Here is a 72,089-nt window from a genome sequence, read left to right on the forward strand (position 1 = left end):
ACTATTTATGCCATATTACATACAGCGGACCAATGTTCTTCTGACTCTAACATAATATCCACTAGGTTATCAGCCGAAATTGGCTTCCCTACCCTAGTGCTTAATTCCTCCCTTTCGAACACAAATCGCGGACAGACAAAGAAAACATGTTCTGCGTCTTCTACAGCTGGTGCACAATGAGAACAGTACGGGTCGTCTTCGTGTTTAAACCTATATAAGTAGGATTTAAAGCACCCATGTCTCGTCAGTATTTGGGTCAAATAGTAATCTAACTGTCCATGTTCACGGTTAACCCATTTCGAAATTGTGGGAATCAAACAGTATGTCCAGCGTCCGTTGGAGGACAAGCTCCATTTCACCTGCCATGAACGCAGGCTACGCTCTCTTGCTATCTTGCGTATTGTCACCCGTTCTGAAGTAGCTTTTTTTTTGTATATTTCAGCATACTCTGCTGCCATTAGGTTGATTGGGAGTAGTCCTGCTATAACCAAAATGGCGTCTTCCGATACTGTTCGAAACGCGCAGCACACTCTGAGGGCACTTAATCGGTACACTGATTTCATGCACTTCACATATGAGGTGCAATTTGTGGCTTCCGCCCATGCTGGAGCTGCATACAGCATAATGAGACAACAGAGTTCAGTAGTCTCCTACAGTTTTGCCTAGAGCCTATGATGTTCATCATTATTCGCGTTAGCGCAGTTACTGCTTCTGCTGCCCTGCTGCTCGCGTACGCCAAGTGCTCTTTGAAATTAAGCCTACGGTCAATTATCACTCCCAGGTACTTAATGAATCGCTTCGATCCTATGCCATTATCGCCCACCATTATGTTGGCCGACTCCACAATCTTTCTGCTGCTAATTAGTACTACTTCAGTTTTATGGTTCACAAGAGTTAGACCACTGTTGCACAACCATTCCTTTGCCATGCCAACAGCTTGGGTGCATGCTTCTTCGACTTGATGAAGTGATTTAGCCACGACCACAACAGCTATGTCGTCAGCAAATCCTACAATTTGTGACCCTAGAGGTAGATTGAGACGCAGAACTCCATCGTACATAACGTTCCATAACAAAGGGCCGAGGACTGAGCCTTGTGGAACTCCGCCAGTTATTTTGTACTCTTTTACACCAGTATCGGTTTTACAACGCAAGGTTTATAACGAATATGGGTTGGGTGAGCAGTCCGTATTGGTTGGAGTCCGGGGCTTAAACCGCCTCCCGCGGGGGTATTGGTACTTGGACGGTAGGTGGTTTAGTTCAGGCTTAGTCGCTCGGTTTGGTCCAACCCTGACGAGGTACGGACTTCCGTTGCTTCCTTCTCTTCAAAGAAGGTCGGAAGTAAAAAAAAGCATAAGTTTATGTGTGGCATTGCTTCAAGGAATTACAAAAACTTTCAACATGGCATTCAATGCGCTAGAAGAGAAATATTCAAAATGTTAAAATACTTTCACTATTAAGAAAGCTCTCAAATTTCAGTTAAAAGCACAAAATTAGTTTAATAGTACTTAAATATTGTTGGATTGAATGATCTAAGTAAAACGAATGGTACAAACACTTCAATTAAAACTGAAACTTTCCACACTTTCCGCTCTCTCTCTCTCTCCTGACAATCCTTTAAGTGCGAATTGAAGTTTTCAATATTTCCATTCCTGCTCACAGTAGAATTTTCATGGCAATACATACATATGTGCATATACGTCCTTACTCACCTGCATACACATGCACATACAAATGGATGGTATGCCACACACAAATTTTCAATTACTTAGTTTATACGAAAGCTAAACAAAATAATAGAAAACGACCACTTAGGAGAGGAGAAATTTGAGCAACACGTAGCAAGCATATATACATATGTATATATAGTATATATATATGTATATACATATGTATGCGGGCGAGTGCATATTTGGTTGAATAGTGCTCAACTATTTTACTAAATTCAGTCAGTTGCAGCTGTATGGAGCTGTGCATGCGTGTGTGCGTGTGTGTGTGCCATTAGGTATTTGCTTTTTCTGCATGTCTAGTGGTTCGCATTGATTGTTCGCATTTTCGAAATACTGGAATACCTGTTTTTAATACGAAATAAATTGAGCCACCAAATGCGCCATCTATCGGGTGTTTTCTAAGAGCTTGAGCACTTAAAATGATAAGAAAGCAGAAATATTGTTGGAATGAATTTTTCTTTTAATATAATTTAGAAGATAATTTCCCGGCTGGGATGTTCTCGGCCAAACATTTCACGCATCACTGCAAGCCTTACAGGTAATTGGAAAGTAGGGGACCATGCAGCTAGACTCAATCTACCCTTCAATCCTATCTGCAGTAGGGGCGAAGGAAAGTCTTTTCCACCATTTATGTGAATGTCCGGGACTAGCCAGGGCACGACTCCGATCCTTCGGTAAGCCTTTCCTACAGCAAATTAAGGAGATCTCAGAGATCAAGATAGAGGATTTGCTGTTATACTTGGACCACACCAAATGGATCTGACTTGGAAACAAAAAAAACAAAAAACAAAAAAAAAAAATCATCATCACTCGAGATAGTGGTAGTAAAACGGTGCTGGTCACTAATTAGGAGTATTTCAGTGGAAATATTCAACCAGCTCAACAACAACAACAACAGCACGGCATTTATTATCATATTTTTTGAATATGATGTCTGGCATATGTCCGCCGTGGCTACGAGTTACATGACCCATTCGATCAGTCCAATTTTTGACTACTTTTTCTAATAAATTTGGCCGTATGACGTCAATGGTAGCTTGAATATTAAAATTAATGGATTGTTGAGCGTGAGATTTGGTAAGTATCACCGTCTTGTTGGAACTAAATGTTGTCGATGTTCAGATTATTAATTTTTGATAATAAAAATTTAGTCAGAACGGCTCGATAGCGCTCGCATTTCATCATAACGGCTGCTCCTTCCTAAATTTCGAAAAAAATAAGACCCATGATGCAACCAGTGTTCTATGAACTTCGCCAGCAGATTTATTATCTTTTTTTTGAAGTAAATTTCCAAAATTTCTGAGCGTTGTTCTGGCGTTAAACGACTCACTTTGCCAAGCCTTACTGAACAAGAAATGTGAACACAGTTTGTCACTCTCAGCTGACAAACGATAATTATTGAAATCGATAGTTCTCATGCAGCTAAAAAAACACCCGATACATGTGCAGATGCATACTTACATACATGCATGTGCTTGTACGCTGGGAATGGGCAAGTGCACGCGCACTTCTGTGTACAGCTATTTTACGAAAGCATCACCCAGAGGGTGATATTGTGAATTGTCCAATTAGATTCCTTTACTGCAAAAGAATTTAACTTCGAGCAGCACATACCTACATGCACACACGCGCACACACCTGTAGCTACTAATGAATTTTTAGCTGCAGTCGTCCCGTTCATGGGTGAAGAAATGCGATTTGCGTTACTGGCAATGCTCGGATGCAGCTAAATTAAATCTCTGGTCCAAAGTGCGATACGAGAAATTTGTAAAACACACTTCAAGAAAAAAATTTAAAGAACAAATGTGTGCCACGACGTCCATTTCCCGCTATTGGCTCATTTGCTAATTCTCTACATCTTTTTAATTTCTGTGTGCTGCTTTACCTATAAATATTGCTTTACCAACCCAGCTCCACTTCTTTTCATTTAGTATTTATAGCGAAATTTCACAATCGAGTTTCCTGTATCTCTGGCATTTCACATTTATTTGCTGCTTTGTTTTAGGTGTTTATGCTATCTTTTTTTTCTTATTTTTCATTTCAACTCCTGTTGATCACGGATTATTGCAGAACTAATTGAAATACAAGTGCCCTAGAAAAAAGGATAGCAAAACTAAATCCACAACTACAATCACAAGTGCACTTCAACACATGATCGAATGTGTAGCATTTAGCAGCCACTCGAAGGATTCTACCTTTTGGTAAATAAAAATATACAATAGAAGGTCTACATTTGGGAGTTATCGCCTCAATAGGAAAACACAAATACTTCCAATGCTGGCCAGCCATGTCTCATGCAGTCCATTGGCCGGCACTCATCCTTTGTACTCATACAAAGTAAAGTCACATGAAATCAAAAAAGCCCTAAGTTACATTTTAAAAATTTTACAGGAGAAGCAAAAAACCTTTTAAAATTAAAAATAAGGCAACATTTTTCAATATTTTCTCAAGTTAAGATTATTTTTCATAAAAGAATCAGTATTTGAAGAAAAAATATTTATTTTAGTATTACTTACAGATATATGAAACTTACGCATTCTACAATTAGTTTTTTCTGAAATCGAAAAGGGCGTAACTCAAATAGAAAGTTTGTTTTTTGGTAATTTTCTCAAAATATTTTGTTTATTTCTTGCATTAAATTGATTGAAATATAATAATATATAATATTATAATGGATATTATCCAATTTATTATTATATATTTTTTATTTTGATAACAAACCAACAAAACAAAAAATAATTCTCAAAAAGAAAGTTAAACAAAAAGAAATTAAATTCGTAAAAAGATTAAAACTTTACATAAATCTTGCAATTCATTTTCATAGGGCAAATTAGTATAAAAATCATGACAATCTGCTGGTATAAAGGACTTCAGATCGTTAAGATGTTCCCACTTTTTTTTTAGAAATGTTTAATCTGTTGGTATGTAATGGAGCAAGTTGGGAGTCATGAAAATTTTTGGCACATCGGTGTGGAAGAAGAGTATATTCGTCTTTGATGTTTGTTTTAAAATAAATAATTCCAAGCGGATCATATGCCAGTACTCGAATTTTGTTAACGGTAGGATCACCAATTTTTTTGCCTGTAAAACACATTTCATTGTAAAAGTAGATCGTGAAAGTTGATTTTGATGATGTTACCTGGACGAATAGAAGAGTATCACTCAGAAAGAGAGTCATAATCCCGAAAATATGAATGAGTAAGGTATTTTTTTCGTATTTTTTAGCATTTTTCGACGTTCCTTTTGGCGGAGCAATATCCAATTGCGTGTGTTTTAAAATGTTCGAATCTACCCAATTTCTTATCATTTTTTCATTTATTCCAAGAGTTAACATAAACATTTGCCGGCAAACCTGGATACGAGTTGCTTTTGCTTTCAAACCGTTTAGATAGCGATCGTCTCGAAAATGTGTTACGGTTTCGTGCTTTTTCTTCTAATTCTACTTGACTTATTACATAAATCTTTTTTTCTTTCAACGACATGTTCCAAAATCCATCAAATATATCTTGGCGTATATTTTCATCTATTGGGAGCAATGACGCAATGTGATTATTTCACAATATTTAGACTGACATCTTAAGCCCATTTTTCGAGGATTCTTTTCACACACAATTCCTTTATTAAGACCTTTATAAATTTTGCCGGCCATTCGGTTATTGTAATTTAAACATGTTTTATTCATCGTTTTTTTAGCACTTACTTATAAAAATTAGTTTCGTTAATAATTTTTAGAGAATTTTAGTTTTAATTAAATAAACTCCAACTCAGTAAAGCCTCTTAGAAACATACAAAAGAAAAACTAACTCTTAATACAGAGATGCAAAAAACCTTATCTCAATATTTTTCGTCAGTAACTGATAAATAAAAAACTGATAAATAAGAACATACACAATGGTATGTGTTTGTTGTTTATTATTTCCCTAAAGGCGTAAGTTACAGTTTTGGTTGGCAAATTTGTTACGCTTGCACTTAGGGCTTTTCGAATTTTGTTTATACAAACGTCATTATTGGTTGTTGGATTATAAAATTTTAAAGGAACATGTATTATGATACGGTACATGATAATCAACTAAAAAGTCGAGTTTGAATTTTTTGTAACTTAGGGCTTTTTTGAATTCATATGACGGTATGTATAATGCACAGAATATGAGTAGTGTAGGTTCGCATGAAGATGTGCGGCCTGGGACCAACTTGTAAATTCTGCTGACATTTAACAAAGCAACTAAGGTGGACCTAGCACTTTGTTGTTGTGATTCAATAAACTTCGTTTTCCATGAATGATCTTTTAAACCACATTCCTTTGGAGTAAATGAAGCTAATGTGGTTCCAGCAAGAAATTGCTTCAGCTCATATTTTGATTAACGTTCGAGAGCACTTGCACCAAACCTTTCCACGTAGATATGTACGAGAAGGCGGAATTGTTTTAAGCTTGCATTGTAGTCCTATAAATAGCCTGGAAGAGTTGCAGCCATTAATGCTAACAAATTCGAGCTTCAGAAAATGTTCGAGTATCCTGTCATGCCTGCTAGGAAATGGTTATATTGTATATATTAGGGTTATTGTTTTATACATAATAAATAAACGGGTGACGGAAGACGTACAGGTCAATTATACATATACAGGGTTTGCTTGAAAAGTAATGAGCCTCATTTTTTTAAGCAGTTTTATTAAACTTTTGGCTTATACAACTAATATTCTTCTAAATAGGACCCTTGAGCTTCAATACACCGCTTGTAACGGTCCTTTCACTGCAGGAAACATTTTTCAAACTCATCCGCCGGAATCGCGTTCAAATCAATTCAATTCAATTTGGGTCGAAACGCCTCCCCTTCCGCGTTCCTTTCGGGCGCGGGAACAAGAAGTCCGGAGGGGACAGGTCTGGGCTGTAGGGCGGGTGGGGAAGCACCGGAACTCTCATATTGGCCAATGCATAGGTGCAGAGAAAGGCGGTGTGCGCCGGCGCATTGTCGTGATGAAGGGTCCAATTGTTGATGAGGTCGGGCCGCACTTCGAGTTTTCCGGTCATGATTTCCCGCACATTTTAATAATTTAAATTTAACTCTTCACTGATCTCACGTAGACTAGCACGACGGTCAATGCTCAAAAATTCACGAACCCGGTTCACATCTTCGTCTGTTTGCGTCGTCAAAGGCCTTCCAGATCACTGTTCGTCTTCGACGTCCTCCCGGCCTTCCTTGAACGACTTGCACCACCGTTTTATCTGGGCCCTGGACAGAGATTGGTCCCCGTAAGCCTCCTTGAGTAGCGCAATGGTTTCGGTACTCGTTTTGTTTAGCTTTACGCAAAATTTGAGCGAGTAACGTTGCTCCAACGATCGCTGCATTTTCGCCACTGCAAAATTCTAACACACTTTTAAAACAGATTTCACGATTTAAAACATTTTCCCCCACCAGCCGATTAGGTTGATCGCTTGGCAGACGCTCTGCGCGGGAAGGTACATTACTTTTCAATCAAACCCTGTATACTGGGTTCGTTGTTTGAAGACAAATTGCGAGTAAAACTATTTACCTTTTCTTTTGAACCAAATTTAATTAAACTACACGAAGTTTTAAACAAAACCTAGTATATATTAATAAAATCATTCAATAAAGTTGTCATTAGCTGCAATAGTCAGCTAATCTGGGTCCGCAAACGATTGCATGCTAAAATCAAATGCTCTTCATTCATATTGACCATAACGGTATTAATTACAGCCTTCAGAGAAGAAATGGTGTAATGAGGATGTTTATTGATTTCGCAATCAACTATGCCTTTATGTAGTAATCCAGGGGATTAAAGTCTGTGGAGTTAGGCAGCCATAATTTCGGTGTTACGTGGTCATGGAAATTTTCAGCCATTCAATCTTGTGTCACCATCGGTATGTGTGAAGGAGCAGTGTCTTGCTGAAAGATGTATGGCGGTCACCGTGTACGCTATCGGGTTTCACTATGGTCTTTAAAAACCCTATATATGTAACAGAATTCACTCGAAATCCTTGAGTAAAGAAATGTGGTGGGATTACATGCCCTTTGTTGCTTACAATGCAAGACAATAGGAACCTCCATCTGTCAATTCTGCGTTTGATCTTTTGGTCTTGGCCAGTATTTTTTTTGCCAGAAAAAAATCATGACATCTCAGGTGCTTCAGGGTATTTCATATCGTTCAGAATGCGTTTTGATCGGATAATTTCATAAATCCTATGGAATTATACCGGAGATCTCAGGAACTTTAAGCTCCTCGCAAAGGGCTCTCATTGAATTTGAAGGCTCCTGGTCAATGATCGCTTGGACTTGTTGAATAAATTCTGCAGATGGGATATAGTCAGAAAGTTCCTCGTGTTTTTGCGTTTCGAAAAATACTGGTTTCGGGAAGTATAGCCACATATATTGCATGTCCGCAAATACTGTATGCACCCTCTTGTTTTTTTTTCCAGCCCTCCGTATTTCTGGATGGCACTCTTTGTGTGATATTTCCGTGTCACACGGCTCTGAGTCATCTCTTCACTCACGCCTCTGAATCGTATGTTGTTTTCATAGTATTTTTCCAGGTTTTCGGTTTTCACGGTTACAAATGATAAAATTTGAAAAAAAGTATCTATTATTTTCAAAATTTTAATTTAAAAAATGTATAATGTAACAAATCTGAACTAAATAGGATTGAATCAGTACAAAATAAAATATTAAAAATAATATTTAAGAGTAAACAAAACTCAATAACAGATAATTCCTTAAAGATTAACAACATTCTTTCGATAAAAAAGTTGTTCTACTTTACAGCTTTAATACAAAATTACAATAACTTAAAGAATTCTTTTCTATCAAGGATAATAAATACTAGAAATAGACAAATTGAGCACATAAAATGTAAATTACGTACTGGTTCAAAATGTTACATAAACCATAGCATTAAAATATTTAATCAGCTTCCAAAGAGGTTAAAAGCCTATGATGTAATTAACGACAAAAATAAAAAAGATATAAAAATCTGGTTAACAAAAACTAATTTACTCCTATGATATTTGTTAATATCGCGCTATTTCATTGTAAAATACAAAAAAAAAAAAAGAAAATTATTTTATGTTCTTCATAGAACCGCTAGATATAAGTAAGTTTGTTGTTAGTTAGTTAGTAAGTCAAATGTATGTTACGTATGTTACATACAAAACTTATTTTGTTAAATGTTATATTTAGTTTGTAAGATTGTCATTATAAATGCTACTAGCCTACGAACAGACTTTTAATAGTCTCTGTAGGACTTACAGTTTATTGTAAATTATAATGTATTATTATACTAGTAATAAATAAATTCAAATTCAAATTCATAAATCGAATCAATTATGACAAGTAAAGATGAATAATCAATGCTAATACTGTTCAGCAAAGCAAGGCTCTCGCGCAAACTTTATCACAGAGAGTAGCTTCGTTCCCCCTACTGTCGATTCGACGTTACGCAATGACCCGAATTTGTATTTGTTTCTTATTGCCATAACAAAAACAACTACTACCTTATCAATGTGCGACGGAACACAACCGACAGTGGTGAACCAAAGTTTGCGAGGGCTGGAATAGAATATTCCGCTGCTTCAGAATAAGTTCAATGGCATTATTTATCAAGTTTATATAATTAATTTAATTGCATCGCGTACGATCATTTGCAGAAGCCAAAAAGGAGTTGACGCGGCCACTTTTTGCAAGCTAGAAAATAATAAAAAAGAGGTTGTCTGTAAAGTCGGTTTACTGACGATAGTTTAACGTGACAACGTCATAAGAAAATACTGATGTAATGGTTGCAATTTTCAAAACAAAATTTTAATTTTATTTGTTTGATAGATATTTTGTATGGATATAGAGAAGGAGGTAAACCGAATCGCAATGGAATAGGTTAGTTAAGTTACATTTACACGTTACATTTACACAAACGTGAAAAATTACGAAACATTTATCAGATTCATGAAAGATATGTTCAATTTCGATTGTGCATCAAACGCTAATAAGTCAACAACAGGAAGAGGCACCATCATCGATTTGACTTTTTCAAGAAACATTACACTCGAAACACTCCCTTTCATTTCCTATTTTTCCTATCATCGTTTATTCTCAACAGAGAAATGGTTCATTACCATGCACACAGGAAGAAGGCATATGCAAATACAAGTATGTAAATTTATATACAAATGCGCATATACATACATATATATGCTCACTCAAGTAGGAGAGCGCCAGATGTCGAACGTTGCCGAATGCGGGGGCCGATTGTGCTCTTTGTCGTTCGTTCCGCGTTTCCCTTGCGGTTCAAGCAAGGTAACGACGATTGAGCAAGGTAACGACACATTTTTTCGTGCGTGCAGCCGGCTAAATCGAATTATAAGACATTATCACGTCAAAAATATTTAGAGGTCACAACGAGTCATTTCTGGATGAAGATCTGTGACTATTTTCGCTGTTGTCTCTGGGCTAGATGAAATGTTTGGCTTTGGCATCTACTCAGAACAACTTTCACTGAACTTCAGCTATTCATTTGATGCCAACAAGAGAGGTGTCTTTCTATATCGGGGGTACTTCCACCTTCACATATATAGCGCAGTTGATTTTCTCAAAACGCAACTCCCGAAAATAAAACTATTCAATAAATTCAACCGCTTCATCGATGTAATGAATTACCCTCAAGGAGCAACTTTCTGGTGAGTTTATGAATCGTTTAAACTTCTGATCTTTTAAAAACCTTACTGCGTAACCATGACTTTTGACGAACTCCTTCCAATCCTAAAATTTACTAAATATTCGCTCACACTTAAAACATATTCCACAATATCTCAACCTAGTCCTACTAACTACTTCGAATCAATGAATATGTAATTTATATTATTTTCTTAGTAAATTATTTAATTTTGTTTACCTTGATTTTATCTTAAATAAAATATTAATATTTTGTTTATGGAATTATCTCTTTTTGTATATGAAATGCACCTCTTTATTAATAAAATGAGATTTTCCTATTGTAAATAATAGACGTTTTTTAAATCCATCCAATAAATGCAGCTCTTAGCTATTTGTTGTTTTAGAGATTCAACTGCTTCTCACAATATATTGCGATAGGCAGTCTGTGCTGCCTCGAAGGGGAATAGCTACCGAATGTAACAACACCAATGAGATGGCAGCCAAGTATCCCATCCCCGGACTATCCCTGTGTCCTAGCAACAGTGACATAGAAAATAGCTAAAGAAGGGAGCTGAATTAGGGTTAAATAACTCCCGCTTTTCTCTATCTTCCTCCGGTTTCAATAGGCAAATAATAGACAGATCAAGTAACCTCCGAGCTGGGCTATATGATGAAAGAATTTCTAAATATCTAATTTCCCTACATCGTCCTTCAAGTGTGCAGTAGACCCTACATCTATAGGCTGACCCAAACTAACTATACAACCATTAATATTTAATGTAAACACTCGTTTCAATTTGCATTCAATAGTTTTTCGACGCTCGAGCGAATAAACTGGAGGATATGTTTATCTTATGTTAAATTTAATTTTGTGCAAATTACTTTCTCCCTCTGCATGGACATATTTCGATTTAAATTAATTTCGGTAGATATAAAGAACAACAAAAGAACACACGCCGCTGAATAAGGGAAATTATCAAAAACAAAATCCCAAAAAACAATAGCTACAACACCGAAAGCAATAAAATGAATAATAAAGTGAACGAATGAATACGAAAATAGAAAAACAGGCGGATCCTGCTGACGCGGTGTAGGATTAAACTAATCAACAGCTTTCATGCAATCGCTTCTGCGGTGGTGCGGACATGAACGAGTATGTGTGCATTAAAATGCATAAGAGCATCTATCCCCGCATAGCATCGAACCAAATTTTGTCAACAACTTAATAAAAGGAAGAGGGTTGTGTGTGTTTGAGCGCAAACAACAGCTGCATCGAAATTAGAACAAATAAATAATACTAAAATAAAATTTTACAACAAATTTCCTACTAGTGTTTTGAATTTAGTTTAATGGCGTAAACTATAGGTGAATTTATATATATATTGTATATGTACATATGTATATATTTTTTTAAATTTGTATTTTGTATTTTTAAATGCGTTGTTAATCGTTAGTTTTTATTTATATTAGTTTTTCAATCAGAAGAAACTAAATGCAGATACATCCAATACGAGTATTACTTTAAGTCAATCTTTGTTACGCTTTGTTATGAAATAAGAGACATTCAATGATTCATTCACAAACATTTGCCGAGTCTGTTAACGAAATCTAAGCACGATTCCCTTCAATGCAAATGCAATTTCCAAATAAATATTGATCTCTCATATTGCAATTTTATTTATGTATGTACATACATATATTCACGTAGGCAGCCTCATACATTCTTTTATATACAGTGACCCAAATGCTTAGACGTACAGCGTTAAATTTTAAAACTGATTTTCAAAACGATAAATAAAAATTATTTCAAGAAAAAGATATATTTTATACACTTATTTATAATGCATAACCACATACAAAAATTATATTTGCATTCAATAATTATAAATTGGAAGGAAAAAAATTAACCAATTCGGATAACTCATGTCAAGACAAATAAACGTACATGAATAGGATGCAACAGAACTCAGTTATATAATATTTAGGCGCACAAGTTTGAAGTGAAAAACATAGATCTTGCACAAAGCATCCGTTAAGAAAAAATACACAGATCACAAAAGGAGAACGCCGACTGATTGTTAAATTGCGTGAAGAGGGTAACACTTTTTGAGAAATCTGCAATTAGCAAATCTCGTTCTGCAGTGCAATGCGTACATAAATAAATGGAAGATATAAAAGTGGGCACTTCGATTGCTAATAAAAGCCGCCTTGGCCGAAAGAAGAAATTTAATGAGCTAATGATTTAATGGTGAATAAAAAAAATTCCTTTTTGTCAGCCGTAGAACTTGACAAAATGTTGAAGGAAAATAGCATAAAGTGATTCGTGATAAAACAACTCAAAATGTGTTAAAGGAACAATTATATATACGTTTGTATAGGTATATATATATATGACCTCTATATATATATATATATATATATAATTGTTGAGTACATCCTTTCTGGAGCTTTTTCATGGCAGAAATACACTCGGAGGTTTGCCATTGCCTGCCGAAGGGCGACCGCTAACAGGAAACACTTTTTCTTAATTTTGGTATTTCACCGAGATTCGAACCTTCTTTCTCTCTGTGAATTCCGAATGGTAGTCACGCACCAACCCATTTGGCTACGGCGGAAGATAATTACTACCAGGAAATTGGGCGAAGGAAGTTCTTTATTAGTCCGGAAAGCAAGAGAGCCCGCATAAAATTTGTCACTGAATATATAACTAAAGATATACACGTCCAGAAAACGACAAAATATAGGGTTTTCCAATAACAGGTGAATGGATTGCGCTATCGAGAGATGATTAACGATTTGTTATGGCCGGAATTGGATGGTATTTATCTGGACAACGTTTATTTTCAACAAGACGACGCTACGTGCCACACAAGCAACGAAACCATTGATCTTTTACGGGAAAAGTTTCCGGACCGTGTTATCTCTCGAAGAGGTGATTAGAATTCATCATCGAAATCTTCTGATTTAACACCTTCTGACTTTTTTCTTTGAGGCCACGTGAAAGAGAAAGTCTACGCTAACATCCCAGGGTCGATTCAAGACCTCAAAGATGGAATTCGTGAGGCTATCGAGGACATATGGCAGCCACTTTGCAATTCGGTTATGGAAAATTTCATGAAAAGGATATTGTCCTGTAAGGGGTGGTCGTGGTGGTCATTTGCCTGATGTTATTTTCCACTATTAACGGCATACCTTCCTCTTTATAATGAAATAAACATCCAATCATTTATATTAAAATAATAGCATTTTTCCTTGAATATCAAAATAACACCTCTGTTTGGAGAACCCTATATAACCAATTCACAAATTTTTGTGCTGATTCAATTGTTTTAAGGCATTGTCCACTGATGAAAGCAAATGTAATTTAAATGGGTCGGATAGAAAGTCTCATGACTGGATAAAGGCTACTGCGAAGCATGGAGGTGGTTCTGCGATAGTTTGGGCATGTATTTAAAGCGCAGGTGTTGAAAACATTAGCTTGGTGGAAGGTAATATGGATAAATTTCAATATCTGAACATCCTTAAAGGTAAAAGCTTGGCTATATTGTACAATTTTTCTTTCTATCAGGACAACACACGTGCATGACTGCCAACATTGGCTCATCTACAACTGCCCTAATCTACTCCAAGCACCCGCTCAAGCACTTTATCTCAATGTAACCGCAGGAACTGTCCCGAAAACGAAGAAATAAACTTTGTGGCAACACAAACAAGCAAAAGAAAGCTTACAAAACCGATTAGTACAATACAGAACTTAGTAGAATTTACGCGAAGACGTTGAAATGTTTAAATAAAACCCAATACTTAGTCAATAAATACTGACAATCTGGTAGATAAATCATGGCATTTATTTTTGATGGTGTCCGGTGTATGTCCGCCGCGGCTATTGTGCATTCGATCATTCCAATTTTTGACTATTTTTTCCAATAAATCGGGCCGTATGGTGTAAATGGTGGCTTGAATATTCAATAAATCGATTATTAAGCGCGCATTGCGTCATCTTGTTGGAACCAAATGTCGACGATGTGGAACATATAACGACCGATGATGCCGCCAGTGCTCTACGAACTTTCCGAACAGATTTACTTTTTTTTTCTTACTCCACCTTAATGAATAGAAATTCCAACACAGTTTGCCATTCTCATCTGTCAAACCATGGTATATCTACAGCTCTTATGCAGCTAAAACAGTCGGCATTTTAATTTAATTTTAATTTATTTTTTTACGATTATTCGTTAAAACATTAATTATATGGGTTTGTTCCTTTTTATTTCTCTGCATAAAAATTCTGGATATATGTAAATATATATTATTTGTGTGAACAAATAGAGTAGACTATAAATATGCTTTCTTTTGAAAATTAATTGTCTTACAGTTTTAAAATTCTATTTTAAAGTTCAATAGTGAGTATGCACGATTAAGTGTTTGACCTACTGTATGTGTGTATGCAATACTCAACTTATCTCGAATTCCTTTTCACATAATGCAATCGGCCATTTGCATTGCCATCACATATGCAACATGTCACACAATACCCAATGCAACATTTCAACCGACCATTGAAGGGAATTCATCATCCAAATGATACGCGTATCAATACAATAATAATTTAAAATGACATTGAATGCCAATCGTGCTTGATGACTTTAAATAGGAATTTGGTTTAAAAATCTTGAGCTTTTGAGTTATGTGCATTGGGTGTCAGAGAATGCAAGCAAAAACGTGCGGAAAAATAACTTTTTTAAATGCATAATAACAGAAAATTGGCATCCATGTCACTTTGGAGAAACTATTTATAAATGAAATATTATTTAGTACTTCTGGGAATGCAACGAAGACTATAATGTCATACTCAAATTAAGGGTAAAGTAAACAGATATACATATAGGTATGTATACTGAATGCAAATCTTAAAAACTGTCCGTTTGGATGACGTTCTTGCTTATAAAAATGTTTATCTTAATCAGCAAAAAACTTAAAATTACTAGTAACAGGTGGCGCTAAAGTAATCCTCCTATCAGAAAATGCTATAAATTTTGCGATTGGCCCCAATGACACGTTAATAAACAATGTTACGCTACACTGCTCCAGAACGCGGAATATTGCTGACTATTTATTTGACAAATAATCGGTCGGTGACTTTGGCACAACGTGAATTTCGTCGCAGATTTTCTCGCCGTCCAACGCCTACTGGTGAAACACTGCGACGTTTAGCCGCTCGCCTCGAAGAGACTGGCACAACACGAGATGCTGCCAGGCGTGGCAGACCCCGGAGTAGCCGTTCTGCAGAGAATTTTGCTGCTGTAGCCGAAGATGTCATGGAAGCGCCGTCGACATCGACCAGACGACGTGCCACGCAAATGGGTATCAGTCGACGGTCTTTACAGCGAATTTTGGTACAAGATTTGAAGATGTTTCCGTACAAAGCCCAGACGGTGCATCAGCTGTTAGCTGCTGACCGCCAATCGCGTCTAACATACGCTCAAGCCATCCTTAATCACCACCAAGAGGAAGATGATTTTTCATCAAAAATAATCATGAGTGATGGGCCCATTTCCATCTTAGCGGGTACGTAGGTAAATAAGCAAAATTTACTGTTCTGGGGCACTGAAAATCCGCGTGTAACCCACGAAGAGCCATTACACCCGCTCAAAGTCACTGGTCGGTGTGCTGTTTTCGCTGGAGGCGTCATCGGACCTTTTTTCTTCGAAGACGTCGCGGGCCAAACGGTTACTGTGTCAACAAGCCTCAGACTCTTGCAGCTCTTAAAGACAATATCCGTCAAGAATGTGAAGACCTATCGCCGGAAGTTTTGGCCAATGATGGAAGATGCCATAAAGAGGGCTCAAATGGCAATCAACTGTGGCGGCGGCCATTTACATGACATCATATTCTCGACTTTATGTAAAAAAAATTAAAAGACCAAATAAAAATAATACACAAAAAGAATCAAAGTTTTTCATTTTTTTTTTAAATTACAGCCAAACAACATCGCAAGGTTACTTTTGCGCCACCTTGTATTTATGGCCGTATCTCATTCAATGCGGAATTTACACAAGAAATTCAGCAGAAAAAGAAACTAATTTTAAGGCGTGAAATAGAGTGAAGCTCGAGCAACACTTCCTATACAAGCTTCCATAATTTTAAACTTATGTACACTGATGAACAAAAGTCACCGTCATTTAGTATTTAGAAGATTATAACATCTCCCGCGCCCAGAAGATAATGGAAACATAAAAAGTAGTATATTTAACGAAAACTATTATTTATTTAAATTCTGTTTCAGTTTAAACATAAGGCTAATTCTAGAAGTATTTATAAAAAAAATGGCATATAATGGTTGCTGTGTGCATTTCTGGTGGACAAAAGTCACCGCCATTTAATAAAGTAGATACTTAATCAATTTAAGTGCTAATATTATTTTAGTACGATGTGTGTTAGCCGTTATTTTTGATGACAGCTTGCAATCGTTTCTGCATCGAATGAGCCAGTTTTTTAGTAACATCTGGGCTTATTTTCTGCCATTCCTGTAGCAGCGTTTGTTTAAACATATTTTTTGAGGTAACGTGATGCTCCCGAATGCGCCGATCCAAATTGTCCCATAAATGTTCTATTGGATTCAGGTCGGGTGACTGTGGCGGAGTTTTCAGGTATGGGGAACTATTTCTGCGGTGTGCTTGGGGTCATTGTCATGTTGAAAATAATAGTCTGATTCAATGCCAAGCTTTTGAACACTTTTTTGGAGATTTTCTTTAAGGATATTCAAATAAAATCCTTTGTCCATTATTTCATCGATAAAGACGAGCTCTCCCACACCAGCCGCCGACATGCATCCCCATACCATGACTCCAGCACCACCGTGTTTCACAGTTGTTTGTATATGCTTCTTTGCTAATGCATCGCCCTGCTTTCTCCACGTTAAAACACGTCCGTCTGATTTATATATGCAAAATTTACTTTCATCAGAGAAGATAACTTTTTCCCAGAAATCTATTCCCTTGCTTAAATGCTCTTTTGCGAAGGAAAGACGCTTCGTTTGGTTGACCTTGCTTATCTGTGGTTTTTTTCTGCATACTCTGGCGTTATAACCAGCGGAATTCAGCGCCCTGCGCATAGTACGTGGGTGAACAACTGTACCAGTGTTTTCCTTTATCGATGCAGCAATTTCTTTTGACGGAGTTTTTGGCTCTTTTTTAACTATTTTTATTATTTCACGCTTTTCTCGTTCACGTAGTGCCGGCGGTCGTCCACTCCTTGCCAAATATTTGCACTTTGGTTCATCTTTAAATCTTTTTATTATTCCAGTAATAGTGGTGCGCGGACGATTTACTTATGAGCATATCTCCCGAATGGTCTTGCTTTAATTGTACGCATTTAAAATAATTTTTCTCTCTTCAATTGTGGTTTCTCTCCTTTTTTGATTCATTTTTAACAATCACGCGGCGTCAGTAAATTTGTTTAATTAAGTACCGTTATGGAATGTATACAGATCAGTCTTAAAGCTACCATACTAAACGAACTCATTGAAAAAAGGAGCCAGATTGGCTTACATTTTTGTTAAAATTATTTTAAAAGGCAAGCCGAGCTGACGTGACGGTGAATTTTGTCCTCCAAAAAGGTGACAAAACTATTTTATTTTTCATTTTTCCAAAAATGGGCTAGTAAGAGAAAGATATTTAAACTGAAATAGAAATTGAATAAATCATAGTTTTTGTTAAATATGCTACTTTTCATGTTTCCATTATATTCTGGGCTCGGAAGATGTTATAATCTTCTAGATACTAAATGACGGTGACTTTTGTCCATCTGTGTATATGTAAATATGTAGAAAAAACTTTTGTGCAAGAAAGAGCACTGAGAAGTTCTAAATAATTCGTCGATAGTAAATACCCGAAATTTTTAGTTCTGTTATCAAAAATGTCTGTTTCCTTGGTAAGACTATTTTTTGAAAATCTTACCTTGTGGACACCGACACCTCTCTTAACATGTCGATATGACAACTGTTTTCGTTTAACATTAATATAGACAACTCCTTTTCTTAACCACCCAACATCTCATCTCAGGTGAATTTTCCCTCACGAAGATTCAAGTGTATAATTTGATGCGCATGAGCGCCATTTAAGTCGAGAATATACAATCAATGAACAAAAACTGTATTTAGCCATATCAAGGATTACAATCGTAGGCGGCTGTAGTCTGAGATGCCTACACTGTTTCTGACTATCGGAAAGTAAAGGAAAGAAAGGTGATATAATTGGCCAGATTCAATAGAATCAGGGCTTAAATGGCAAAACAGCAATATTTGACTATCATCGAACCTCTGGAAGAACTCGAGTACCAAGAGGTGCATCACACTAATTATATGTAGCATTTTCAGAGCGTGCTACAAAGCACTTTCAGTCAAATGGTCGCCTGTTCTTCTTCTTAATTGGCGCGATAACCGCTTACGCGATTTTGGCCGAGATTAACAAAGCGCGCCAGTCGTTTCTTTCTCGTGCTAACCGGCGCCAATTGGACACACCAAGTGAAGCCAAGTCCTTCTCCACCTGATCTTTCCAACGCAGAGGAGGCCTTCCTCTTCCTCTGCTACAACCAGCTGGTACCGCATCGAATACTTTCAAAGCCGGAGCGTTTGTATCCATTCGGACGACATGACCCAGCCAACGAAGCCGCTGGATCTTTATTCGCTACGCTATGTCTATGTCGTCGTAAAGCTCATACAGCTCATCGTTCCATCGTCTACGATATTCGCCGTTGCCAACGTGCAAAGGTCCAAAAATCTTACGCAGAATCTTTCTCTCGAACACTCCAAGCGTCGCTTCATCGGATGTTGTCATCGTCCAAGCTTCTGCGCCTTACGTTAGGACGGGCATGATGAGAGTCTTGTAGAGTGTTAGTTTTGTTCGTCGAGAGAGGACTTTACTGCTCAGTTGCCTACTTAGTCCAAAGTAGCACTTGTTGGCAAGAGAGATTCTATGTTGGATTTCAAGGCTGACATTGTTGTCGGTGTTAATGCTGGTTCCTAAATACACGAAGTCTTTTACAACCTCAAAATTATAACTGTCTACAGTGACGTGGGTGCCGATACGCGAGTGCGCCGACTGTTTGTTTGAAGACAGGAGGTACTTCGTTTTGTCCTCGTTCACCACCAGACCCATTCGCTTTGCCTCTTTGTCCAGTTTGGAGAAGGCAGAACTAACAGCGCGGTTGTTAAGGCCGATGATGTCAATATCATCGGCATACGCCAACAATTGTACGCTCTTATAAAAAATTGTGCCTGAGCGATTAAGTTCTGCGGCTCGTACGATGCTCTCCAACATCAGGTTAAAGAAGCCACACGCCAGCGAGTCAACCTGTCTGAAACCTCGTTTGGTATCAAACGGCTCGGAGAGGTCCTTCCCAATTCTGACGGCGCTGCTGGTGTTGAGCAACGTCATCTTACATAGCCGTATTAGTTTTGCGGGGATACCAAATTCAGACATCGCGGCATACAGGTAACTCCTTTCCGTACTGTCGAATGCAGCTTTGAAGTCGACGAAAAGATGTTGTGTGTCGATTCTCCTTTCATGGGTCTTTTAAAAGATTTGGCGTATTGTGAATATTTGGTCGATGGTAGACTTTCCAGGTCTGAAGCCACATGGTATAATGGTCGCCTGTTACTTTTCGGAATAATTGGACACTAGACTAGTATATCAACGTATGTTAAGGAATTCAGAGTGGTATAACAGCACTTTTTTGCCAAAACTGTTTCACTGCGCCAAAGCAAGCTCTCTCAGCAAGTAAATTTATGAGCATTCAAATCATCGAATTGATGAATCAGCCCACGATACAATCCTTATTTGGCACACAATGATTTCTTCTTGTCCTCGCTGATAAAAAGAAAGGGCGAGGTGAACGCATTTTGATACCTGAAAAAAGGCTTAGACTAAAATGGTTAGACTTTTTCCGATTGAAGTAAAAAAAATGATTCGGCAATTGCATCAAACACATCCAATAGTGTATTGATCTTCACGAAAAATATTTTTCCGACAGAAAAGAGTAATTTTTAGTTGTAAATGATTTTACTCGTCTATCTCGGATTATAAATAGAAGCCATCTTATCTAGAAGCCATTGTCACTGAAGGATACTTTTACGTAAGCATCATAGAACTTGCAATAGATTCCATTCCACTTCTGTACGTAAACACGCTTGGATTATGATATCACTTGAGGAAAACAGCCCGTAAAAATACAATTTATCAGCCTAGAAGGTAAATACTGTGTAACCTTTCCTAACGGACACCTCCTTTGTCCGGACATTTTTTATAGCAGTCGTTGCGAAATCGTTTTTTTTTCTGTTATATAGGTATAATAAATAAGTTATGGATTCAAAACGCTTCATTGCAAGTGCAACATAATTACGTTACAAATAACAGGCTAAATTTTCATGCCGATAAATAGTCCATTTCCGGTATAGCCATCAGCACCTTCTTCGATTCAGCTTTTATCTTCTCAATCGACTCGAAACGCGTTCTCCGGAGTGGTCTCTTGGGTTTGGGGAATAGCCAGAAGTCACACGGAGCCAAATCAGGCGAATACGGTGATTGCGGAACGATATGCCTGGAATTTTTGGCGAAATGGTCACGAAGAACGAGTGCAGTGTGAGACGGTGCATTATCGTGATGCAAAAACCAAGAGTTGTTGGCCCATAATTCTGGTCTTTTTAGACGAATTGCTTCACGTAAACCACGCATAACGCTCAAATAATATTCCTTATTAACAGTTTGGCCAGGTGGAAGGAATTCATAGTGCACCACACCACGAAAATCGAAAAAAATTGTCATCATGACCTTTATTTTTGAACGACTTTGACGTGCTCTTTTCGGTCTGGCCTCGTCTTTAGCACGATATTCGCTTGATTGGTCGGTTGTTTCAGGGTCGTAAACATAAATCCAAGTCTCATCTCCCGTAATGATGCATTTGACCTTGTCCTGATAGTCTTCACACTCATCAACGCGACGACTTTTTTCCAAGAAATTGAGAGTTTTCGGTATCAAACGAGATTTGACTTTTCGTAGGCCCAAATGGTCTTTCAAAATGGTTTCACAGATCCTTCTGATATTCCGATCATATCAGTAAGGTCTTTAACAGTCAACCGACGATTTTTGAGCACTAACTCCTTCACTTTATTGACGTGTTGGTCATCTGTTGACGTCGATGGTCGTCCGGAGCGCTCCAAGTCATCAACACGTTCTCGACCCTCTCGTTCTCGAACTCTTTGTACCACATATAAACATTTTTCTGCGACATTGTCGAATCACCAAATGCCTTCTGCTACATGCTAAACGTTTCGGCAGCCGAAATTTCATTCCGCAAACAAAATTTGATGGCACTTCTCTGCTCAATCAAATCAGACATTGTAAAAATCGAAAAATGCACTCTTGGTCGTTTGGTAAACACAAGCGTAAATATATTACTGATAATGACATTCACTTGAAAGTTGGCCCAGATGTTGTTAACAGTGCTGCCAACTCACGAAAAAATAACTAGAGCGAAATTTTAATCCCGCGAAGTTTGACGAATAAATTCACCTTACTTTTTGCCCACAGTAGTAAATTTTTATTTTGGCACACCGAGTTGCCGAGCGTCTCATTCAAGCTTCTTGCTATCCGAACTTCTTGTCCTACAAATGGAGGAATCCAGAATTTAATATCAATAATGTTTAATATCTGTGGTGGTTTTCAATCCAAAAATACTGCTACTGGCTGCCGAATCACATGGTGCTCTAAAACAGCGAAGGACAATTCCAAATATTTTTTCAGCTCTTAGCTTTATGTGTCAATATTCGGCCTTAAACATAAAATTTGAATAAGGACGCAGCTTCAGTGTAAGCCAGAAGATAGAAATTTGCAGACGACCAAAAAGCTTTAAGAATAACTTAAACTCGTGTTTCTCTGGTGTTTAAACTTAATAACGTAAACACACAATTGGTTAGGTTGTTATAAATGAAACAACATTTCAGCATAGAGATATTTTGCCTTTAGTAAAAGTGAACAATGAAGCAAAAACGGAGCTATCATCAATTCATTCACCACTCACCACAACAATTTGTCCGCATTTCAATTTCAACGCGCTTGTCATCACTTTCATTCTTGTCGATCAATATGACTTTCAAGCTTTCAAGACACTCTTCAAACAATTTTTCCCAACCATCGCTCCGCTTCGACCAATCGCTCTTCCCGCAGTGAAATTGTCTATATACCAAAATTAATATTCATAGAAGCGAAATCAGAGAGTTTTTGACAACTGAAGCAATGTTTGTCGCGGCTTGTTTTTGCTTGTCTTATCTGTCTTATCTGCCTGGCACTGCCACCAAAAAAATCGAGAGCATAAAAAATCCAACACAGCCAACTGCACTTGATTTATTGCTACATATATGTAATTTTCATGCATTCCTGACAGAATTTTTATGCATTTTGACAGCACCAAAAACTGCAAAATTTCAAAGCGAGGCGAAAAAAAAATAAAAAGTGCCGTTATTGGATGGTTGTTGAATTTAACGAATGTGAAGTAAGTACTGACTCAGTAGTTAATTTTCGAAGGACTCTCGCAACAAAATTAATTATTAATATTGAGACACATGGAATTTTAAGGCGCAGTTTTCGAATTTTTCCTGACCACATCGGCTGATCGGCCTAAATTTGGGTTGATGGTTTCATTTGCACTCCGAAAATAAGATTCGATTATTGAAAACAATATTCTAAGCGGCCTAAACACTGGTTGTTTGGCCAGAAACTGAGTGACCAGCTTTCCTCTTTCGTCCACATGGTAACCTCGCATGCTGGAATCAGGGCTGGATCTGCCGATTTGCCTAATGCAAATAAAATAAACAATTTGCACTTTTTTGTTCAGATCCGTGACTGTATTCTTCACAACGTGTTCAGTCACCGCCGGACACTTGGACCGCTTCATATAAAATCGAAGCTCATAAATGGGATATTTTGAATTGTAAATATGAATAGACATCCATATATATATGGGGCGTTCCACGTCAACCGGACCAAAGCTCTGTCCAAAATTCTATGGGATGAAAATAATCATATAATATGTCAAAATACTCGTAAGCTCATGCCCTTTCAATTGCAAAGTGGCAAATTTGAAAATTCGAAATGGTGTCATTACTGTGTCACCTCAAAGACACTAAATTCCAAAATTTGCAAATATATCTATCAATTACTTTTAAAAATAGGTTCAAAAATGATGACTCATGATATATTTGAATGTTTTTGGGGTCGCTGATTACGAATCTGAAATCAGATTTTCAAAATTCAAAATGGCGGATCCAATATGGCGGACATTTTTCGAAAATTTTTTTGGATTCGCTTGAAACTCATCACTTGGGGGTTTTCGGGGTCGCTGATTACGAATCTGAAATCAGATTTTCAAAATTCAAAATGGCGGATCCAATATAGCGCCTGAAATTTTAAAAGAATAATTGAATTTACATGAACTATGTTACTCGGAGGTATTTGAGGTCGCAGATCACGAGTATGATGTTAGAATTTAAAAAATTTTAAATAGTGGATTCAATGTGAAAGATAATTTTTAAGAAATGTATTGAATTATTTGAAAGTTTGTAAGTTCTTAGGTAGCTGATCGCAATTCTGACTTCAGTATTCTAAAAATTCAATAAGTGTTGACTATTCATTTAACACTAGTCAGTTGTTTACGTAACGATCTCATCATGTTAGAATTTCTTCCCCTTTATTTGTTTTTGTACTAACACTAAAGTGTTGGATTTTATTTTATTATTTATCTTTTAATAGAGTCTAAGATCTTAACTTGTTAGCCAAAGAAGTTAATTTTCTTTCAAAATATTCCATTTGTTGCGTCTAAGACTTCAACATGTTAAGTATGGTTCATCTTCATTTGTTTTTGTACTTAACATTCAACTGTTAGATTCTCTTTCGTCATATTTCATTTGTTTTCGTCTAAAACCTTAGTGGGTGAAGCTTGTTTCGTGTGCATTTGTTTTTGTAGTAACATTGAAGGGGTTGAATTTCTTTCGAAATATTCAATTTGTTGCGTTTGAGACTTTAATGTGTTAAGTATGCTTCGTTTTCATTTGTTTTTGAAATAACATTCAACTGTTAGATTCTCTTTCTTCATATTTAATTTGTTTGCGTTTAAGACCTATGTATATGTGTGAAGCTTGTTTCGTATTCATTTGTTTTTGTAATATAATATAACATTGATGTGATAGATTTTCTTTACACATTTTTCTGTGTTTACGTCTAAGACCTTAATGTCCACTCAGTTTAAGAAACTTTTACCGCATCATTTTATTGCTAAGAGGCAGTCTGAGTACTTTCAGGAAAAAAAAAATAATCTTCAAGACGGCGAAGTAATATTGCAGTGTGATTTTTCTGAAAACTATGCTTATGTTGCGCAGGATGCTGTGCAAGGATTTCATTATAATAATGATCAATGCACAATACATCCTGCAGTTTTCTATTACAAGGAAGGGAATGAAATGAAGCACCGCAGTATTGTATTACTGTCAGACTGTACAACGCATGATACTGCAGCAGTTTACATATTACAGCAGACAGTAATACCGGAAATAAAGAAAGTATGCCCAAATGTCAAAAAAATATACTATTTTACTGACGGGGCTAAACAGCACTACAAAAATCGGTACCAAATAATAAATTTAATAAACCACGAAAAAGATTTTAATGTAAAGGCTGAGTGGCATTTCCATGCAACTGCTCATGGGAAAGGAGCATGCGATGGCGTTGGAGCAGTTTTAAAAAGAGAAGCAACGCGTGCCAGTTTACAACGTAAACCTCAAGACGCCATTTTGAATGCCAAAGCTCTTTTTGATTGGGCAAAAGAGCACATTAAATCGATTCAATTTTTTATTTATTCAAAACAGCAACATGAAAAAATGAAACGTTCGCTAAACAAGAGATTTTCCGCGGCACCTTCTGTAACCAAAATCCAATCAGCACATTGTTTTATAGTTACACCACATAATAAACTCAACGTTTATAGGTACTCGAATGACCATGAACCGCTCGCCATTGTCCAATATTAATCAGCCGTTTTGAAATATAAAACCATTTAAAGAGAGTTACTATCAATCAGCCCTTTTCAGAGCTAATAAATTAATTAAAACACCAAAAAATAAACCTTTAATCAGCCCTTTTCAGGGCTAATAAAGTAGCTAAAACACCAAAAAATAAATCATCAATCAGCCCTTTTTAGGGCTATAAAACAACATTGATTTGACATATTGGATCCGCCATTTTGAATTTGAAAAACTGATACCGGATTCGTCATTAGCGACCTCGAAAACCCCCGAGTAACAAATTTTAAGCAAATTAAAAAAAATTTCGAAAATATCCGCCATATTGGATCCGCCATTTTGAATTTTGAAAAACTGACATCGGATTCGTCATCAGCGACCCTGAAAACCCCCAAGTGATGAGTTTCAAGCGAATCCAAAAAAATTTTTGAAAAATGTCCGCCATATTGGATCCGCCATTTTGAATTTTGAAAATCTGATTTCAGATTCGTAATCAGCGACCCCAAAAACATTCAAATATATCATGAGTCATCATTTTTGAACCTATTTTTAAAAGTAATTGATAGATATATTTGCAAATTTTGGAATTTAGTGTCTTTGAGGTGACACAGTAATGACGCCATTTTGAATTTTCAAATTTGCCACTTTGCAATTGAAAGGGCATGAGTTTACGAGTATTTTGACATATTATATGATTATTTTCATCCCATAGAATTTTGGACAGAGCTTTGGTCCGGTTGACGTGGAACGCCCCATATATATATATATATTGTATACATATATTAGGGCGGGTCGATTTAAAAATCACTCACTGCTCTGTGAAAATCGTATTCTAGGGATCAAAATAAGAAACTTTGCCGAAGGAACCATACCTATAAAACGAATTCTGAATTGGGGGGACCCAATTTGGGTCGAACGAAAAATCCCACTTTGACCCATTTAGAGTGCTCCAATCGAGTCCAAATGTGTGACCGACACCCACTACCTTTGGACGGCGGATCCACCCATGCCAGTGGCACACCCCCTGGAACTCCCCTGGGGGGTTCCCCATACAATCATTTCAAAATATCACCATTTTTGGTCTTTACATGAGAAAAGAAACTAAAAAGTTCGACCCAAATTGGGGGACGTCAGAATTCGTTTTAAAGGTATGGTTCCTTCGGCAAAGTTTCTTATTTCGATCCCTAGAATATGATTTTCACAGAGCAATGGGAGATTTTTTTGCTTCCCCACAAATCGACTCGGCTTAATATATATATAATTGGCGCGTACACCCCTTTTGGGTATGGGAATAAGTTTCCGCCCTCGTAAAAGAGGTGTCGGTGCTGATACTATTTTTGTGTTCGCTCTAGTAATATACTGGTGATTTGAAGGTGTGTATGTGAGGTTTCGAGGCGGCCGGCGTAGCCGAATGGGTTGGTGCGTGACTACCATTCGGAATTCACAGAGAGAACGTCGGTTCGAATCTCAAACATTTTTCTAATAGCGGTCGCCCCTCGGCAGGCAATGGCAAACCTCCGAGTGTATTTCTGCCATGGAAAAGTTTCTCATAAAAATATATGCCGTTCAGAGTCGGCTAGAAACTGTAAGTCCCTCCATTTGTGGAACAACATCAAGACGCACACCACAAATACGAGGAGGAGCTCGGCCAAACACCCAAAAAGGGTGTACGCGCCAATTGTAAAAAAATGTGAGGTTTCGAACGCAGTAATTGACATTCGTTTGTAGCGTAAAGATCCTTTTTTATCTCACGTCAAAAATGTCTACGTTCGTCCACAAAAACAGCACTTGCGGGAAGTCACGCTTCATTATTATCTACCTTTTAAAAGTGTTTTCAATATTTACTGTGATAACGCTCCATCAAAGAAAACTTGTAAAGAGGGGTTTCGATGCTTCCAAAGTGGCGATTGCGACGTGAATGATAAAGAAAGCGAAGGAACACCGAAAAAGTTCAAAGATACTCAACTACAACAATTATTAGATGACGGCGCAAGTCGATCTCTTCATGGTATGTCTAAAGAGTTGGATGTTGACAGATCAACCGTCGATAAACGTTTGCACGCGATGGAAATGGTCCAGAAAGCAGGTGACTGGATGTCATATCAATTTAAGGAGAGAGATATCGAGAGACATTTGGTGACAAGTGAGATGCTTTTTGAACGGCAGAAAAGAAAAGTTTTGCTGCATCGCATCGTCACTGGCAATGAAAAATTGATCTATTATGATAACCCTAAGCGTCGAAATTGTTGGAGCCTGCCACGTGCACCAGATCCATCGACAACCAAAAAAACATTCATGCTTCAAAGGTTATGTTGTGCATCTTGTGGGATCAGAAGGGTGTCATCTATTATGGACTCCTTAAACCGTCTGAAACTATCACTGGCAATCGTTACCAACTACAGCTAATGCGTTTGAATCGAGCTCTCGAAGCAAAGCGGCCGGAATCGGCCTGATTTTGCTGCATGACAATGACAGTCGACACGTTGCTAAATCGGTAAATCGTTCCGAAAATATTTAGAGGGACCGAATTGGGAAATTTTGCCACACCGGCCGTATTCCACAGACATTGCACCTTCGGATTACCAACTATTTCGGACAAGAAAAGACGGAAACTTTTTCCCATACCCAATAATTTGACATATGAGTTATTGTTTGAAAACTAAGTAATCCGCATACTAAACTACTTTTATAATTAAGCCAAATTTTAAAAATATGTGACTCCTTAATATGTAGATTAGCGTAGCGCCGTCAGAATTGGGAAGGACCTCTCCGAGCCGTTTGATACCAAACGAGGTTTCAGACAGGGTGACTCGCTGTCGTGTGACTTCTTTAACCTGATGTTGGAGAGCATCGTACGAGCCGCAGAACTTAATCGCTCAGGCACAATTTTTTATAAGAGCGTACAATTGTTGGCGTATGCCGATGATATTGACATCATCGGCCTTAACAACCGCGCTGTTAGTTCTGCCTTCTCCAAACTGGACAAAGAGGCAAAGCGAATGGGTCTGGTGGTGAACGAGGACAAAACGAAGTACCTCCTGTCTTCAAACAAACAGTCGGCGCACTCGCGTATCGGCACCCACGTCACTGTAGACAGTTATAATTTCGAGGTTGTAAAAGACTTCGTCTATTTAGGAACCAGCATTAACACCGATAACAATGTCAGCCTTGAAATCCAACGTAGAATCTCTCTTGCCAACAAGTGCTACTTTGAACTAAGTAGGCAACTGAGCAGTAAAGTCCTCTCTCGACGAACAAAACTAACACTCTACAAGACTCTCATCATGCCCGTCCTAACGTATGGCGCAGAAGCGTGGACGATGGCAATATCCGATGAAGCGACGCTTGGAGTGTTCGAGAGAAAGATTCTGCGTAAGATTTTTGGACCTTTGCACGTTGGCAATGGCGAATATCGCAGACGATGGAACGATGAGCTGTATGAGCTTTACGACGACATAGACATAGCCCAGCGAATAAAGATCCAGCGGCTACGTTGGCTGGGTCATGTCGTCCGAATGGATACAAACGCTCCGGCTTTGAAAGTATTCGATGCGGTACCAGCTGGTGGTAGCAGAGGAAGAGGGCGGCCTCCTCTGCGTTGGAAAGATCAGGTGGAGAAGGACTTGGCTTCACTTGGTGTGTCCAACTGGCGCCGGTTAGCACGAGAAAGAAACGACTGGCGCGCTTTGTTAAGCTCGGCCAAAATCGCGTAAGCGGTTATAGCGCCAATTAAGAAGAAGAAGAAGCGTAGCTAGGGCAGCATTCCACACGCCGCGTATGTAGAGACAACTGAGCTGATCCGTAAGACTGAGATCTTACTATTTACTAGCGGCAAAAACTTTCAGTGTATATTTCAACGTAGCTCATTACTTTTTCGGTAGCTTTCTGTATGAGTTTTCACACAACTTCTGTCACGCTGATCTCTCAGGGTTGAAGGGTAATAGATTTTATGCCGCTGATCTGGGCCTATATAGATAAACCTTCTGCAATCTTTCCATCTAATCGTGAAGGATGGGATCAATCTCACATTTGTATGCGCACGGCCGAACACTTTGATTGGATAATTTAGGATCGCCGGAACTGCTGTCGCTTCGTTTAGTTATCGCGCTTGCACTGTATTGTCGACATTATTGACGCATTACCAACCGACTACTTGGTCACCTCCTAAGACGCAATTTTTCAGTAAGCAAATGTAAAGAGAAAGGAAACTTAATGGTCAAATGTAACAGAACCAAATAAGCCTAGTTAGAGAATCTCTGTTGAAAGTAGGACACGACTCTTCATTTAACTGTTGTTGTGAAAGGAGAAGTTTGCCTAAGTACTGTGGGTCGCTTCATTTATTCTGATGTGTGTCCCATACGATAAGTTCATATCGCCATTGCTTCAGAATTTAAAGTAAACCATCACCAAACCATAGACTATAGATGATAGCAGATATTGAAATACCATATGATCGAATTCAAATGTCCATATCTGCGCTAATCTGATGGCAAAGAATCAAAAACTTGATTTGGTCAATATTTTCTACATCACCCCATGCCATGCAAGAGAATATATAAACGGAGAGGTCTGGGTTGTAATTTGTAACTAATAAAAGTCCCAAAAATCCAGGAAATGTCATAGACATATAAGAATCGTATTTATAACTTCCATATACAATTATGCATGTTTAATGTGTGTTATATACAATATATAAGTATGTATGTAAATACATTTTGTTTATTCCAATTTTTTACATCTGCAAAATTTCGGCACTTAATAATTTTTATAACAATTATGGAAATATAAGCGTAACATTAAATCATTATTAAAGTACATCCCTTTTTACGGCATAAGAGGGACAATAAATATAAAATTATATGAAATAAAACGAAAAATAGGTTCACATAAGAATTATGTGATATCATTTTTAATATAGTATCTACTAGAACTGTCAGAGTTTTCATTCTTCGGTTTTGCAATTCTGAATGTGGAATTTTCAGCATTTCCTCATTTGTGTGTGTTAGTAGTCTCTTAATATGATTTCAATAAATTTAATTTTAAGGTCCCAGGGTATATCATCATTAGTTATATACCAGCCTGCGTTTGTGATAGTCCTTAAGATTTTTAATTGCAGTCTTTTCATTACCTAAAGGTTTCATTTGTTTGCTGTTCCCCATAGGGCGATGCCATATTTCCAGTTTGGATTTATAAGAGTTGTGAAGATTAACAATTATTACCAAGTAAAAGTCGCGAGTAAAATTGTCTGAATCTGGTTTAACTTCACTTTTCTTTTGAAGTAAATGCTCCTTCCAGGTCAGTTTTGCATCAATTATTATGCCTAAATATTTGGCTTTTGTATGATATATGTATTATATGGCATGATATATGAGGGAGTTCTTTCAACTCGCGCTAATATAATATTTTCAAATTTTTTTAAGCAGCACCTCATGTCTTTTCCACACAATCAGAGCCGCCTCAGAAATCTCTGGTATATGTATATGCCATTCATATCTTCTCAAGGCTTTTTATACCACCTTGATCAAAAAGTGCCCAGACTATACTCAGAAAATTCCAAATATAAGTTAATTCCTCAAAAGTGACCTTATCACCGTCAAAGTACTTCCCATCAACTGCAACACACTATGCCAGCGGTTGATCCAGCTCTTGAGACATGAATGGTGGATGGTATTCGTTTCATTTTTGGTCGGATAGTGATGACACTCTGCGACGTTGAATTATCATGGTACAAAATCCATGTGTTGTTTTCCCACAAGTTTTTTTCCTTTTTGATTAATTGCTTAACGGAAACGTAGCATAACGCCCAAATAATAATTCTTAATAGAAATATTCTGTGAAAGATTTTCGGACCTTTATATCTTGGTAACGGCGAGTATCGCAGGCATTGTAACAATTAGCTGCATGTGCTTTACGACGACATAGACATAGTGCAGCGAATAAAGATCCAGTGGCTAGGTTGGCTGGATCAAGCGGTCCGAATGAATGCGAACGTCCCGACTCTGAAAGTACTCGAAGAGGTACCAGCTGGTGGTAGCAGAAGAAGAGGAAGACCTCCTCTGCGTTGGAAAGATCAGGTGGTAAAGGACTTGGCTTTACATGGTGTTTCCAACAGGTGCCGGTTAGCAGGGGAAAGAAACGACTGACGCGCTTTGTTAAACTCGGCCAAAGTTGCGTAAACGATTATCGCTCCAATCAGGAAGAAGAAGAATAACCTGCTCTTCTGGCGAGAATTCGAGGTGCAGAATACCGTCATACTCTATAAACACCGTGAACATCGCTTTCTGTTTTGACTGAAACGACCTGTTTTTTTATATCCGTTCATTCGGAGCTATCCAGTCACTCACCTGATGTCTGGATTTCGTATTGTACTCACAAACACACGTCCCGTCTCCAGGAATGATGGATTTGATGAATGTTTGGTCGAATTGAACTTGGGAAATCATGTCTTTGATATTATCAACACGTTCCCTCTTTTGCATGTACTTCAGACCCTTTGTACAACAGGGTGCAAACCCAAATCATTAACTACAATGTGCTGAATGGGTCCGTAAGCAATGTTCAAGTGCTCTGCTAGATATCTGTTGGTTAATTTGCGGCTAATGATTAACTTTACTTTGCCTTCACTGATGTTTTCATCAGTTTCTATGTCGACGGCATTCCATAATGTTCTCCCTACGTCATTCTCGATGGACTCACGATAGACTCTTCTGAAGCTCTCATGCCACTCATACCTCCTTTAGAGTATCATTACCGAACAGTTTCTCAACATTTCTATGTTCATCCATTTTCGCACCTTTGAATCTATTTTTAACGAACAATTTAATATGAACTCGTTGCTTTAAATTCAAATCCATTTTGAAACTGTAAAAGATCGAAAAAACGTGAAGATATAGATTTGCATAAGACGGTGTGACTTTTACGATATCGATGATAGAAATATTGATCATAGATGCGGCCCCCTAACAAAAAAAGAAAAAACAGAACTCAAGTCAGTTGATTTAGGGGGTCACTTGGCGGTTGTGCCGGGAAATTTGTTCACAATGTGCTTTATCTATATCTATATCAATTCGTTTGGGTGGTTACAATGAACGGTGATGTCAACAAAGTTAAAATACCAAGGGCATTAGTGAGCCCAAATATCAAAAGAAACACTAAATTTAACTCAACTGGAAGTCCGCCTCCGTGTAGCAAATTCAAGCTATTTGCTGTCTTCAGAAAACTTTTAGCTACGCATGAAAATTTAAGCAGGAAAATATTATATTTGTATATTAGTAAATATGATTTAGACATAACTTTTAGCAGATACGGAGGTAAAAAGCAGCCAGGAAACATTACTCAAATGAAAAAAGAAGCCGCAAATGACACCAGGTGCAATTGTGCCCTAAGCCGCCACGCAAAACGTGAAAAAAAAACACATAAGAAAATGTTCGTAAGCTACTTTTGTCACAAACAAACATACTTTTCAGAAATCAAAAGTTAGATTGTTGATTTTTCTTCAAAAAAAATGCAGGCAAATCACTCACCTTTGAAAAATGATTGTAGCAGCTGAGTAGGGAACGTATAGACACTGTTTATTTACAAGATGTTTGCCATACCTACGCAGCAGAATCGTGCAAAGGTTATCACCTGCACACAAAACATTATAAAATCAGGGTTGAATGTTTGAGTTTCAATGTCATCACTCATACGCCACGTGCAACCAAACCAAATACAATAGAAGGCAAATAGAAGGCAATTAAAATTGTTAATGTATTTACTTTTACTTTAATGAACTAAGTCGAAGGGTGAGTACTGGAAAAGTAATATTATCTATATGAAAATTAAGGTTAAAGGGGAAATATTTCGATAATCGACATCATTCAGTCGTGTAATTATTCTGAAAACTGTTTGCCTCAGATCTGTGAATGTTTGCAAATTATTCTCATTTTCGGTAGTTTAAAATTACTTCTAACCCATTAATGCTGTCTATACGAAATAAACGGCAGCATTTAAGACAAGTAGGAGATCTGCAATTTACCAAAGAGAGTTCGTTAAAAACTGCGAAATTAAATTTCTTGAAACTGTGAATATTCTTGATCAATGTTATCAGCCTGCTGAGTTTTTTTTACATATAATAACGATTTTTATTAAGCGTTGCACAAAATCTCTATCTCGATCACTCCAAGGCACGCCTCTCAAACTAATTTTTATTTATTTATTTTTTGTTTTTTTTTTTATTACTATTGCAATCTAGTTAACAAAACTAATAAGCAATTCATTTTACATATATTTAATTAAATTAAAACATTTCAAGTAAAGACAAAATTTTATGAAAAGAGATCATGCGGTTTCGTCCTTTTTAATCTTCTCGTGAGGTCATCAGTTACAAGTAGTTTGGCTGCTTCCTCATTGATGTGCTGCTGAAATCTCTCTTTATGTTTATTTGCGATTTTTTTTATGATAGCCGTAATGGTGTCTATATTAAGATCCTTATGTAGATTGCAATTACGAATGTACCACGGCGCTCTAACGATGTCGCGTAATACTTTATTTTGGAATCGTTGAATGATGTTTTTGTTGCTTTCACTGGTGCTGTATGCCACATGACCACACTGGTTTCAGTATTCGGTTGTATAAAAGTATTTTGTTATAAATAGAGAGCTTAGAATGTCGGCCTAACAGCCAATACATTTTCTTGTATTTAAGAATTAACTCCTCGTGTTTTTTCTTGACATGTGCTTTCCATCTCAGCTTAGCATCTAAGGCCATTCCTAGATATTTTGCCGTATTTGCATGCGGTATTGCCGTATTATTGACAAATATTGGTTTATAATTTATATTTCTATTAGTGAAGTCAACATGCACAGACTTGGTTTCGTTTAACTTGACACGCCATTTTTTGAATTGCATTTACTGATGCTTGTAACTTCTGAATTGCTTCTAAGTGTTTTTCATCAGTTGCTAATACTGCAGAATCATCGGAAAATGTTGCAGTTGTTGTATTGTTGCATGTGGGTATATCGTTAGTATACAAGAGATACAAAACTGGCCCGAGTACACTGTCTTGCGGGACACCTGCATTAATATCTTTCAGTTCTGAATAGGCATCTGCTTGCTTTATTCTAAAGTATCTGCTCTTTAAGTAGGATTTTAAAATGTTTGAGTACTGGATTGGTAGAACTGCTTGAAGTTTATGGATTAGTCCCTCATGCCATACTTTATCAAAAGCTTGCGATACATCCAGGAATACCGCAGAACAGATTTGTTTTTCTTTCAGTGATTTTTCAATTACATGAGTAATGCGGTGCACTTGATCAATCGTTGAGTGCTCATTTCGAAAACCAAATTGATGGTTTGGTCCAAGGCATTTTGCATCTAACAAAGGTTTTAATCTTTTTAGCAAGATTTTTTCAAAAAGCTTAGATAAAATTGGTAACAACGATATTGGTCGGTATGATGACACATCGTGTGGTGGCTTTCCTGGTTTTGGAAGCATAATAACTTCCGCTATTTTCCATTGTTGCGGTACATATTCTAAACGAAATGCAGCATTAATCAAATGTGTCAATTTGACAATAGCATTATTGGGCAATTCTTTTGATATTTTCCCTGTTATAAGGTCATAACCGGGTGCTTTTTTGCTATCTATTTTATTTTTAATAGTGTCCTTTACCTCTTTAAAGGAAGTCAAGGGGATTTTATCGATTTTTTGTCAAATAGGATGAGGTATATTTTCTAACTCATCTCCTTCGATCGGATGAAAAATGTTTTGAAAATATTCCGCAAGTCTCTCAGCTTTTTGTTCGTTAGATTTGGCCCAGCTGCCATCATAATTTTTTAATGATTTTAATTCATAAATTCATTCATAATTAAAATATTTGTATATTTTAACCCGCATTCTTGCTCCTGGAATCTGCGGAAGTCCCTGATATTTCAAAGAAGTCAATTTTAATGGCGAGTTCAATTGATATGGCGAGCTCAGATTTGAATTCAACATGTCTAAAATATTCGAATAAATTTAGGCTGGTTCTAAGTTTAAAATATGTTCCGGCCTTTTTGTATCGAAAGCACCAGAAATATTCTAGAATATAATTTATTGTGCATAAATTTCGGACCCACTACTACATTTATCTAATTTAATTTTGCAAAGGAAATTGCAACTTGAAAATATAGTTCGTTCCTGATTGTTGGACTGAAGAACCTGTAAACTTCATAGTAAAAGAATAGAGTGATCATAAAGATGACGTAATCGTAGATGACTACAACCACAAATGACATACACCGTCCGTTCTTCTTTTCGGATGATCGGGAATGTAATCCACAAACGTCAGAGATGCCAAGAGATGTTTTTGAAAGATAAAGGTCATGCTTCGACTCGTACTGATGAATAATCTGAATTAAAAAGAAGGATAAGGAACATTTATCTAATAAAAAAAGGAATTATTGTTCGCCATCTCATTTTACTTTTCAATTTGGAAATAATGCATGACATTCAGGTAAGCGTCTATTGTCGAGTAACTAAGAAATCTTTGAACAGTAAAAACTTGCGCGAAATACGGCATGAAAATAATCAATAAATAATTTACTGTTGCTATTTTCTAAATTTGTAGTTTTAAGTATAAATTATGTAAACAAAATTGATTATGAACTTTGTAACTTGCAACAATGATTTATTATAAAAAAGTCTCACTTAAATAAAAAAATTGATCATTAATCTATACAAATTCTACTAGGCTTTAGTTGTATTGATCACAATCTTACCGATTTTTTCAGTATCAATCAGGAAAAGCAATGTGGCATTATAGCTTAACAAGTTTTGTGCTAAAATCGTATGCTGTTCCTGGCAAAGTCGGTCAGCCTGAGTTCATTAGCAGCTTCGACATTGGCAAGCACGGCGTCAATATCGCTTTGATGCTCATTGCGGTGAGACGTTCGTTCATTGAAGTAAATGAAAAAACTTCATTACGGGGTACTTCTTAATAAACATATCCGAAAACGCCGAATTTGAGCTCCTTCAAAGGCAGGTATCGACACGTCGCGAGAACTAATTTTATTTTTACTTTACCTGTACATCTCACCTCTTCCAACTGACCTTGTCTCCGTCAGGGTCTGCTTTTACGAGGATATCAATGAGACAGAGAGAGGCATCTGCCCCATTATGAGGTCAGTTATTCCAGGTGAATGTTTGCAAACCAGATATTTCAAAATGTTTGTTGTTGTTTTTATCAAAAGAGGAATATTATACAAGCATTTACTCTACTTTTTAAACGATGGTATTTTGGATATTCTTTAGTCTATAATTAATGAAGTTTGAATAAAAAATTTCACAGCCATTATCCTAGAGAAAGCACAAATATATATTCTTATGCATGTAACTGGAGCAACCATTGTTTATTAGATGTTTGACCGAGCTTCTCATCCAATTTTTCGAATGCGTCTTCATGTTGTTGCATTAATAGAGACACCTATGTTTCATGCCGCCTCCGAACGGCAGATGGTTTTTTATGAAAAGTTTTTGTCGTGGCAGCAGTTGTATCGCAAGCAACCATACATTAACCCATACCGCTACAGCGACCGTCATAATTCATTTAATTTTTGAGTAACACGAAATCTCTTCATGGGTTTCGATTTTATGACTAATGTGCTAGTGATTTTTCTTCTTCTTGATTGGTGCAATAACCGCTTTCACGATTTTAGTTGAGTTTAACAAAGCGCACCAGTCGTTTCTTTCTCGTGCTAACCAGCGCCAGTTGGAAACACCAAGTGAAGCCAAGTCCTTATCCACCAGATCTTTCCAACGCAGAGGTGGCCTTCCTCTTCTTCTGCTACCACCAGCTGGTACCGCATCGAATACTTTCAGAGCCGGAGCGCTTGTATCCATTCGGATGACATGATGCAGTCAACGTTGCCGCTGGATCTTCATTCGCTGCGCTATGTCTATGTCGTTATAAAGCTTAGTTGTACAGCTCATCGTTCCATCGAGTCCGATATTTGCCGTCATCAACATGTAAAGGTGCAAAAAGTCTTCCGCAGAATATTTTAGGTCTGTCACAATGGGTCAGTCAAATCCGTTGCAGAAACGAATTTGACTGACGTGACGTGTAACACGCACCGTGATGCCACAATGAAAGTATTGCCGCTTATAAACAAAAAGAGGCAGATGTTCTTTCGTGGTGCATGAAAGGGTTTTTGTTGGTTGCGAGATATATTATTGTACTAATGTTTATGAAAGAGTGAAGGAGGGTTTTAATAGAATTTATGGTAGTCGTAAACGGTGAGTGCGACCATAACATCGAGATCTGGACGCACATCTGATTTGCAGGACAACTTGGTTAAGCCTAGCCTTTCTCTACACTTTCAAGTTTTTATCGAAAACATAAGGGTGCATTTGAATTGACTCAATTTTTTTAAATCCCATGTATTTACTGCACTTAATTTGATATATTAAAAAACACCCTCTATAAAAAGTTGCGCAATACAAAATTGTCCTTCTTTAAACAGTTGTCATTTTCGCGCACTTCCCAATTTTTGTGCATTCCGGCATGGCGTATAACAAAAGTAGTATTTTACCATTCCGGCATGACTAAGGCACGTATGTGGTGCCTTCTACTCAAATATATTATACATAATAATTTTTGCTGTCAGTCAAATTCGTTGCCGCAACGGACCCCTTTTCACGGGCATACTTCTCTCAAACACTCCAACGGACACCTTATCGGATGTTGTCACCGCCCAGGCTTCTACGCCGGGCTAGTGATTATCTTAATATAATTTAATATAAATATAATTAAAACAGCTAACAAACTAGAACTGAAAATATGAGGGCAAACAAAAAAAATTGTTCACGTACCGTCATCTCGGGTAGAAAAATGCTAAGTTTTACTTAAGAATCTTAAAAGCAGAGAAGAACACACATACTTGTATGTGTATAAATTTCTAAAATTGAAAGTTTCTGCTTTTAAAATGAATTACGCTTTTATCTTTTTACTTGCCGCCTCTGTTTATTTGTTTACTTGTTTGCTTTGGCCCAATGACAAACCCACAGTCACTTTCCTTTAACACACGCGCATTACCTGGATTTTCTTCACTTATTTGCATATGTATCTATTACATAATGCACGCAGCTATGCAAATATTTTGGATGGTAATAAAGCAAATCAAGGTTAAGATGCTCGTAAATATGTTTGCGTACAGATAAGCCGAGAGATGAAAAGCTTTTATACAAACAGGAGGGCTCGAATTTTGAGCAAAGTATTCTAGCTTCAAAGAATGTTTATTTAATGCTTATGAATTTTTCTCTGAAACTCTGTAATAGCGGAACTTTGTTAAATTAAACTTAAAACGGATGAAACGTGTTTGAAAATTGTTACAACTTTCTTTGGCTATGCCACTGTAAGACAAATCAAATAAAAAGTTCTGCGCGTTTGTTCTTTATTCCGAAGCTGAAATTGATATACTCGTAGTTAGTTAGGATTGGATGACTCCGAAAAATATGTATGGATAATCTACAGTTTCCGGGTAATGTGTTCACATATCTGTCTGAGTATGACTTCCATTATTTTATTGGCATTTCCGACGTTCAGACTATCTGGAGAGAATCATTGGAACCAAAGCACCGTCTGATATTTCGAATATGTAAGTGGGCGGCCGCCGTAGCCGAATGGGTTGGTACGTAGGTTCGAATCTCGGTGAAATAACAAAATTAAGAAAAACATTTTTCTAATAGCGGTCGCCCCTCGGCAGGCAATGCCAAACCTCCGAGTGTATTTCTGCCACGAAAAAGCTCCTCACTAAAATATCTTCCGTTCGGAATCGAATTGAAACTGTAGGTCCCTCCATTTGTGGATTTGGTCATTAAATGAAACAATCGTTTGTAATCAAAAGACATGCATTTTTGTTACAGGCATTTCAGTGAAGTATAAAAAAACTCTAAGTGAGAAGGAAGTCGAATACAAACTTACGTAGAACCAACTAAGTAGACAGTGCTATTTTGACAGTCTAGGTAAAAAAGTTATTTATTATTATTATTACTTATTATTAACAAAAACGCAAACTCAGAAAAGACTGGCAACGCTCCAAACACCCAGCCGATAAAACTAAACTAAACAAATCATCAAATGAACTCAAAAAATTTCTCCAAGAACATAATGACAATCAACTGAAGAAGTACCTTAGCAGCCTCGAAACAACTACAGCTACCAACTATCCCCTATGGAAAGCAACTAAAAAACTCACTAAAACAACCATACACAAGCCTCCAATAAAAACAAATTCCAACACATGGGCTAGAACAAGCAAAGAAAAGGCTGAAACATTAACTGACCACTTTAAAACAATATTTACAAATAGCATGGATAATAAAGACATTGAGCTGCCAAGCACAATTGAGAATGCAGACCACACAATACAAAACACGACAAAAGAAGAAATCAAATATTATATAAAGAAACTTAAAGACAAAAAGACACCGGGATATGACCAAATAAATGGGAAAATACTAAAGGAACTACCCGATACTATAATAAAATACATACGAGACCTCTTCAACGGAATAATTAGGTTACAATACTACCCAAAAGCATGGAAAGTTGCACAAGTTATAGCGGTCCCCAAGCCAAACAAGAACGCCTTTGTTGCTAGCTCGTACAGACCAATTAGCTTGCTGCCCATCCTCTCTAAATTGTTTGAGAAAATACTGCTTGACAGAATTGACCCGATTCTAAAACAAAAATACGCTATCCCCTCACACCAGTTCGGTTGCCGAAAACAACATTCAACTGTGCAAAAGATTCGCAGAGTAGTAAACAAAATTACAGACGACTTCGATAAGAGGAAATATTGAAGTAATCGCGAAGGCTTTTGACAGATTAAGACACAAAGGACTTCTATATAAGCTAAAAACCATTTTACGACTTAACAGATTTAATACCCTTAAAAGCCACATGACTGATAGACACTTCTTCATAAAATATGACGATGAGTGCTCTGTTATCTTGACGGCGTCTGCTGGAGTACCTCAAGGAAGCGTACTGAGCCCCATACGATACTTAGTATACACAGCAGATATAACAACGCCAACTACTCGAGGATCAATGATAGCTACATTTGCAGACGACAAAGTTTTAATGTCAGCTAACCATAATGAAGAAGCAGCAACAAAAACACTGCAAGATACGCTATCAGCTACAACACAATGGTTTGAAAAATGGGGCATTGAGGTCAATAAAGACAAAACACAACATGTAATATACGCGAAGAGAAAATCTTCAAGATATCCAATCCAGATTAACGGGGAAGACATAAAAATATACTCAAGTGCAAAATACTTAGGCATAACGATTGACTCAAAACTCACATGGAAAAAACACATACTGAACAAGAGAAACGAGATGAAAAACAAATTCCGACTCTACTGGCTACTAGGGAAACAATCAACCCTAACTTATTTAATAAACAAATGATATACAAATCAATAATCAGACCGAAATGGACCTACGGACTAGAAATTTGGGGGACTGCCAGTAAATCAAACCTACAAATCCTCCAGAGAAGTCAATCTACGACGCTAAGGACAATCACAAACGCAAATCGGTACATAAAAAATGACGATATTCACCGCTACCTCGGCATAGACACTGTCACTGAAGCAGTAAAAATAAGCAGCAGTAAGCACATCTTGCGACTATTAGAGCACAAAAACCATGAGATGAGACTGATATCGGAAATGGAACTTAAACCAAGAAGACTAATATTAAATAAAATATAATAATATAAAATTATAGAAAACTATGTATTAGTAAAATTGTAACTAAATACCACCAAAGACAATACTGTTCTCTTTCAAAGGGAACGGACATTTTAAGTCCAAACCCTAACACCAATTACTTATTGTTAATATATTATTAACAGATCGTAATTTATAATGGAAATAAAAAAAATAAAAAAATAAAATAAAAAATTATTATTACTGCCAAAACAAGAAATATATATAAAAGATGATTAATGGTTAATGGTTGTTGAAAATTCTTAAGCGTTTTTAAGAGAAATTATTTTACGTGGGAAGGATGCGCGAACACAACAATTGCCTGTTAAATAAAATGCGAGCGCGTTCGGTGGTAACTTCACAAGTGATTTATTTATTTCTAAATTCGAGTTTTTATAGTGTCTTAGCCTAACGGATTGAGTTCAAATTTATGTAATTACAGTAAATATGTATTGCTCTGTTACGTTTATGTAATATAGGTGTTTATACATATATAGTGATATTTTTAAATTCATATACGAAAATTGAACAGTATTTTAGAAAACAGTAAGCTTAATATTGAAACGTTATGAGAAATTATGGAATTTAACAAATTATTATAATAATGATTAAAATTAAATTAAATATATAAAATTAAATTAAAAATTAAAATTCTAAGCCATTTGGCGTAACACCGGCCACCTTGAAAGGCTCATGGTCCTTCAACGTCTGATGGCAGTACGGCGAGCTTGTGAACGGGGCGTTTAATTACGCCCGCTTTGGTTGCCACGTCTGCTACGCGGACTTTGCCGTCTTGCCCTGTTACGATTGCGGCGACGCGGCCGAGCACCCATTGCTGCGGTGGTGTGTTGTCTTCCTGAACCAGGACGAGGTCGTTCAGCTCGAGGTTGCGCTTCGGATGCAACCACTTGTTCCTCTGTTGAAGACCCAACAGGTAGTTCCTGGACCACAGTCGCCAAAACTGTTGCTTGAGACAACAGACAAGTTGCCATCTGTCGCAGCAACGCATTGGGTCCATCGATACTTGGGCTGGTGGCAGCGCTCGAAGGGGGCACCCAACTAATAGGTGCGCTGGTGTTAGGGCCTCTCCATCGTTCGGGTCCTGACTCAGTGGTACCAGGGGTCGCGAGTTGAGTACGGCCTCGATCTCGACTAGCAGCGTCTGTAGTTCTTCGGCGGTGAGCAGCGCGTTGCCGATTGCGCGCACGAGAAGGTGTTTGGCGGACTTCACTGCCGCCTCCCATAACCCGCCGAAGTGCGGTGCCCTGGGTGGTATAAAGGCGAAGGTGAATCCTTCGTTCGTTGCGTATTTCTGTACTTCCGGTTGTTGGGCCTCGAAAGCATCCCTCAGCTCGCGAAGCTTGCGATCGGCGCCGACGAAGTTGGTGGCGTTGTCGCTGTATATTTTCCGCGGCATTCCTCGGCGTCCAATGAACCTTTTTAGGGCGAAAATAAAACAATTAGAAGACAAGTCTGTTACTAGTTCTAAATGTACTGCCTTTGAAGTGAAACAAACGAACACTGCGATATATGTTTTTACTGGGGGTCTACCACGTATTTTCAATGTAGTATATACGGGACCACAAAAATCTACTCCACATATTAGAAAGGGTCGTAGTGCACGAAGCCTATCGGCAGGCAAATTTCCCATTATTTGGGATTGCAGCTTCGGCTTATAATGAAAGCAGTGTGTGCAGTTTCGAACGGTACGACTACAAGCTTCTCGAGCATTGACCAGCCAAATGCGGTCTCGGAGAAGCGCTACCAATGCCTTTGCTCCAGCATGGTGATTTCGAAAATGTAGGTACCGTAAGTATGTGGTAACGAAGTGCGAGTTCTTGCTTAAGAGCAGTGGGAACTTGGCATCATATGGGAGAGGCGCATTTAATAGGCGGCCTCCTACTCGGAGTAAATTAAACGACAGCGACAATTCCGAGTAGTTGTGCAAAAATGGATTAAGTTTTTGCAAACTTGAGGGTAGGGTGGTACCTTTGGTGAGTTTCATAATTTCTTCACCATATTCAACATGTTGAACCACCTGAATGACTTTGAGGAAACTTAATTTAATATCCTCAGCCGTCAGCATTTGTGTGAATGTCGCAGATGGGTTTCTAATGCGTTTTATCCATCTTAATATGTAAGCGACAATACGAAGCAGTTTTTGATGAGAAGATACTCTTTTGGTGAGTTCCATAATTGGATGCGATTCATTTGCTTGAACAACTAAAACTGTTGCGTTCCGTTTCTTCTCTAATGCTTCGTCTCCTGGAGAGAGCTGGAAGTGGGTGTTTGTTGGCCATAACGCAGGGTCTTCTAGGAGGAACTGTGGACCGCTAAACCAGATAGAATTATTCAATTCGTCCACGTTACAACCCCGAGACACTTGATCCGCGGGATTTTGCTTAGTTGGCACATGTCGCCAAGTAGCTTTATCCGTCAACTCTTGGATTTCGGACACTCTGTTTGCAACAAAGGTCTGTAGTACAGATGGATGCGTTTTGATCCAATGCAAAACAATTTCGGAGTCTGTCCAGAAGTTTATATTTTCAATTGGCCGACTCAACATTGGCGCTATTCGTGACCATAATTTGGCCAGCAAGTGGGCTGCCGAGAGCTCTAGACGCGGAAGAGATTTAGTCTTCAGCGGAGCCACTCTAGACTTTGCAGTAAGCAGCGTACATTTCGTTCCACCAGCCGAATGGCTACGTATGTATATGCAGCAGCCATACGCTCGTATTGAGGCGTCGGCAAAGCCATGAATTTGGCAGCTTGCACTCGACTCGGTGTGTACAAACCGAGGAATGCTTATTGATGGTAGCTGCAGTAGATTGGCTTTGAAATTTTCCCAGCTGGTGTCGAGGTGCAATGGCATCGACTCATCCCAATCTAGTTTTTGCAGCCAAAGCTCTTGCAATAAGATTTTTGCTTTGGTAACTAGTGGGGCAAGTAAACCAAGAGGATCGAAAAGACGAGCCGAAACTGATAATATGTTTCGCTTAGTGGCTCGTAAACTGGTAAAGTTGTCATTTAAGACAAACCGAAACAAATCTTCCTTCGGCAACCAATGGATTCCAAGTGTTTTTGTGGAGTCTGTGTGATTGAAGTTTAAGGCCTTCTCAGAACTCTCACAATCGAAAAATGATGGGTGATTTGAAAACCACTTAGATAAATTGAATCCTGCCGAGTTTAATATTTTAACTACCTCACTTCTAATAAGATCTAGAGATTCGAAATTATCGGATCCTGTAAGCTGGTCGTCTACATAAAAATCTCCTTTTATTGCCTTTGAGCCGAGTGGATACATATGTGTATTGGCATCGGTGAGCATTTGTAAACACCGTGTAGCGAGAAATGGAGCAGGCGCAGTGCCGTATGTTACGGTGTTAAGTCGAAAGATTTGAAGTGGCTCAGATGGATGCCGTCTCCACACTACAAGCTGAAAGTTTTTGTCTTCTTAGTGCATGAGAATTTGGCGGTACATTTTAGTAATGTCCGCCGTAAATGCATATTTATGCAAACGAAAACGAAGAAGTGTTGAATACAGCTCTTCTTGAATGGTCGGCACAACCATCAAGATTTCATTCAACGCAATTTGAGAAGAGGTACGACTTGATGCGTCGAAAACAACACGTAATTTAGTCGTCGTACTTTCAGGCCGAAGAACGCATTGATGCGGAATGAAGTAGTGTGGCTCACTCGGGATCTTATTATTTGTTGGGCTCATGTGACCCAATTCGATGTATTCATTCATGAAGTCCAGATACATTTGACGAAGTTCTGGACCTTTCAAGGTCTTTCTCTCCAGGGCCTGAAACCGCCGAGACGCGGTTTCATAGGAATTACCGAGTAACTTACGGTCATCTTTGAAAGGGAGTCTTACTTGAAGCCTTCCTGAAGGCAAAACTTTAGTGGTTTTTACGAAAAATTTTTCACACTCTATTTGTTCAGGTGTGAATTTTGTCGAACTAGCCCCTGAAGGTATTTCTTCCATCGCCCAGAACCTTTGGACAATGGAATCTATATTTGCTAGATCTTGTTCAGTATGGCATAATGTGCTACTGACTGTGGGAGGAGGACGTTGGTTGGAGGCGTATTTGCCAGACACAACCCAGCCTAAAAGTGTCTTTTGCAATGTTGGGTGATTGGAGCTGGCCTTGATCTGGCCTACAGCTAAAAGCTCGAAAAATGTTTCAGCACCTAAAAAAAGATCTACCTTTTGAGCCTTATAAAATTCTGGGTCCGCTAAGCTAATGTTTTTAGGAATTTTCCAGCCATTAATATTTACGTTACGATCTGGATGGCTGGCTGAAATGGATCCCATTATCCAAAACTGTGCCGAAAACTCATAATTATTGACCCGCGATTTTACAAATGTACTTAATTTCGTCCTTACTTTTTTGGTTGCATTTCCGATGCCGATAATATTTAAGGTCGTACTTTCGCGACGAATTCGTAATTTCTGCGCCAAATCCTCTGTTATGAAATTCACCTGAGATCCAGAATCCAGCAAGGCTCGTGCAGCAAGGTACTCTCCGGAGCTACCTTTTACGTTGACTACGGCTGTAGCCAACATAACCCGATCTGGCGTACTCGTCGTGTGCATGGCATGCGAGGTCGAAAGTTGTGGTGCAGTTGCAAAGGATACAGGGTACTGGTGCAGCAACGTGTGATGCGAACGGTTGCAAACACGACACCGATCCGCTTTGCACTTTGAAACTGAGTGCCCCTTTCGCAAACAATTTATGCATAAGGGGACTGATTTAGCAAACTCAAATCGCTGCTGAGCAGAGAGAGTTTTAAAAGTAGGACACGCGGGTATACTATGATCATTTGATTTACAGTGCGGACACACCGGCTGTTTTATATTTGAAGTCACTAAGGCAGCTTTCGTCCTTCCCGCATGAAGGTGGGGTTTCTGAATGCTGTGACTGCTTGACGGCTTGAGCCTCGGCGTTGAGGCTTCATCGGCATATAAATGTTGGTAGCGTTTATTTAATGCTGCCTCACACTCACGCCATAATGGCAGCTTATCATAATCCAACTGTTCCTCCCACTTTGACCGAGTAACGGTGTCGACTTTTGACATTACCAGATGAATTATGATAGCGTTTGTGATGTTTTTCTCATCACCTAACGACAGCAACGAGTCGTAAACAGCCGACACTGTATCAATCATTGTGCGCAATGAAAGCGCAGATGGCTTTGGGATAGTTGGCAGTTCAAAAAGTTTGGAAATTGTATCGAAAAATATTAAGCATTTATTGTCATAAACCTTTTTGAGACTAGCCAACGCCTTCGAATAATTTTCGTCCGACATTTGGAAGGCCTTTACCGTTCCCAAAGCTTCACCAGACAGACAGTTAACCAAGTGATTAAATTTCTCAATGTCTGGGATTGTAGGATCGTTGTGCACCAAACTCTCGAACAGACTCATAAAATTTTTAAATTCTGAATATTTCCCTTTAAATTTCGGTAGCGACATTTTCGGTAGTCGCGAGCTGTGAGGTGCAACAAAGGATGTTTCGGCTATTGACGATTTATTTCTCGCCAGAATAGATTTTATAACGGACTTAGTTTCCACTATTAGGTCCTCTAACTCCCCACGGGCTATGTCTTCCTCGTCGATTTCTTCAATTTTCGACTGACACTTCATAAGCTTATCGCTATGAGAGTTCAAAATGTCCAGTCGACACTCCAATTCAATTGGATCTAACGACATTGTTTTATCGAGGAGACCCGTTTTTATGCGCACTATACTATTTTTCGGAGGATGGTTCCATGTGTAGAAGTCCACGCAAGTGGGGAAAGTTACTGATCGCCATTCACTTGGGAGTGGCCAGGACGATTCTTCTACATATGGTTCAAGCAGCTCACAACGGCCGGGATTAGCCCACGTATCCTCTGGGTAGCTTCCGAACACCCGTTCGGGAGTGAGCTAACGTGAGAAGGCGAAACATTCCAGGATAGCTGGTTGTGCGCTGGGTTTGGGACCCGCCACTTAAAAAATCCCCCCCAATGAAAAGAACTGCAAAGCCTCGGATGAGAACTGCCTTTACTGATGACGACCCCTGCAAACGAAATAAGGAATATGATTTGAGGGCATGCACCTGGAATGTCCGGTCCCTTAATGGGGAAGGTGCCTCTGCCCGGCTGGTTGATGTCCTCGTGAGAGTAAAGGCTGACATCACTGCCATCCAAGAGATGCGATGGACGGGGCAAGGTAAGAAAAACATAGGACCTTGCGACGTCTACTACAGCTGCCATGTAAAGGAGCGCAAATTCGGTGTCGGATTTGTTGTGGGAGAGAGACTTCGTCGCCAAGTACTGTCGTTCACTCCGGTGGACGAGCGTCTCGCAACAATCCGCATCAAAGCCCGTTTTTTTAACATATCGCTAATTTGCGCCCACGCCCCGACGGAAGAGAAGGACGATGCGACCAAAGATTCCTTCTATGAGCGCTTGGAACGTTCCTATGAGCGCTGCCCCCGCCACGACATAAAAATCGTGCTTGGCGACTTCAACGCCAGGGTGGGCAAGGAGGGAATTTTTGGTCCCACAGTCGGAAAATTCAGCCTGCACAACGAAACATCCGGTAACGGACAGAGGCTGATCGACTTCGCCGGGGCCCGAAACATGGTAGTCTGCAGCACCAGATTCCAGCATAAAAAAATCCACCAAGCTACCTGGCTGTCTCCTGATCGAAAAACGCGAAACCAGATCGATCATGTTGTGATAGATGGAAGACACGCTTCTAGTGTATTAGATGTACGTACGATCCGAGGACCCAACATCGACTCGGATCATTACCTTGTTGCAGCCAAACTGCGCACCCGCCTCTGTGCAGCAAAAAACGTACATCTACCTACGCAAAGAATGTTCGACATCGAAAAGCTGCAATCACAACAGACAGCCAGAAGATTCGCCACTCGACTCTCACTCCTGCTCTCGGAGAGCACTGCCCAACAAACCGGCATGCGCGAGCAATGGAGCAACATTTCTCGCTCCCTACGTACCGCCGCCGAAGAAGAAATCGGATTCCGGCGAGCCCGAAAAAACAATTGGTACGACGAGGAATGTCATGCTGCCGCAGAAAGAAAGGATGCTGCCTATAGAGCCACGCTGCGATCGGGCGCAACGCGAGCCATGTGGGATCGCTACAGAGACCTGAAAAAGGAAGAGAGACGTATTATCCGACAGAAGAAACGAGAGGCCGAAATACGTGAGTGCGAGGAGCTTGAGATGCTGGCCAATAGGAACAACGCCCGAAAATTCTACCAGAAAGTTCGGCGGCTTACAGAAGGTTTTAAGACCGGGGCGTTTTCCTGTAAGAACAAAGACGGCGATCTGGTGACTGACGTACAGAGCAATCTTAAATTATGGAGGGAACACTTCTCGAACCTGTTAAACGGGGACAGCTGCGCATGTCATAGAGAATGTGAAGATCCCGATACCCCAATCGTTGACGACGGAATTGTCGTTCCGTTACCCGACCATGACGAGGTGAGAATAGCAATATCACGGCTAAAGAACAACAAAGCCGCGGGCGCCGACGGACTGCCGGCTGAGCTATTCAAACATGGCGGCGAGGAGCTGGTAAGGTGCATGCATCAACTCCTATGCAAAATATGGTCGGATGAAAGCATGCCTGCCGATTGGAATTTAAGTGTGCTCTGCCCAATCCATAAGAAGGGCGATCCTGCAATTTGTGCCAATTACCGCGGGATTAGTCTTCTAAATATCGCCTATAAGGTCCTAGCGAGCGTATTGTGTGAAAGGCTGAAGCCCACCGTCAACCAACTGATTGGACCTTATCAGTGTGGCTTCAGACCTGGAAAGTCTACCATCGACCAAATATTCACAATACGCCAAATCTTGGAAAAGACCCATGAAAGGAGAATCGACACACACCATCTTTTCGTCGACTTCAAAGCTGCATTCGACAGTACGGAAAGGAGTTACCTGTATGCCGCTATGTCTGAATTTGGTATCCCCGCAAAACTAATACGGCTGTGTAAGATGACGTTGCTCAACACCAGCAGCACCGTCAGAATTGGGAAGGACCTCTCCGAGCCGTTTGATACCAAACGAGGTTTCAGACAGGGTGACTCGCTGTCGTGTGACTTCTTTAACCTGATGTTGGAGAGCATCGTACGAGCCGCAGAACTTAATCGCTCAGGCACAATATTTTATAAGAGCGTACAATTGTTGGCGTATGCCGATGATATTGACATCATCGGCCTTAACAACCGCGCTGTGAGTTCTGCCTTCTCCAAACTCGATAAAGAGGCAAAGCGAATGGGTTTGGTGGTGAACGAGGACAAAACGAAGTACCTCCTGTCTTCAAACAAACAGTCGGCGCACTCGCGTATCGGCACTCACGTCACTGTTGACAGTTATAATTTTGAGGTTGTAAAAGACTTCGTTTATTTAGGAACCAGCATTAACACCGATAACAATGTCAGCCTTGAAATCCAACGTAGAATCTCTCTTGCCAACAAGTGCTACTTTGGACTAAGTAGGCAACTGAGCAGTAAAGTCCTCTCTCGACGAACAAAACTAACACTCTACAAGACTCTCATCATGCCCGTCCTAACGTATGGCGCAGAAGCTTGGACGATGGCAACATCCGATGAAGCGACGCTTGGAGTGTTCGAGAGAAAGATTCTGCGTAAGATTTTTGGACCTTTGCACGTTGGCAACGGCGAATATCGCAGACGATGGAACGATGAGCTGTATGAGCTTTACGACGACATAGACATAGCGCAGCGAATAAAGATCCAGCGGCTTCGTTGGCTGGGTCATGTCGTCCGAATGGATACAAACGCTCCGGCTTTGAAAGTATTCGATGCGGTACCAGCTGGTGGTAGTAGAGGAAGAGGAAGGCCTCCTCTGCGTTGGAAAGATCAGGTGGAGAAGGACTTGGCTTCACTTGGTGTGTCCAATTGGCGCCGGTTAGCACGAGAAAGAAACGACTGGCGCGCTTTGTTAAACTCGGCCAAAATCGCGTAAGCGGTTATCGCGCCAATTAAGAAGAAGAAGAAGATACTATTTTTCGCAACAGTTCGCTGGCGCTTTAGTGATTTCAATTCCATAATCTCCTTACTTGGAGAGAGACTTGGAACTGCTGTCTTTGGCTTGCTCATTTTGAGTTAAATTATTTAAACTCCCGAAAAATTTGCTCAATGTCCACAGAAACGAAAAAATTTCTGTGAGAGTTTGTGGCTGAAAAAACGAAAACGAAAAGATGGCTGAATAGCCTGCACAAATCTCAATCAGAAAAACGAAAAATAGCTGTTGGACAAGGCTGTGGTCAGGCCACGAAAGGATGAGCAAGCACAGTAGCACAACACTACGAAAATTGTTCAACAGATTTGCGAAAAATCGATTTTTGTTTAAATTATTTCCTTGTAAATAATCCGTATTTACGAAAAATTTATTTAACTTTATAATAATTTTAATTTAATTGAACTTATTGTTCGAAAAAAAGGTCTTCAATCTCTTTAATTTTGTTTTTTTAAATTTATTGACGATTTCGCATTTAAGGTCACACCCTTTATTATCAAATCCCAACGTACCCTTGTTTCACTTTCGCGGAGTTTTATATACGTATATTTGTATAGATAATTGTACATATGGTACATGTACACATATGGGAGTGTGTACATATATGTATGTATATATATGCAAGAAAGTGAAAAGGGGATGCAAAAAATTGAGAGTGTTTATCAACAACAACCACAACTTTCAATTTATTGCACTTGTTACCTGTATAGGCTTATTGCAAGCCTTGACTTTCCTTTTGCAAAGGATGCAGGTGCAGGTCATTCCTGGCGGCGACAGAACCAGCGGTAGGGATTGCAGCGACAGCGGGCGATGACGGCAGCAGCAGTGACCAGAGTAGCAGCGACGGTTACAGTGATGAGAGCAGCGGCGAGTATGGCAATAACTGCGAGAACTGTGACAGCGGACAGTGATATATACACGAGGGCGACGAAATATCACTGTGACCGTTTATATAAGCACCGCACTGTTTCAGCTTTGCACTGTGTATTGTAGTTTATTCTTTTTTATTTATTATATATTTTTTTTTTTTTAACTTTTTTGGCTATAAATATTTTATTGTTGTTAAATAATTTTTTTTTTTTTTTTTTTTTTAATAATTTTAACGTTTTTTTTTTTTTTTTTTGGTTTTTGGGGGCTCACTTGTCACTGTGCACTTTTTGTATATGCATATACATATGTATGTACATATATTAGTTTTGCTGTCTTTTATGTTATTTTTTTAATTTTTTGTTTGCGAGACTACTTTTTGTTTTGCTTGTGAACGGACCGCGCAGGCAATTGTTGTTACTAATTAAAGCACTTATCGTTTTTATATGTTTATTGTTTTGTGTATTTCGAAATAATTTCCGATTATGTTCACCAATTTATTATTATTTTTTTTTTGTATTTGGAATTACTTCCCTTAATAGTTTGCTTATGTTCAAAGTATATTCTGACTCACGCATCAGGTCCCTGCTCGGGCGCCATGAAAATTCTTAAGCGTTTTTAAGAGAAATTATTTTACGTGGGAAGGATGCGCGAACACAACAATTGCCTGTTAAATAAAATGCGAGCGCGTTCGGTGGTAACTTCACAAGTGATTTATTTATTTCTAAATTCGAGTTTTTATAGTGTCTTAGCCTAACGGATTGAGTTCAAATTTATGTAATTACAGTAAATATGTATTGCTCTGTTACGTTTATGTAATATAGGTGTTTATACATATATAGTGATATTTTTAAATTCATATACGAAAATTGAACAGTATTTTAGAAAACAGTAAGCTTAATATTGAAACGTTATGAGAAATGATTAAAATTAAATTAAATATATAAAATTAAATTAAAAATTAAAATTCTAAGCCATTTGGCGTAACAGTTGTAAAGGATTAAGGTTTGGCCCTATGCTGTCTATTGACTGTTAAATATGGTTATGAATTGTACCAGCTCCTTCTGAGGGAGTGATTGAAGGTCTTCATCTATAAGCATGAACTTGTTTAAAAACCTTTTCCTTCTATGCGTCAACCCCGGACATTCGATAATGAGATGTTCTATAGACTCCTCATCTTCGCAGCAAAATCTGCACGTGCTGGTGTTACGAGTAGTTATGCCTAATTTATGTAGGTGTTTGTTGCAGGTGAAGTGACCCGTGAGGGCGCCTGTGAGAGTGCGGATGCTCTTTTGGTTTAACGTGAGGGCCATGTTAGCTCTTTAAGCGTTGAAACTTAGGAACTTTTTGGAGTGTCTAAGACCCTCTACGTTGCTCCAATGCTGATTTAATAGAGTTTTGGCCCAGTATTTTACTTTTTGTTTTAGGCTGGTCCGATAGGTCCATAGGTCCATAGGACTAGGTCCGATGAAATTTACATCTGCCCCTTTTTTGGGTTAAAAGTCTGCCTTTTCGTTGCCTTCATATCCCTCATGTCCTGGTACCCAAATTAATGAGACATTGTTTTTGAATGCCAGGTTATTGAGTGCCTTGTGGCACTCTAAGAGAGTTTTTGAGTTGTAGGTATAGCTTTTAGAACTGATTGGCTGTCCGAGAGTATTTTGATCTTTACTCTCTTGTGGTTTCTACGTTGCATGATGTTTGCTGCTTCCATTATTGCGTATAGTTCCGCTTGGAAGATAGTGGTGTCCCTGGTGAGAGTGTATGATTTGTGGATTCTGGGCCCCACTACTCCTGCTCCTACACCATAAGGTGTTTTTGATCCATCAGTGTACAATTTTTGTGAATCATCATTCATCCATTTCGGGTTTGTTTTCCACTCGATCCTCTCAAAAAAGGTAACTGTGTATCCTTTTGTGAAACAGAGGGTTGGGTCAAAGTGGTCTGAAACTTGAGCTATACTTATGGTGTTTTTTTTATATAAAAGATAAAGCTAATCACTTTCAGAAATGTTTTCAGAGTCGCTGTCTGAGTCTCCTTCTTCTGGACTATTTATTTGCTTCTAATAAATGCAATAGCTTTGGGCTTGATTTTGTGGCCCTCGGTCTAGGGACGAAAAAAGTAGTCTATGGAATAGTACGAATTTTTGATATCTTTCAAGTGAATAATTTTATAACAGGGTTTCGACCACTATTTGAAGAGAAAAGTTGTGCTCTATCTGAAAATTCTAGGAATCCAATTCCTATTATTTGACGCAAAGTGTTCAAAAAGACAAATTTTTGCTTTGGTATTGGTATAGGGTAAGACTGGATCTCATAATGTAGAGTAACTTCTAATGTAACAACTTCTAAAATATATGCCTAAGAGTGAATCAAATCCAATCGGGCTTTGGGTCTTAACCAGTATATAAATATTATTATTATTATTAGAAGGCCATTACGCACTGCGACCAGAGCTGATCTATTGTGAAAGGCCTATTTTGTAACCCTAGAGTTTTATGCTTTTTAAAAATTTTAGCACAATTTTGGGTTTGTTGTTCCAAAGATTGCATGAAGATACTACGATACCACCAAGGTGATGAAGTCTCTGCCTGCCCAACGCAGGACATTCACAAAGCACATGTTCTGAGCTTTCTATGTCCATTTCGCAAAAGCGGCAGACATTGGTCTCAGATAGACCAATATTATTTAGATGATACATCAGGCTGCTGTGACCTGTAAGATATCCTGTTAAAAGACGCAGATCTCCTCTGCTTAGTAAGAGAAGCTTGTCAGATATTCCTTTGTTGGGACTTAGCAATAGTTTGGTTTGACGCTGACCGGCACAGTTTAGCCAGTGTGCAGCAAGTTTTCTTTCTACCCATTTCCTAAGGAATTGATTAATGTGACCTTTTGTGAGTCCATAGAAAGGCTCAGGACCAGTAAGTTGCATATTTGCTCCTTGTTTTGCAAGGTCATTAGCCATTTCATTTCCCTCATGTCCTTCATGTCCTGGAATCCAGCCTAGTGTTACTATGTTGAGGTTCACTAACGTGTTGAGAAGGTTTAGGCAATCATATACCAATTTGGAGGTGATAGTTGTTGATAGAAGGGCTTTTAGAGCCGCTTGGCTATCTGAAAGTATGTAGATGTGAGTACCTCTCATTTTCCTGCTAAGGCATTCTCTCACACATATTTCAATGGCATGTATTTCTGCCTAGAATATTGTTGGGTAGAATCCCATCGGAATCGATTTTTTGAATTTAGGCCCATTGATTCCTGCCCCTGTTCTACCATTTTCCAGTTTGGGCCCATCAGTAAACCATAGCTGGGAGCCAGGTTTGAAAGTGATAGAGTTAGTTCTCCTGTTTGTGCGTTCATTAATTATAACTTGGAAGTTCATGAAGAATATTGGTTTGGGTGATAGTATATCATCCCTATGAAGAATGGGACTATGTAGGAAGTCTTCCAAGATCTTTAAATGCCCTTTCATATCCCCACCTTTAAGTTCAGATATACCTTTTAATCTTAAGGCACTCGAGCGAGCTTCCCTTTCAATTAAGATTGGAAGCGGTGGTATGTTCAGGAGCACACCCAATGCATCCGTTGGACATGTTTTCATAGCCCCTGTAATACCAACACATACCAGGCGATGCAGTTTCTTTAATTCGTTTACTGCTTTTCTTTGCTTGACCTTGGGCCACCATGCTAAGGATGCATAAGTGACTATGGGCTTCACAACTGTGGTGAATGACCAGAAGGTCATTCTAGGGTTTAGTCCCCATGTCTTACCAAAAAGCCTTGTACAGGCAAAGAATGCCCTTGTGGCTGTTGAAGTAACTCTCTCAATATGGGAATTCCACGTAAGCGTTTTGTCAAGAATGATGCCAAGATAGTTCGCTTCTGTCGAGAGTTGAAGTGTTGTTCCATTAAGGGTCGGATATTGAGATTTATATATAAATATAGTCCACTTTGATATTTATAGAGACATTTCCCTTCAAGCAAGAATACTTTCAAAACCCGTAAACATCCACCAGGTTTTTCCTTCGAATTAAATAACATTTCTGCCATGTGTAATTATAAAATCGAATAATTAGTATTTTTTCACAACAACAAATATATGTTATGCGATGACGAAACACTCACGTATCCGGAGTTATTGCATAAACTTCATCGCTTCTCAAAGAAAATTATCAAGTGGTTTCACGTGGCTGCGTCAAAAAATCGCACGGTTTAGAATTGAAATGCACCAAAATCAAATTAATTAGCACCAATTTTTTTTAACCACTTATATGTCAACCGGTTTTTGGTTTTCTGTTTTTTTCCTTTCGGATTAAAGATGCAATTTAATAATTTTGTTCACCTAAGTCGCTGAAATATCACAATGAGGACCGGATTACTATTGCATTCCATGCTATATTGAATTTTTTGACAATTCCGAGTTTTGTCCTTAGCCGTAGTGCAAATGGTTGCCATTAATGACAAATTTCACATGCACTAAGACCACACATTGCGGATCTTAGGCTTATGGGAAGGCAGTAATGGGTTTCGTCTCCTTAGGGGAGACGTCTGCAATATAATGAAATATTTGAAAACATAACGACACTTCGTAATTCCTGGTGTTATTTTTTAGCATAGTCTAAAAATTGTTCGATCCATTCCTGTTTATTTCGAATAACTAAGTTTTGAGCTGAATATCCTCTATTCAGGCGTTTACCCAATTTCCTTACCCAATTATTTTTATATTACAGGAATATTTTTTGATTTATTTCTGATAATATTCTTTAATTCAGGCTCTAAATAATGCATTGTTTTCCATATAACGCTAACGGCGAACGATTTAATATCAGCATATTTCCTTGAAAGCGATAAATTGTATTATTTATGCGCCATTTGACTTTCATTTCCTTTTTAACGCACATAAATAATTGCAATCTCTCGCCATTATCACCGCGTACTAGTCTCAATCTACCGTTATCCTCCGACGCGTCACTTAGCTGTTTTAATTAATTACCTTCATCTCCGGTGGCGTGTTCAAGCACCTGGTGTGCCATTTTCCTAATATCTTCGATAGGTGCTTGGCGGGAGGTGAATTGTGGGGGTAGTGTGTGTGTTTTCGTCACTAAGAACGGAGAACAATTAGCGAGAAATTATTAATTATTAAGGTACATAAGCTTTAGAAAAGTGAGAGTGTATGCCACTTGGGTGGGTAGGAAGCAAAAGAGGAAGAAAATCATGTAAATGTCAGTGAAGCAGGCCACCAGTAAAATTACGAAAATTCCCACCGAATTCCTTTGGACCTAAGTATGCCTGTGAATACTTTTATTGTTTTCATTTCAAATTTCACGTAGACTTATTGCGGACATGGGAATATTTATATGTGTAAATATTCGATTATTCACTATTACTTTAAGCAAGGGGATGCCAGCAATTGATATGATATTGACCATTATGTCTTAAGAGTATTTTTCGTACTAATACACCTAACTCTGTTTTTACACAGCAGATACGTTTCTTAGAAAAGCGTGTGAAAGAATCATGTAATATGAAAACAATCTAAATATTTTCCCTAAAAATACTGCAATAGAAGTAATAAAGAAATACAATTTACATAAGAATTATAAAACAAAAGCAATTAATTTTTATTAATATATAAAAAAAAAATTCTGTAAAAATTCAATCTATAAGTACAAGATTATAAAGGGTGATTTTTTAAGAGCTATAGCAAAGTTTTTCAAAAAAACACACGTCAAATTCAGAAAAATACAAGAAATTTTTATTTAAATCGATAGTACAGTCCATATAATTTAATTTTTGAAGATTATTTCATGCAAATGTTGACCGCGACTGCGCTTCAAATGGGCCATCCGCTTAGTCCAATTTTGGCATACTCTTTCCAATGTTTCGACCGGTATCTCACATATAAATGCTTTAATGTTGTCTTCCAATGCGTTAATTGAAGGAGGCTTGTCTGAATAGACTTGAGCTTTAACATAGCCCCACAAAAAATAATCTAAAGGCGTTATATCGCACGATCTGGGTGGCCAACTGACAGTTCCCGAACGTGAAATAAGATGTTCACCGAACTCGTCTCTCAACAAGTCCATTGTTACGCGTGCTGTGTGGCATGTGGCACCGTCTTGCTGAAACCACATGTCATACAAGACAAGCTCTTGCATTTTGGGCAAAAAAAAGTTGGATATCATTTTACGGTAACGCTCACCATTCACAGTTACGTTACGATTCGCAGCATCTTTGAAGAAGTACGGTCCAATGATACCTCCAGCCCATAAACCGCACCAAACTGTGACCTTTTCGGGATACTTTGGTAGCTATTGCAATTCTTCTGGGTGATCTTCACTCCAACATCCATTGGACAATTCTGCTTATTTACGTACCCATTTATCCAAAAATGAGCTTCGTCGCTGAACACAATTTTTCGACTTTAAACTTTCTTAACAGAACACGCATTTTTATAATAAAATTCAATGATTTGCAAGCGTTGTTCGTTTGTAAGACGATTCATGGTTAAATGATAGACTAAACTGAAGATGTTTGACAATGCAACGAAACACGAAACGTGTGTCAGCTGTTTAAACCAACTGTTTAAAAAGATAATAGCTAAAAAATCACCCGTTACTATTCATTCCCCCTTACCTTTAACGTACCAGAATGGCATACAGCAACTAGTTGGCTGAATTTTCATTCAACAACAATTCAAACTCACATCTCACTATTGCAATATATCGCTTCCGAGTACAATACCGCTGGATTTTTATTCAAATATAGTTTTGTAACAATTCATTCGAGCTTCATGAAATAAGTTTCTTTGTCCATAGAATTAAAGATCAGCCAAATACGTCTCTGAAAAATTAATTAGATTTCCTCTTTTGAACCACAAACTAGTAAATCCTAGCAAATTCATAAAGCCACAACAGCGATGGCTGTAACAAAGGAGAGCAATTAACATTACCAACAAAAACTTCGAATACAAACCGCACATTTGCTTTTGGTCAAACTTTTATTAATCAAAAGCAAGCTGAGTTTGGACATCGAACTACGTAGTTGTTGTGCCAAGAGTTTGAAGAGAGGAAGAATAAAGACCAAAGTATATTAGGATGTTAAGCGAGAAGTCAAGTAACAATTTACATGATGAGCCAAATCAAATAAGATTTAGTAGTTTGGCTGAAAATCTAACAAAACGAATTAAACTAAACTTATTGCTGTTTAGGTTTTAAAGGCAAAGCACAAGCAACAGCATAAAACTTGTAAAGCAAATGGAATTTGAGGATGTATGAGGCGGCCAGAAGCTCTGACTTCTTTTAAAGGATAAGCATTTAATAGCAGCAACAATACTTCAAACTTTTTTTGCACTTTTGCCAGCGAGTTCGTCTCAAAGTTCCGCCAGCAAGAACAATACTTCTGACTTAAAGCCGCTGAATGCACTCGTGCACACAAACACTAATTTTGCGGCAACACCAGCAAAATTCTTAGAGCCGAACGCAATATTAAGAACAACAACAAAGCATAACTATTTATGGTGGCTCTGTGAAGCTTGGAAAGGCTTATTGCCGCATTAGTGTAATAAAAGCGAGCATATTTACAGGCGTTAAGGGAGTGTGGCTATAGTTTGTTGCGCTCCGGCGTGTGTTTACTTTTAATTTAGTTGGTGTGGAATTTTTCTTTATCTGCTGTACATTTAACATCTCCACTTAATCTTCTTTCATAGCTTTTTTTATATTATTATTTTTACCCGGTTGTCATTACATTGGCGAAAATTAATTAAATTTTACTAAATGAAAGATAATACGAAAACGTGGAGTGAAAGCAAGTGTCGCAGATAATAGCGAAAAGGCAAGAAATTATACAAAAGAAATATTTAATGGGAATTAAGTACGTCTAAGAAAAGCACAACAGCTGTTTTACAGTTAAATGTTGCATAAAAAGTAAAACTTTGTGAGCCGAAGCGCATAAATTAGCATGCAGGCCTCAGCTGTTTGCAAGGTGGCAATGAAAATTAGAAACATTTTATGAGCTTTGATTTGGAGTACACGGAGTAATAATAATATAAAAAAGTGCGGAAATAAAATTAAGGGAGTTTTGCTATCGCCGTCGATACTTTCCATACACACACTGCGTAGTGAAAGCTCCATTTTTCCCCCCTATCTATGAACTATCTGGTTATTGTAAAAGAATTAGTCAACACTGCCTGTGACATTGTGAATTGTTGTCATCGCTGATCTCAGAATAGATTTTTATTTTTTCTTTTTTGGCGGTGAGGTTGGGTTAAAAATGCTTTCGCACCATATAGTAACCGTCGCTACTACGTATGTGGTGATTCCAATAAAAATATCCCTCCTCTTCTCTTGGATTTTTCCCTCCACCCCGGGACTGCTTCCGCAATGCTTCGAGGTAGAGGGCCAAGACGGCGTCCTAAGAAGGACACGTACTTACTCACCCTGCGTCCAGAGTCGCCTGTTTTGAGAAACCTCTGCTCAATGCTCTTCAGCATAACTTTCCATTTCGCGCTTCTTTTTTCGGATAATATCCTCCAAAAAATTTTTGACGGCATTCCATTTTTCTTCGTCTATCATCATTTTCTCGATAATTTCTTCAGGTGTAAATACACCTGTTCTCTACGTTCCCCCTCTCGCATTTAAAGAAGGTGTGCTCCGCATCATCATACTCAGTATCTCCATATATGTAGTTTGGTTGGCTCACTTTTCCCATTCGCCACAAATACTTGCGAAAGGACCCATGTCCGGACAAAAACTGTGTGAGGTAATAGTTAACCTCGCCGTGCTTTCTTTCTACCCACTTTTTTAGGTCGGGTATTAGTCTCGCTGTCCATCTACCACACCGTTCAGAGTTCCATCTTGCCTGCCAAAGTGCAAGCGTTTGAACTCTAATATCGGAGAAACGTGGTACTGGGATTCCTGTGTTTTTTGCCTCCCATCTTCGTTTGAGCTCTTGTGCTAGAATAGGAATGGTTCCGCTCATAACTAACATCGCTGCTTCAGATACTGTTCTGTATGACGAAGCCACTCTGAGAGCACAGGTGCGTTGCACAGATTGCATAATTTTCCGCCGGCATTGCACCTTTAGCGAATCTGCCCATATTTCGCATCCGTATAAGAGAATCGAGTTCGTCGTGTCCATTAAAAGTTTTCGCTTGTTCTGCGTTGGACCGCCAAGGTTTGCCATGAGTTTACTTAACATGCGCTTACTTTGGCAGCTCTTGTGGCAGCATGGCTTATATGCGCCATGGTTAGGCTTGTGTCTAATTGCACTCCTAGGTACTTGACCACTCTTTTTGTCGATAAAGTGGCATCGAGTACTTGTATGTCTACTTCTAATGGGATACGTCTGTTCGTTAGAAGGATTAGCTCTGTTTTCTCGGTGACCAGCTTTAATCCATGGTCTTCTAGCCATGTCTGAACTCGGATCATCACCTGATTTAACTTCCTTTAGGCTTCGTCAGTGTTTCGGGCGATTATTACAGCTGCAATGTCATCTGCGTATCCCACTAAATGCACATCCTCAGGCATCTCTATTCGAAGGATTTCATCGTAGCTTATATTCCAGAGTTCAGGTCCGAGTATTGATCCTTGGGCCGCACCTCGGTCCTCATACTTATTTCTGGAACTCAGTCATTCATTTATTTTGCGGGTGTCATTGTCACGATCAATATTCACTGGAATGCTCCGCATAGTTTTTATGGCTGTTGAGAGAATATATTGTATTATTTCAAAACTTCTACTTTACTGGTACGGAGAAGTATAATCATAAAGATTTTTTTATATTCTACCACAAGAATTTTGGATTGGATTTGAAAATACATTCGGGATACCTAAACCAAGATTGAAGCGATTACTTCATTTCAAAGAAACTTCAAACCCGGACTTCATAACTAAAATAATTATATGTGCATGAATTCGACACAATATTTGATGTTTGGAACGTGAAACTTGAAGTATTAATAGAATTAATGAGGGGCTTGTAAATAAAACACACTCTCAAGAAATCGAGTGTCCGAGTTTTTCAATCGCAAATTAATTCAAATGTTAGCAAGTTGCCTTAATAGGTAAGGCCTATTTTCGTCCCATAAAAATGTTGTGATAAATATTTCACTTAACATAAAACTTATCTGTGAAAGAAAAGAGAATAATAAGAAAATGTATTTTATATAAATTCATGAATGACGGAAAACAAAATGAACAGATTGGATCGTAAATTGAACAAGATCTCTGTCTGTTAAGCAAAAATAATGGATTTATTTTCCCCCAAACAAATATAACATAAACGCATGTACTTAATTATCTTTTAACTGCACTTAAGGTGAAGAGTAAAAATTGTCATGAATATATGTTTATTTGAAAATATAAAGTTGTGATCTTCTATTCTGATGGAAATCCTTTTTTCTCAAGTAAAAAGATTTCGCTTAAAACTTCGTTAAAAGTAAGGGTAAGAATGAAATGCCCGCTGTTGTTGTTCACAAAAGAGCATCGACAAAACTCTCTGTAAGACCAATTTCTTCGCTGCATATTCATGTGATGCTTAATCGGACAAAATGTCATTATTAAAACGATGATGCTTCAGGCTGTATCTAGATCTATTAGGAAAGTTCCCACGTTCTAGGTTTACAAGCCTTACACTGCCTCAATAAAGCCCACTAAAGAGTTCGAAAATGTAGTTTTGCAGTTTTTACATAAATTTTAGAGCTATGTGAAAGATAAATTGTTTGCATAGTATTTACCATTATTTTGCAATATTTGTTTTTTTTTCAAGAAGACAACATATTATGTATATATCCTAAATTCGGAACAAAATGGATTGTAAAGGGTGGTTAAATTTCAAGGGGCGATGTTGAATGTGAACCACACCAAAGCGTCAAACTCTTTTCTGCATTTCATTTGACATTTTTCAATTTCAGACCTACTCACTTTGAACCATGGAAAGATACGCAATCAAGCAACGCGTAGAAGTTATTCAGGCTTATTATGAAAACGGGCGTTCAAATCAAAATGCATTTGCGCGACGTGAAAAAAATCATCTTCAGTGATGAGGCACATTTTCACCTCAGTGGATTCGTCAATAAGCAGAACTGCCGCATTTGGGGCGAATGATAATCCAAGAGTGATTACCGAAAAACCAATGCACCTACAAAGAGTGACTGTCTGGTGCGGTTTATGGGCCGGCGGCATCATTGGACCGTATTTTTTCCAAAATGAGGCCGGTCAGGCATTTACTGTGAATAGTGTTCGCTTTCGTGAGATGATAACGAAGTTTTTATGGCCCGAATTGGAAGATATGGATGTGGACGATATGTGCTTTCCACAGGACGGTGCCATTTGTCACACATCTAACGAAGCAATGGGTCTTTTGCGTGAAAAATTTGATGGCCGAATAATCTCACATCGCGGCGACGTCAACTGGCCGCCAAGATCATGTGATTTGACCCCGTGGGACTTCTTTCTTTGGGGTTATTTGAAAGAAAAGGTGTACGTCGATAAGTCAGCAACAATTCAAGAGCTAAGGGATGAGATAATTCGGCACATTAACGGCATAGAACCTCAATTATGCCTCAGCGTCATCGAAAATTTGGATCATCGGATGGAGGTGTGCCGCCGAGGCCGCGGCGGCCATTTGGCCAATATTTTGTTCTATACGTAATTGAGCCATACCAATACAGGTATTATCATAATAAAGAGAAATGACAATAATTAAAAAAAAAAATTGTAATTTATTCAAAATCAACACCGGCCCTTGAAACTTAACTACCCAATCCTGCCAGCATCAAACATATTACATAGCTCCGGTCACAAATTAGGCTGAAAAAGGAGACATAAAATTGCTTGCTTATGTTTTCGAAATGGTTTTACGTATTTAAAATTGCCCTGCTTATAATATGAAAATGGAAACTGAACAGGCTAAGAGTTCATATTTCAAATACAAATATAAGGTTTTCTTGTAAACATATGTAATCTACGAAATGTAAAACTTTCATACGATACTACACTATTCTAGGTTAGGTTAGGTAGTGATGGTTGCCCAGAGAGTGGGCCCACTTGGACGACTGAAGTTTGGTTCATCCTTTTTGATATCATTGCAAGAGGGGAAAAAGAGGTGAAGGAAAAAAAAGAACGAAATGGAAAGGGATGGGGAAGGTTGAGTGTTTGTGGACTACGAACCGTGACTAGTCTGCGGTTGTGTTAACCTCTTTATGCTGCTGATGAAGTTCATCAGATTTTTGTTTTTAATACCTGCTATATCAGCAGACTCAGAAAAGAAGTGAGAACCAAGATGCTTGAATCTTAGTCCCGCGAGAGTTGGGCAGCTAAGGAGCAGGTGTTGAGATGATTCCACCTCATCCTCCATACAGCTGACGCAAAAAGGACTCTAAGTAATTCCGAGTCTCACGGCATGTATACCCCGCCGGCAGTGCCCCGGGAGGATGCCCACGAAATTTGAGAGATGAGATTTTGTCATCCTCAGAATATCACTCGAACACCTCCTATCCAAACATGGCCAGAAGGACTTCGCGACCTTACACTTTCGTGTACTTACCCAGCGCTCGCTGAGTTGATGCAAAGCCCATCCTTCCAGAAGTACAGCGCAGGTTATCAAGGGGATCCCGATCCTCTCCTTTCGCGGGCGCACCGCCTCACAGGTCCCTTGTCTGGCCATCTCGTCGGCTTCATAGTTTCCAGCAATGCCACTGTGACCAGGTACTCAATTATCTTTATATCGAAGAATTCTGATGCAATCGAGAAAGAGACCAGACGTTCTCTGACCAGCTCCGAATGCACCATAATATGTAGAGCCTAGGGCCCTAATTGCCGCTTGGCTATCGCAGTAAATATTTACCTTTTTAACAGTTATTACGCAAGGAAGCAGCCAGTCAACTGCTTCTTTAATTGCAGCCACCTCTGCTTGGAACACACTGCAGTGATCCGGTAATCTGAATTTGAGTTTGATGGGGAGCTCTTTCCAGAATACTCCTCCTCCAACCCTACCGTCCGACTTCGAGCCAACCATGAACAGGTTAACCAGGCCCTTTTCCCAAGTGTTGCCCCCGGTCCACTCCTCCCTTGATGGAATATGGGTGGAGAAAGTTCCGCTTGGACTAAGCGAATTCACGCGCTAATCCGTTGACGAGGGGATGAACTCAAATTTTCTGAAGATGCTTGAGTGCCCATATGTGAGATTGAGCTTATAGCCCAATCCCCTCAGTCTGATTGCGGTACATTTAGCATTACATTAAGCGCTAGAGTAGGAGTAGTTCGAATCGCCCCACTGATTCCAGTGAGCTCAGACCTTTGAACTCTCTCTAGCTTTTTAACTGATGTCGTCCCCTCTATTGAATTCCACCAGACAACGACTTCATATAACAAGATTGGCTTTATTATGGTATTATAGAGCCAAAATACAACTCACTCCCTTTCCTCTGCCTTCTTCCACCTCACGCAGAACCTTTCTGGCCGACTCAAGCGTCTAAGAATGTTTATCAGATAGCTGAGGAACATTTTGGTCGCCATAGCGCTCCAGGATTTTGGTAGCGAGACGAAGGTCGGAGAAGGACTGTTTGCTTTGCCCTGCCTGCCATTTAAGCTCAACAGGGGGTCCCCGAAGAGGCAACCCCGAAGCCCCCGGAAAACTGAGGAGGACCCCTTACTGGTACTGGCCACCCCATCCAGTTCCGCTAAATAAGGAAACGTAGACTGTTCCGCCTGCAGTCCCCTACCTACCATAAGCGGGGACCCGCTTGTGACCCCCAAGTCCTTGCTGGCAATTGGTTTCGACTTCCCCTCAGGGTTCCTCTTGTGTTCTACCCTACTACACGATTCCGACATTTTGCTGCCACTGGGAACCTCAGAGGAGGTGATTTCGTGAGAGAGTTGGTTTTAGGACTCGGCTCCGAGTTCCCGCTACCACCTGAAGTTTTTGGTGTTTGTTTTGTTGAGCTTGTTGTGTTTCTATTCATGATTTTATTTTAATTGGGTCCCCACTCGAACCCAGTATCCAAGCCACTCAGGTGGCAGAAAGCCGCAACCACCAGCACAAGGGTCAGAAAGATTCCAAATCGTAAAAAAAAAGAAGGATTAGTCCAAAGACGAATGCAAGGATCGTCACCGTTCAGGTTGTCACGAAAGGCCGTTGAGGCCGCAGATCATTTGGCGCTATCCAGGGTGCACCACGCGGAGGCGATCTGCCCTACACTCTACACTATTCTAAGTATATTAATCACGCAAAGATTAGCGTCCAAAAATCAAGGGGTGTCTTTCTAATTCACGTTGATCTGTACGTTGATAGATTGCACGGCGCTGTGCCGGGCCAGTTCGTTCAAGATCAAAATTCCACCACGAAAAAATCGGAATTGAAAAAACAATTTTTTCAATTGTACAGAATTGTGACGTACAGAAAAATTCTATAAAAAGCACGGTCTTGGTAAAAAAACAAGGTGCTTCAGGGTGTTTAATCTCGAAAAAAGAGAAATTTATGGACGAATGAACGGGCGCACAGTGCGGTCGATTCCCAAAAAGCTGGCCAAAAGTCGAAAAAAAAAGTTTCTAGATAGAGTTTTTTTGTCTTTGGGTTGGCTACAGTAATGCCTTGAGTAGTGAAAACCGTTCATAGCAACGTCCTGTACCCGAAGTATCCTCTGTATTTTCAGTCGCAACGTGGCCTTCGTTTGAGCATCGTATTACTGTCGATGAATAGTGAAAGTTGTACACATTTGAAAGATTTTGTAATGGAGTAAATTGAACAAAACCAAATGGAATCATCTTCGGAAGGTTAGTAAAATACGAGAAATCTTTAGTACATATCCATACCTCGACACAAAATTTTTAGCTGCAGCAATACGTAGATACATTTTTTGCAATTTTTTTTATAAAATTTGAGTTTTCAAACTGTATAGTAATACAACGCCGTCATATTCTGCTTTGAAACCTATTAAAGGTTACTCAAAAAAGTAATGGTTACTGAATAAAACAAGATTCAGCTGCTACCACTTGCTACCTTGCGACCCCGAAAACATATAAATTTACATGCATCTTGATTATGTTCTTGAATATACGCTATTTCACGTGAGGGGGTGGCCAATAGGGGTGGAAGGGGGTGGATTTTCAAAATTTTAAGATCAAATTCGTAATCAGCGACCCCGACAACCCCCGAGTAAGAAATTTTGAATCAATTACTTAATTTTTTGAGTTTTGGCCAGCTTTTCGGGAATCGGCCGCACTGTGGGGCGCTCTTTAGAAAATTATAGTTGCCTAATCGGTGTGACTTCCACTTTTGGCGACGATAATTGCATTCCTCTTCATTTCTTGAGCTTAATGCCTTATCTGAAAAGAGCATAAAGAAAAACCATGGTTTCGGGAAATTATATCCATATATTCGCATGTCCTTAACCCTGTATGCACCCTACATATATATTGTTCATTCTAAAACCTTTTAACTGCATTTTTGTATAATAAAGTGCAGGTTTAAAGGTGATAATTAACATTTTTTTTTGTTTTTGCGCTGTTTTTTATGGAAGAACAGATCCAATACTGACAAGAAAAAATTTGCTAAAAACCAACCAAATTTTAAGCTACTTCTAACCTTCACCTTAATAAATAAATAAATAATTGACGCGTACACTTCTGTTAGGTGTTTGGCCGAGCTCCTCCTCCTATTTGTGGTGTGCGTCTTGATGTTGTTCCACAAATGGAGGGACCTACAGTTTCAAGCCGACTCCGAACGGCAGATATTTTTGTGAGGAGCTTTTTCATGGCAGAAATACACTCGGAGGCTTGCCATTGCCTGCCGAGAGGCGACTGCTATTAGAAAAAATGTTTTTATTAATTTTGCTTTCACCGAGATTCGAACCAACGAACAACGACCTCTCTGTGAATTCCGAATGGTAATCACGCACCAACCCATTCGGCTACGGCGGCCGCTTTCACCTTCACCTTATTATAGTAAAATTTAATGTGCTATAAAACTTCGTACCCAAATTTTGTTTGAATAAAAAAAAAGTTTTTACATCTTTTTTAATTTGAAATTTGGATTTACATGGCTTTGTAGGAGAATGTACTAGATCCTCTTAAAGAACTTATTAAATTTAAATAAGAAACAAAATAATTGTGGAAGCAACCTGTCAATAAGTTCCTGTGCTTTAGTTGTTCAACGCACCATATGGAAAATATGCCATATATGATTCAATTAGGGCCCAGACAGCTAATGGCATGTAAATATTAGCTCTTAGAAACCCACTACCATTACCATTTTTAGAATTATTTTTCCATTGTTAAACTAGTTTTTAATAAAAAGAGACAACAGGTTTTATTATCACAGACCACTGATACAAGCGACATTGAAAAATTAACGTATTTAAGATAACAAAGAAAGCATATGAAAGCGAAAATTCTGACAAAGATTAATACTTATATTGAGTAGGGTATTCTTGCTTTCAGCAGGCATGCGAGTATTAAAAAACAAACTTCGATATGTATTTGAGTGAGTGAAGAAAGAATGCAATAAAACTGAAAATGTTTGCGTTTGCTCATTTCAAAGTATGAGAGTGTGTGGCAAACGAACAGAATGAAGTGAATACAGCTGTTGCCTCTACAGCCGTCTGCTGATGAGCACTAACGCGATCCTATTAGCTCAAGCCAACAGCAACACAGTTAAACACGTACAATGTAGCGTCACAAACATATCCACCTACGCGCATACATGCATATGTGTAAGTGGTATGTAATATTTCAAGCAACCAAGAACACTGATCGACAAAAATGAACTTTTAAATTGTCAAATGCTCTTTTTTGGTGTTTTTTACTTTGACTTCCTAATTATGAGTCTTTGGTATATTTGAGCTTTAAGCTGGTGTCTGGCACACATTCAATTAAAATCTCCCTACATTTTCCCGCTGATTTTGAAAGTCAGTTGACAAAATAACAGGTGGCGCTAAAGTAATCCTCCTATCAGAAAATGCTATAACTTTTCCGATTGGCCCCTAATGTCAGTTCTGTTTTGACATTTGTGTAGTAAACACATGCGAAATACACGTTAATAAACAATGTTACGCTACACTGCTCCAGAACGCGGAATATTGCTGACTATTTATTTGACCAATAATCGGTCGCCGTCCAACGCCTACTGGTGAAACACTGCGACGTTTAGCCGCTCACCTCGAAGAGACTGGCACAACACGAGATGCTACCAGGCGCGGCAGACCCCGGAGTAGCCGTTCTGCAGAGAATATTGCTGCTGTAGCTGAGGATGTCATGGAAGCGCCGTCGACATCGATCAGACGACGTGTCACGCAAATGGGTATCAATCGACGGTCTTTACAGCGAATTTTGGTACAAGTTTTGAAGATGTTTCCTTACAAAGTCCAGACGGTGCATCAGTTGTTAGTTGTTGACCGCCAATCGCGTCTAACATACGCTCAAGCCATCCTTAATCACCACCAAGAGGAAAATGATTTTTCATCGAAAAGAATCATGAGTGATGAGGCCCATTTCCATCTTAGCGGGTACGTAGGTAAATAAGCAAAATTTACGCTTCTGGGGCACTGAAAATCCGCGTGTAACCCACGAAGAGCCATTACACCCGCTCAAAGTCACTGTGTGGTGTGCTGTTTTCGCTGGAGGCGTCATCGGACCTTTTTTCTTCGAAGACGTCGCGTTTCAAACGGTTACTGTGTCAACAAGCCTCAGACTCTTGCAGCTCTTAAAGACAATATCCGTCAAGAATATGAGGACCTATTGCCGGAAGTTTTGGCCAAAGTGATGGAAAATGCCATAAAAAGGGCTCAAATGACAATCAACTGTGGCGGCGGCCATTTACATGACATTATATTCTCGACTTGATGTAAAAAAAGTTAAAAGACCAAATAAAAATAATCCACAAGAAGAATCAAAGTTTTTCATTTTTTTTTAAATTACAGCCAAAAAACATCGGAATGTTACTTTTGCGCCACCTTGTACGTAGCAAAAACTATTAGGAGGATTTATTGACTTATTTGCATGCTGAGAAATTAACAACGATTACCTTACGTATGCTTTGCTCACAACTTAACGCTACTTCAGAGGAAAACTCATTGCAATTCGACACTACGTACAGAGGTATTAGCATAAAATACAATCAAATTGGAAGAAACCGCCGAAGCAATTCAGTGGGTGACAGAGGAAAAATAATTAAGTTTTTACAATGAGGATGTGTGGTAAGGTAATAATTAGCACACAAAATGCAAGTGGCAAAAACCTTGTCGATCAGTGTAATCAGGGGAGCGCTGCCACACAACGACTGCCAATACATGTAATTATGTGAAAAATTGCTTACATTTACCTAAACTTGTAGGCGTTTGTGTGTATGTGTATGCATGTGAGTGAGCGATGTTATGCAAATGCTTGCAAATTAAGTAGTTAAGTGATGTGACAACATTTTTGTGGTGCATTTCCCCCAACATACGTTTCCGCCTTTGATGCGTATATGTGTGTCCATGCCTGCGAGTGCATGTGTGTGTGTGTTATTCATTTCATGTTCATCGCCCTCACTTGTTTGCTGATTAATTCAATTTTTCCGTCCACCTTCCCATTTGTGTTGTAATTTAATTAAAATTTTTCCTTTTGTAATGCGTGCGTGCGGGCACACGTGTGAATTCGCCCAAAGAAAAATAGTTCAATGAAAAATAAAAATAAATTAAACGAATATAACGAAGGGAAGGCTTTCAGCGTTTAATGTAAATTAAACATTACACATAAGTGTATGTCGAGATGCGAATTGTTGAAACCAATTTGTAACGCTGTAGCGAAAATTCTTCAAGAGCAGCTCGCTCTCTCCCCGCGGCTACGTAGTATGCCTATAATATAATTACAATTCCTTAGCCTCATTATGTGTTGCCTACATACGATTACTTTTTTTAATTTTTCACATTTTATTTTTTATTTAATATTTCTAAAAGCTTGCTAAGCTCCAAAGGAAATATTAATATTTTAATTTTTCAATATATAATAATGGCATGGCTTTTCGCTTAATAAATTCCGTGTACATAGCATGCAAATGAGTTCCGCATACGCCACGTACCACCGCCTCATTTAATGCCGCAAACTTTCGGTAAAAACAAAAAATGATTTTTTTTCTTTTTTCCGAACTTTAAGAGCCACCTGCTGCTCACATTAAACAAACGAACGACAGTAAGGACATTTTAAAAATGTCAACCTTCCCACTTTGCACGCTGTTCTCGCCTTATTTGGGGCTTGCGACATTTGCAATTTGGGGAATTTTCGTGGAGCAGACTTTATTTAGTTGCTCTCTTTGTACATATATTTCTCTTCTGCTGCTAATATTATGTTTTTCTTTTCACTTTTCTTTTTCCTTTGCAAAATCTTCTTTGCATATCCAAAAATTACTTCAATAGCGCACCTGCTATCACGTACCCGGAACTTCGTCAATTACTCAGTGGAATAATAAATTTTCAACGCTTTACGGTACACTAAGTTTCACAAGTGTCAACACCTAATGTGATTCGAGAGAGCAAATAAAATAAAAAATAAACGAAGCAGTAGACTTCACATTGCCCACCTACTGAAGAAAGAATCAAAAGATACACAGCTTCTTTCTGTTGGTTTTTTGTTTTTTTTAGTTGCAACTAGCAAAACTGACATGTTCACACCTTCTATTTGATTAAGGCTTTGAATGGAACTCAACGCCATTAACCTCAATAAAATTAATTAAATTTATTTTATATTATTTTTTACATTTTTCTTAGCATATATTTAATGAAAATTCCGTTTTACTTTGAACACTTTGAAGAAAAATCGTCGGCGAATGTAGGTACATGAAATGCTACTATTTTTGGAACGCTTAAGCATTTTGCGGACATGATGTTAACGCAAATTAAAAATATACGTATTTCTTGACAAAAACATAGCTTTGGAATGGGAAAACTATATTATCATCGTCATCATTGTTGGCTGAACAACCCAGGTCCGGTCTTCGTCTGCTGTACCATATGCCTCCAATTGTTTCGGTTTCGTGGCTGTGTACCCACGCCCGAAATCCTAATAAGCCTGCGTCTCCATCTGTGGCATTTATGTGCCCTGATCATCATGATTGTGGTTATCAGAGATGGGTGCGCGTGTAGTTTTTCAAGCTCCTGATTGTAGCGTTTCCGCCACTCGCCTGTATCACATCGCGCAAAACATTTTTCGCAGAACTCTCCTCTCGGAAATCAGTAGCTCCTGCTTATCCGCATCTGTGAGTGTCCACGTTTCCCTATCGCATAGCAAGATAGAAATAATAATTGAGCGATACAGTGAAATCTTTGTTTTTCTGTCTAGGAGGCGACTCTTTGTTGTGTGTTGACACAGCGAAAAATAGCAGCCGTAAAGGTTCTGCGGTCGATTTTTGCAGAAATTTTGTTGTCACGATTAATGATTACTCCAAGGTATTTAAATTCTTTCATAGTCACCGATTTTTAGTATTTGACCTACATTGTGTCTGACAGAGTCCGATGTAGATGAAACTAGCGCTTTAGTTTTGGCTTCGTTTATTTTTAAACCCATACGTTTTGCTGCTCTTTCAATACCTGCGAAGGCTTCTTTCAAACTCTGCAGCGAGGATACGATTATGTCTATGTCGTCTGCATAAGCAAGCAATTGAACCGATTTAAACAAAATAGTTCACTTCGTGTTTACGGCAGAGTCCCTGCTAACCTTTTCAAGGTCAATATTAAAAAGAAGGTGTGAGAGCCCAACCCCTTGCCGAAGTCCGTTCAGGGTAGTGAAATCTCGCAACGGGTTGCTCTGAACTCTTACTACATTCCTTACATTCTGCATGAGCGTGTTAAGCATATTAACTTAACAGGAATACCGAATTCTGCCATCGCCGAGAAGAGCCGGTTTCTAATTATGCTGCCGTAAGCTGCTTTGAAGTCTATGAAAAGATGATATGTCATTATATCGTACTCGGGAGACTTCTCTAAAGTCTG

General features: G+C 38.6%; 1 protein-coding gene across 1 annotated transcript; it reads right to left on the bottom strand.

Moving 5' to 3' along the window:
• Positions 1-41,889: 41,889 nt before the first annotated feature.
• On the bottom strand, positions 41,890-46,917 carry LOC128857604 (uncharacterized). The gene is made up of 3 exons (XM_054093355.1): positions 46,471-46,917; positions 45,200-46,398; positions 41,890-42,634 (listed from the first exon to the last, which is right to left on the bottom strand). Exons 1-3 carry the CDS (start codon positions 46,915-46,917, stop codon positions 41,890-41,892), a joined length of 2,391 nt encoding a protein of 796 aa, XP_053949330.1.
• Between the last annotated feature and the right edge of the window lie 25,172 nt (positions 46,918-72,089).

The sequence above is a fragment of the Anastrepha ludens genome, chromosome 3 (assembly GCF_028408465.1).
Source record: "Anastrepha ludens isolate Willacy chromosome 3, idAnaLude1.1, whole genome shotgun sequence".
Taxonomy (NCBI): Eukaryota; Metazoa; Arthropoda; class Insecta; order Diptera; family Tephritidae; genus Anastrepha; species Anastrepha ludens.

What these genes read in the sequence shown, in the direction of transcription:
- LOC128857604 (XM_054093355.1), bottom strand. Translation starts at nt 46,917, where the DNA reads ATGTCGTTAGATCCAATTGAATTGGAGTGTCGACTGGACATTTTGAAC. An exon ending in CGTTGGCTAGTCTCAAAAAG is followed by an intron (nt 46,399 to 46,470) that starts GTTTATGACAAT and finishes ACTATCCCAAAG; the next exon opens with CCATCTGCGCTTTCATTGCG. An exon ending in ATAGATTCCATTGTCCAAAG is followed by an intron (nt 42,635 to 45,199) that starts GTTCTGGGCGAT and finishes CGCCCTAAAAAG; the next exon opens with GTTCATTGGACGCCGAGGAA.